The sequence below is a fragment of the Schistocerca piceifrons genome, chromosome 4 (assembly GCF_021461385.2).
Source record: "Schistocerca piceifrons isolate TAMUIC-IGC-003096 chromosome 4, iqSchPice1.1, whole genome shotgun sequence".
In the NCBI taxonomy this organism is placed as follows: domain Eukaryota; kingdom Metazoa; phylum Arthropoda; class Insecta; order Orthoptera; family Acrididae; genus Schistocerca; species Schistocerca piceifrons.
Window position 1 is genome coordinate 4,858,191 of NC_060141.1, and position 72,089 is coordinate 4,930,279.

At 41.6% G+C, this 72,089-nt stretch overlaps 2 protein-coding genes across 2 annotated transcripts; one reads left to right on the forward strand and one right to left on the reverse strand.

The window, feature by feature from the left end:
• Positions 1-3,160: 3,160 nt before the first annotated feature.
• On the reverse strand, positions 3,161-36,690 carry LOC124794949 (probable glutamine--tRNA ligase). The gene is made up of 2 exons (XM_047258662.1): positions 36,505-36,690; positions 3,161-5,718 (listed from the first exon to the last, which is right to left on the reverse strand). Exon 2 carries the CDS (start codon positions 5,670-5,672, stop codon positions 3,339-3,341), a length of 2,334 nt encoding a protein of 777 aa, XP_047114618.1. The 5' UTR covers positions 5,673-5,718; positions 36,505-36,690; the 3' UTR covers positions 3,161-3,338.
• Positions 36,691-36,808: 118 nt separating this feature from the next.
• On the forward strand, positions 36,809-38,081 carry LOC124795086 (phosphatidylinositol N-acetylglucosaminyltransferase subunit C). Its single transcript, XM_047258911.1, has one exon. The coding sequence runs from the start codon at positions 36,902-36,904 to the stop codon at positions 37,751-37,753; it is 852 nt and encodes a 283-aa protein (XP_047114867.1). The 5' UTR covers positions 36,809-36,901; the 3' UTR covers positions 37,754-38,081.
• Positions 38,082-72,089: the final 34,008 nt, after the last annotated feature.

Consider the following 72,089-nt stretch of genomic DNA (forward strand, 5'->3'; position numbering starts at 1 on the left):
TCAGTTGTGAGTAAAGCAAGTGGCAGAATTCGGTTTATTGTAAAATACTAGGGAAATGCAATTAGTCTACAAAGAAGATTGCTTAAAAGCAACTTTTGTGACCTATTCTAGAATATTGCTGAAGTGTGTGACATGGGTGCCAAACAGGACTGAATGTATACAGAGAAAGGCAGCAGGAATGGTCACAGGTTTGTTCGATCCATGGGAAATTGGAAGTGAGCTGACAAAGAAACTGAACTGTCAGACTGGATGATAGAAGTAAACTACTCTGAGAAAACCTACTTTACAAAGTTTCAAGAACCAGCTGTATATGACTGACTCTAGGAATTTACTAAAACCCCTATTATCACTCACATATGGACCGTGAGGACAGGATTAAACTAATCACAGCATACACAGACACATTTAAACAATCATTCTTCCCACACACCATACCTGAATGGAACATGAAGAAACCCTAATAGGTGATATAATGGGACATGCACTTCACAAAGGTTTGCAGTGTGTAGATGTAGATGAGGAAGGCCATTTGCAACAGGGTCTAGTACATCGGAGAATTTTATACATACACAATGTGGTCACACACCTTGAAGAATTTTGTTGACAAAGGAAAAACACTGAGTGCTGCTAAAAAATTTACAACAAACCACGAAACTTTAATTTTTTATAATTTCAAAGTTATGTTTTCTTGAAATGATAACGGGACTTTGCTCTTGCCACTAACTTTATTCACAATCAATCAATCAATCAATCACATCATTATGTAATCTTTCTAAGTGTGATTGTGTGATTCTTTGTCTCCTCTGTTAAGTATAAGACAAACAGTATACACTGAAAATGCAGCTCCTAACAAAAACATCATTTCCAAGGAAATCCATGAAACACGCCAAGGTCTTCAGTTTTCTCTTGCCAAGCAACAGTATGCTCTAACACAATTGCACAGTGCCAGCATTGACATTTCAGCAACTGTCATTTCAATTTTGCTGCTTTATTTTCCTAAACAGATACTCCTTTTGCCTTCCAAAGTGCAGAGGGTTTCATTCTTAAATTTTGTATGGCATGAAAATAAGAAGCAGCAGAGACTGGACTTAAGACATTCATAATATTGTTCAAACTGCAGAGGCATTCACACAACTCAGTATGGATCTTTTGTATTATCATAATCTGAGTCAAGCTAAAATGTAATAACAGTTTTCTCTCCTATGATGATTAGTGTTTTAGACAAAACATATTACTCACTATGATTCATCAGATATTTGTTTGCTGTTGAGTTTGTTGCCCCACGGAGCAAGACTGTTTCACAAAACTGTGATATAGTATTTGATTATATTCTCGAACTAAGTGCCTGCATTTGCCATCCTTAATAACAACTATAAGTGCTTTTTTATGCGAAGAAAAATTTAACATTGACTAGAAAATTCTACCACATAGAAAAACAAAGGCAGTTTTCTTTTACAATCTTTTAATTTCACATATTAAAAATATATTTCAGTATGTTAATTAGACAACAATTACAAATAAATTACATCACACTTCTGGGGCATTATAAATAATGATCATGGTTTTCTGGGAAACACACACACACACACACACACACACACACACACACACACACACACACACACACACACACACACACAGAGAGAGAGAGAGAGAGAGAGAGAGAATTGATAAAATTTACCAAAAGCAAAGTATAAAACTGAATGCATGTCAAGTTTATATTATCTTAATTTTGCCTGATTTTTATTGCTTCATTCATAAGTGACACACCTACAAAAGTTATTGCATCCATAACTTTCCAGTTAATTTCAAGAATAATGGAATTTTAGTTTCTATAAAAACATTTTCACTCTTCACAAAAACCATACAAGAAATTGTTTATTTTATGTAATAATTGTTCTAAATAACAACCATTTTTTATTTAACAGACGAGAAGGTGCTTTTGCATAAAAATCCACTTTCATATAGGATCAACAGATGACACACCCAATCACTGGTGCTTAATTTCTCAAGCAGTTTATGCCACGAGGCAACCCAAATAAATATTTTTTATATTTCTACAAGGTATGAATTTGAACACACTTGTGAGTGAGTGTGTCGTCATCGTCATCAGTAGCTATGTCAATGCTAGTCTTTTATTACAAATCATGTAAGAATTCATTTTCACTGCTTTATTACTTGTTCTAAACATCACCTGCTCCATTATTTCAGTACGTATGTCAGACCACTTCATCAAAAATAATCAGTTCCAAGTCTGAGTGATTTTACTGTGCCCCAAAGGTTGGCGCCATTGTTCAACAGCATTGCCAAGCTGATATGTGGACTAAGCCAAGTGACTGCAGCAGACCTGTGTTAGGATTGACTTTATGGTACGGAATGCAAGTTCTTCCGGGTGGAAGCAGTATGACAGATACGTGGGACTAAGTGAGTGCGAAACTGGTGTGCTCTTGGGCGGATCTTCGGGAGCGTTTGTCAAGCATAACTGTTGTGTCCAGTGCCGTGTGCCATACTGCCGCAAGTTATACTGTAGTGGACTCAACATGCCTGCTGGAGGGGTTACGGCTGCAGCCTGTTTGAGGGGAGGGGAGGGGAGGGGAGGGGAGAGGTGACTTATGAACTCTGGAGAAGCGGCGTGGAACCAAAAGGAAATTAAGCGGAACTGGTAGGTCAGTTAAAATATGCAACTGTAATTAATACAGAAGATCACAGAAAAGAAGGTAAGGGTGAATGATTTAAAGACCTTGAGATATGGAAAGACAATAACAACAGACCAGGACCAATATGGATCACACGTCAAGGGTTTGCTGATCAATTTCATTCACCACAATTGGCTATCTTTTCTCCAGCTCCCATTTTTGGAGGAATTCACAACACCCATTGTGAAGTCCTCAAAAGGCAGCCACAGGACAAAGAAACTTACCTCCTCCTTTTCTGAAATCTTTTGGATTACAGGAAGTTTCTAGTTTTGTCTTAATTGATCTAACAATTCTGTTATGCTGGCTTTTCATTCTACCACTCTTCCATGGAGCTATACGTCAGCTCACCTCTCCTCAAACAGGCCACATCTCTAACCTCTCCAGCATGCATTCACAAAAATACATTCACAATGAGTCCACTTTGCTGCAAAATGTGTCAGTATGGCACATGGTGCTGGTCACACCAGTTATGCTTGACAGAGGCTCCACTCAAGGGTAAACACTCTTAGCACTCGCGCATTCCACGTATCTGTCATACTGCTTCCACCCGAAAGACCTCTCATTCTGTACCATACAGTCACTATTTCTTCTTCAACTGACTCTGCAAACACATCAAGATTATTGAATTTAGATGAATGGTACCTATGATTTATTAGCATCCTCCTTTAAACTAACAGTCCTATTAAAAACTAAAGAACCATCTTTTGTGTCTGGGTCAACAGAAAAGAAACCCAATCTCTCAAACTGGAATTTGTCAAAAACTCTAGCTTTTGACACAGAAACATCTGCATATGCATTCAGTATCTTCAGCGAATCTTTGTTACAGTCCGATAGGAACCCTCCTGGCACCTCATTGGGGTCTTCTGGATTTTTATGTTTAAACAGCATGTCATACAAACGAACTTGCACAGGAATATGATGCGACACCCAATGAATAAACGCCTTCGGTTTAAATTCTGTTGAAGGTTGACACTGTACTTCCAATTCAGTTACATTGCCGACACTATTTTTAATGGCCCTTACCACAGAAATAACGTAACCGGCATGTCGCAGGCCGACCGGTTGAGAATTTGTCAGTCTTCTGTATCCTTTCTCGTCCTCTTCTCTGTAGTCACTTCTCTCAATAAACACTTCCTTATCAAATGGAACAAAATGGCTTCCTCGGTCTGGTTCACTGGGGAAATTGGGAACTTTAACTTGAGTACTCTCAGAATATGGAAAGTTGAGGATCTTCACTTTCAACGGTTCCAGAACTACCATAGCTCGTGGAGCAGTAGTATTTAAAGAATCTCTGACACATGCCTCGAGCATCTGAGGATCGACTACAGATGTCGCACCTGTAACTCCTACCTGAGCACAAAAATTGTTTATAGCTTCCGGTGGGAACCCTCGTCTTCTCAGTGCAGTTAAAGTAAAGAGACGTGGATCGTCCCAATCGTTTACAATACCCTCCTCAATTAGCTTTGCAATTTTACGTTTGGATACTACGGTGTAATTCAGATTCAAGCGTCCGTATTCCCACTGCACAGGGCAGTAAATGTCCAGCGCATTGCAAAGCCAGTAATACGAGGAACGGCGATTCTGAAATTCTTTTGTACATAAAGAATGAGTTATGTTTTCGATAGAGTCACATAAACAGTGAGTGTAGTCGTATGTCGGATATATGCACCATTTGTCTCCTGTTCTATGGTGAGGCAAAAACTTAATTCTGTATGCGACTGGGTCTTGTTTCCCTTCTTCCAATGTCACTTTCATTCTAAGTGTCGCTTTGCCCTCATCTATTTTTCCTTTACGCATATCCTCAAACAGTTTAAGACTTTCTTCAACTGGCCGATTTCTCCACGGAGAAAGTGGGGCGTTAATGCCTTTGATCTCATCTGAACTCTGGTGACAAACATATGCTAAATCCTTTTTTATAAGTTCTATTGCCCACTTGTATAACTGATCAAAGTAATCGGACGAATGAGTAATCTGAAATGGCTTGTATCCTAGCCAGTTCACCATTTCTCTGATGCCCACAAAGAATTTCTCCTCTTCCTTTTCTGGATTTGTGTCGTCATATCGCAAGAAGCAAACACCCTCGTGAGCTGCAGCATAACCAAAATTAATGTTGATAGCTTTTGCGTGACCAATATGTAAAATTCCATTAGGCTCTGGTGGAAACCTTGTCCTCACTTGTCCACCGGTAACCTTCAGATGATCTTTGAGAATGTTAAAAGTGTTTGGTGTAATGACATAGCCTTCTGTTTTGTAATTTTCTCCAGGTTTGTGGAAATTTAATTTTTTCATAATATCTCCTATAGAAGCACTTTCAATTTCATTTTTTGCATCAGCAGTCTTCTCAATTTCTTTCGTCTTCACCAAATTGCTTCCCTTTTTTGCGCTTTTAACTTTCTTATCTGATTTATTGTGGCTTAACAAGTCAGCTTCTGTTTTAGGGCCTAATAAATCTAAAATCTGAATGTCCACTTCATTTCTAAGTGCTTTTCCGTCAGCCCATTTTAAGCGTTTCCTCACCTCTTGCATAATAATTCCTAAATTGAACTGATACCTCTTTTCTAATAATTCATTTTTATGAGCAGCAATGATTTCTTCGACTGAATTTTCAATTTCTTCTGGAGTTATGACCACACCGACGCCACAGGCTTCTTCAAAGGAAGACAGGTTTAATTCATCTTTGAGATGAGACAGTAAATACTCTAATGCTGCATCAAGTCTCTCATTCGAATCAATTTTTCTGGAGTAAATGTAATTCACAATCATGGGTATATGGTGAGCAGTTTGTTTTTTAATTTTACTAGCTAGCTGGTAGAGGAGCATTTTACTTTCATCTGGTACACCACCCAATTTCTCTGCTTCATCAACTGCTTGTTTCAAGTTTTGCGTTATTGTTTCATTCTTTATTGTTTCCTTTGCTTTCTGCTCACTGAGCCCCAGAGATACAAAAGTTTCAATTAATTTATTTTGCTCAATCATTCTTGATGTGAAATTGTTTACATGTGTCCCTCCTTATACCAGTCTCCTGAAACAAAAGAGAAATATACTATAAATTAAAATATACACATTACTACAACAGATGGCTACAGTATTTTTAATTTGAAAGCTGGATGATTAGGTATTGCTCTCTAATCTTCACAGATTTTCCACATAAGGAATAAAATTCCAATTAGAATTTGCTCCATTTAGGATGAGGCCAAAAAATGGTCAAGTCATATATTAATTTGTCTATAGAGAACAGTGAGGTCACGCGATATCATTTATCTATATAGGTCACACAAACACAACTTTACATGAAGCTACGTAAGGGCTTGTTCACAACAAAATTTATAACACGTTACTGTATAAACAGTATTTCAAGTTGTTATGATAATGCATATCCATGCTAATAACAGATCTGTAACACTCGTAAATGTGTGTCTGTCTTTGAACATGCTTATCTCCAAAGCTACTACAGTTTTTGCAGGTAACTTGAATACAGCTTTGGGCAATGTATAGGCTTTACTTCATCAAACTGGGTAACAGAAAAAAGATATCCATACATATTATAAAAATTTATATACACTGCTGGCCACCGTAAATGCAACACTAAGAAAGACAAGAGGTAGCACAACAAAATTTATTTTGTAGATAACATGTTGACCAAGTATCAAATGATTACATTTACAGACGTCTGTGACATGTGGTTCCTGCCAGAATCAGTAGCCAGAGTAGCCGCCATTGTTGGAGATCACCGCTGCCACACGTCTCGGCATTGAGTCAAAGAGACATTGGATGTGTTCCTGGGGTACAGCAGCCCAAGCAGCTTCCACACGTTGCCAAAGACCATCTGGTGTGGCAGCTGGGGATGTAATCTGGGTCACTCGTTGAGCAACCATGGACCACATGTTTTCTATCGGCAAAAGACCCGGAGAGCGAGCCGGCCAGGGAAGCAATTCAATCTGGTTATTGACGAAGAACCTCTGGACAATGCGTGCCACGTGTGGTCGCGCATTATCCTGTTGAAATATGGCTGTGGCCGAGCCCTGAAGGTAAGGAAGGACAACTGGCTCCAGCACCTCGGATATGTAGTGCCGGCTATTTAAAGTACCGGCAATGCGTACGAGAGTAATATCCAATACCGCCCCATACCATAATACCCGGTGCAAAACCAGTGTGGCGGTGCATAATGCAGCTGTCCAGCATCCTCTCTCCACGGTCTCTCCACACTCGAATCCGACGATCGTGGTCGACCACGTCGGTCCGTCGTACCCTCCTGCATCCAACGGTCACATATCCGCATTACAGTTGTTTGGTTTCGTCCAACACGACTAGCGATTTCTCTGTATGATAATCCACAATCTCGGTAAGCCACTATCCTTCCTCTGTCGAACTCGGATACTTGATCAAACGATGTTCGCTGTTGTCTACGAGGCATAACTGATCGTCTTGTGAAACAACCAAAAGGTAAACACACGTGCCGAACGTACACTCGTCGAAATCGCCAAGCCTTAAATGGCGCTATGAGGTGGCACCACAGGCGCGCGTGATGTGCGTCTGCGCTGAAATTCTAATCAGTTGCATATCTCATCGCTGCAAACGCATGGTGTAAATTTCACTTGATTCGGATGCTTCCTTCAGGGTGTTGCATTTATGGTGGCCAGCAGTGTATGTTCCACATCTCCTCTGAAACCCCTGTGCTAATTTCAACCAAACTTAGTACAAACTTCGCTTGCTGTTAGGAAAAAGTCAACTGTAGGGGTAAGAACTACCTACCCATCAAAGGGGTGGGGGGGGGGGGGGGGGGGGAAGGTGAAAAAGAAGTGTAGGACAAGATACACAAATACCCATAATTTATTCATCCAGTATTTGAGAAAGAGAGCAATTGGTGACTTGCTACAAAGTTTACACGTAACTTCAAACCTACGAAACATTTTCCTGCTGACACCCGCCACAAAATTTTGAAAGGGAAAGAAGTTAATCACTTACATTTTCAGTGTTCATGTAGTACAACTACCTGACATTTTTTTCATTACTAACTGTATTCATGACATTTTGCAGATGAATGTTCACATATATCACTGAATGTGATTGAAAAATTATGTCATTGTACTGTACCTGCAAAATCATGCCACTGTATGACACATACGATTTCGATGAATTTTGGTAACACGATAGCTCGAACCCTGAGGAAGAACACAGCCTACTTTGGGAAGTTTGTAGTACACGATACTTATTGGCTTGAAGAATATTACGTGAATTAGGGGAAAAAATTTACTCTTTACTTTTGAATTTCATCATATTTGTGAAAATGTTTTTTTTTGGGTTCATATGTGCTACATGAAACTTATCCAAGTAATGAATACAATCTTCAGTGTGTTTAATCTATACGTTCACACTACTTCAATAGCAGGGATGCATAGATGTGCACTCCTGGCCCTGCCCCTCTGTACACACTGCTCAGCACGTCATGCGCTGTGCTTACCCAAACAGGCAGACACGCGAGGGCAGCTGATGTTATTGCACATACAGCAGCTTACTTGGTCACCATCACTCACCACAACAAAACTACTGATATGCGAGTAACGCCTAGTAATAAATAAATCTGGTTGCCAACCATCACCAGGGAGCAGCATTCTACATCTACATCCATACTCCGCAAGCCACCCGACGGTGTGTGGCGGAGGGTACCTTGAGTACCTCTATCGGTTCTTCCTTCTATTCCAGTCTCGTATTGTTCGTGGAAAGAAGGATTGTCGGTATGCCTCTTTGTGGGCTCTAATCTCTCTGATTTTATCCTCATGGTCTCTTCGCGAGATATACGTAGGAGGGAGCAATATACTGCTTGACTCTTCGGTGAAGGTATGTTCTCGAAACTTTGACAAAAGCCCGTACCGAGCTACTGAGTGCCTCTCTTGCAAAGTCTTCCACTGAAGTTTATCTATCATCTCCATAAGGCTTTCGCGATTTCTAAATGATCCTGTAACGAAGCGCGCTGCTCTCCGTTGGATCTTCTCTATATCTTCTATCAACCCTATCTGGTACGGATCCCACACTGCTGAGCAGTATTCAAGCAGTGGGCGAACAAGCGTACTGTAACCTACTTCCTTTGTTTTCAGATTGCATTTCATTAGGATTCTTCCAATGAATCTCAGTCTGGCATCTGCTTTACCGACGATCAACATTATATGATCATTCCATTTTAAATCACTCCTAATGCGTACTCCCAGATAATTTATGGTATTAACTGCTTCCAGTTGCTGACCTGCTATTTTGTAGCTAAATGATAAAGGATCTATCTTTCTGTGTATTCGCAGCACATTACACTTGTCTACATTGAGATTCAATTGCCATTCCTTGCACCATGCGTCAATTCGCTGCAGATCCTCCTGCATTTCAGTACAATTTTCCATTGTTACAACTTCTCGATACACCACAGCATCATCTGCAAAAAGCCTCAGTGAACTTCCGATGTCATCCACAAGGTCATTTATGTACATTGTGAATAGCAACGGTCCTATGACACTCCCCTGCGACACACCTGAAATCACTCTTACTTCGGAAGACTTCTCTCCATTGAGAATGACATGCTGCGTCCTGTTATCTAGGAACTCCTCAATCCAATCACACAATTGGTCTGATAGTCCATATGCTCTTACTTTGTTCATTAAACGACTGTGGGGAACTGTATCGAACACCTTGCGGAAGTCAAGAAACACGGCATCTACCTGTGAACCCGTGTCTATGGCCCTCTGAGTCTCGTGGACGAATAGCGCGAGCTGGGTTTCACATGACCGTCTTTTTCGAAACCCATGCTGATTCCTACAGAGTAGATTTCTAGTCTCCAGAAAAGTCATTATACTCGAACACAATACATGTTCCAAAATTCTACAACTGATCGACGTTAGAGATATAGGTCTATAGTTCTGCACATCTGCTCGACGTCCCTTCTTGAAAACGGGGATGACCTGTGCCCTTTTCCAATCCTTTGGAACACTACGCTCTTCTAGAGACCTACGGTACACCGCTGCAAGAAGGGGGGCAAGTTCCTTCGCGTACTCTGTGTAAAATTGAACTGGTATCCCATCAGGTCCAGAGGCCTTTCCTCTTTTGAGCGATTTTAATTGTTTCTCTATCCCTCTGTCGTCTATTTCGATATCTACCATTTTGTCATCTGTGCGACAATCTAGAGAAGGAACTACAGTGCAATCTTCCTCTGTGAAACAACTTTGGAAAAAGACATTTAGTATTTCGGCCTTTAGTCTGTCATCCTCTGTTTCAGTACCATTTTCGTCACAGAGTGTCTGGACATTTTGTTTTGATCCACCTACCGCTTTGACATAAGACCAAAATTTCTTAGGATTTTCTGCCAAGTCAGTACATAGAACTTTACTTTCGAATTCATTGAACGCCTCTCGCATAGCCCTCCTCACACTACATTTCGCTTCGCGTAATTTTTGTTTGTCTGCAAGGCTTTGGCTATGTTTATGTTTGCTGTGAAGTTCCCTTTGCTTCCGCAGCAGTTTTCTAACTCGGTTGTTGTACCACGGTGGCTCTTTTCCATCTCTTACGATCTTGCTTGGCACATACTCATCTAACGCATTATGTACGACGGTTTTGAACTTTGTCCACTGATCCTCAACACTATCTGTACTTGAGACAAAACTTTTGTGTTGAGCCAACAGGTACTCTGAAATCTGCTTTTTGTCACTTTTTCTACACAGAAAAATCTTCCTATCCTTTTTAATATTCCTATTTACGGCTGAAATCATCGATGCCGTAACCGCTTTATGATCACTGATTCCCTGTTCTGCGTTAACTTTTTCAAATAGTTCGGGTCTGTTTGTCACCAGAAGGTCTAATATGTTATCCCCACGAGTCGGTTCTCTGTTTAACTGCTCAAGGTAGTTTTCAGATAAAGCACTTAAAAAAATTTCAATGGATTCTTTGTCCCTGCCACCCGTTATGAACGTCTGAGTCTCCCAGTCTATATCCGGCAAATTAAAATCTCCACCCAGAACTATAACATGGTGGGGAAATCTACTCGAAATATTTTCCAAATTATCCTTCAGGTGCTCAGCCACAACAGCTGCTGAGCCAGGGGGCCTATAGAGACATCCAATTACCATGTCTGGGCATGCTTTAACCGTGACCTTCACCCAAATTATTTCACATTTCGGATCTCCGTCAATTTCCTTCGATACTATTGCATTTCTTATCGCTATAAACACGCCTCCCCCTTCACTGTCCAGCCTGTCTCTGCGGTATACATTCCAATCTGAGTTTAGGATTTCATTACTGTTTACGTCTGGTTGCAGCCAACTTTCTGTCCCTAGTACTATATGGGCGTTGTGACCGTTTATTAATGAGAGCAGTTCTGGGACCTTTCTATAGACGCTCCTGCAGCACATTAATATTGTTATTCCCTGTTGCATTTTGCCTACTCCTACATTGCTGCGTCTCAGGAGGCGTCTTGTCGGGCCTAGGGAGGGAATTCTCTAACCTAAAAAACCCACATGTGCACTCCACACGTACTCCGCTACCCTTGTAGCCGCTTCCGGCGTGTAGTGCACGCCTGACCTATTCAGGGGGACCCTACATTTCTCCACCCGATAGCGGAGGTCGAGAAATTAGCACCCCAGATCTCCGCAGAATCGTCTGAACCTCTGGTTTAAGCCTTCCACTCGGCTCCAAACCAGAGGACCGCGATCGGTTCTGGGAACGATAGTTAGCTCTGATTCCATCCTGCGAGCGAGGCTTTCTGCCTTCACCAATTCCGCCAACCGCCTGTACGAACTGAGGATGACCTCTGAACCCAGACGGCAGGAGTCATTGGTGCCGACATGAGCAACAATTTGCAGTCGGGTGCACCCAGTGCTCTCTATCGCCTCCTCCACATCTCGGATGAGACCCCCCGGCAAGCAGACAGAGTGAACACTGGCCTTCTTCCCCGACCTCCCCGCTATTTCCCTAAGGGGCTCCATCACCCGCCTAACGTTGGAGCTCCCAATAACTAATAAACCCGTCCCCCCGTGTGCCTGCTCAGACCTTGCTGAAGGAGCAGCCACATGTCCACTCACAGGCAGAGCGGGCGATGCCACACGGCCAGCCTCCACATTGACCCTCCGCCTCGTGCGCCGCTGAACCCGCCACTCCCCTTGGGGAGAGGGTGGCTCAACCGCGCCCAGTACACGCGAAGATGTCTCGACAGCAGGGACAGTGGATGAAGCATATAACACCTGGGGTGTACCTTGCGACGCACCAGACTCCCCACTGCCGCTACACTCCGAGGCAGCAGCCTGAAGACGGCTGACCGCGGCCATCAACACGCTCAGCTGTTCGCGAACAGTGGCCAGCTCCTCCTGCATCCGTACACAGCAGTCACACATCCTATTCATCCTGAGGAATCAATTTACTGAAGAGAGTTAATCAACCTTTAACTAGACTGCTAATTCACTAAAGGCGGCTGTTTATTCACTAAACTGTGATTGCTAGGCACTTCTTGTAGAAAACAATGAAAATAGCACTACCTGTCTGTGGTCTGTATTGCAAACAAACACTAGCACTACTGGCACTATGGTTGACTAAAGGGACTCTCTCTGACTGTATTAAAAAAAAACACGAAATCTATGGAACTATTAATAGCACTCGACAATTAAAGCTTCCTAAAACCAAATACACACGGAAGAAGAAGTGACAAGTAAGAAAAATACAGTTAATACTTAAATTAAGGTAGCTCGCTGCACAGCAGATGTGAAGCAGACAGCAGTTACGACGACACTGACTCTACTGGCACTATGGCTGACTAAAGGGACTCTCTCTGACTGTATTCAAAACAAACACGAAATCTATGGAACACTATTAATAGCACCCGACAATTGAAGCTTCCTAAAAGCAAATACACACGGAAGAAGAAGTGACAAGTAAGAAAAATACAGTTAATACTTAAATTAAGGTAGCTCGCTGCACAGCAGACGTGAAGCAGACGGCAGTTACGACGACACTGACTCTACTGGCACTATGGCTGACTAAAGGGACTCTCTCTGACTGTATTCGAAGAGCCCTTGAAACATTGGCAATGGAGATTCTATCATTTCCTCCACAAACAGTCTGAATGGCTGCTAAGCATTGCATCAGAGCCAAGAGGTACCATGAACATGCGAAACTTAAACCAATATCAAATCTTAAGCTCAGGACCTTGTGTGAATTTCTGATTTTTTAAGTGTGCCTATGTCAGTTGCTAAGTGGACAAATGTCAGACAAGAAATCCACAGGTTCAGCATTAAACTGTCAATAGGTCTTAGGATTTTGTCACTTACAACATATTTCACCTCGAGAAATAATTTGTATACGTGAAAAATATCGTGTTGCATTGTGGCTCAAATCCACATTAACCTGCTGGTTCCTAGGTAACTGGTTGGGTAAGTCACGTGAGAGATAGGATGATTAAAAGGGTTTACCACATCCAATAGGACCATGCCCACTGCAATGTTCAAGCTGATCTTCAGGTTGAGAACATAATTATCTTTATGTGACACGCATTATTCATTTGCAAAGAAATGACTGTCTGCTAGTCAGTTATCAATATCACAAAAATGAATTTTGTTTGCAGCAAGCTTTTACTGAATTTATTTAATGATGATAATGATGATGATGATGATGATAATAATAATAATAATAATAATAATAATAATAATAATAATAATAATAATAATAAAAACACCAAAAAACTGTAGGAAAATATCCAGCACACAGATTCACCAACAGAAACGGACTGAGATTTATTGAACTATGCCAACAAAATAATCTAAAAATAATGTCTACATCTTTGAGAAAAAAACCTAGAAAACAAAAGACCTGGAGGTCCCCCATACAAGAGATCGGCGAATATCAGATTGACCACATTGCCATCTCCTATTTCGTACAGAAAGAGATCCATGATGTCCAAGTCCGCAGAGGGGCGAACATTGACTCAGACCACTACTTAACACGCATTAAAGTGAAATTCACCCCAAAAAAATTCTATCCGAAGAAAACACACATGATGAAATTTGACACACGAACAATCAAAGAAACCAATCTGAAGGAGGAGTGGGAAAAGGAACCAGCTGACTCTTGGGAAAAATTTCGAACAAAAATTACAAAGAAGGCAAAAGAACTGATCCCATTGAAAAAGAACACAAAACACCCCTGGTGGGACTCTGGATGTGAAAAAGCGCTGGAAGAAAAAAAAAAGCCTTTCTGAAGTATAACAGTAAAAAATCCCCAGAAAATCTAGATCACTTCCACAACACCAGAAGACAAGTGACAAAAACAATCAGACAAGTCAAGAGGAAGTACCTCAAGGAACAGTGTGAGTCTATTGAAGAAAATTTCCGTAACTATAATGTACGAGACTTCTATAAGACCTTTGCTGGGAGAATCAATGGATACAGCTCACGAAATCTATGTTTCAGAAAACCAGATGGAAAACTAGTGCTCACAAATCGGGAAAATTGTGAGGAGCTGGCAAGATACTTTTCCGGACTCCTCAATTGCCCTGAACCTTCTTCAAGATTCCCTCAAGAAACTGCTATCTACACAAATCCAGAATCCCCACCACCTACACTAGAGGAGATCCAAAGACATATTCATAGACTGAAAAACGACAAGGCATCCGGAGAAGATAATATCACTGCAGAACTACTTAAAAATCTTGGACCAAATTCCCTCAAAGAACTCACTCAAATCATCACAGACATTTGGCAGACAGAAAAACTACCAGAAGATTGGAAATGCGCCCTAATTCATCCACTGCATAAAAAGGGAGACATGGCAGATATAAACAACTATCGAGGAATTTCCCTTCTCCAAGTCACTTATAAAATCCTCTCAGCTTGTCTTCTTCAACGAACACAAGAACAACTCGAACACAGTATTGGTGAATACCAAGCTGGCTTTCGCCCTCACCGATCCTGTGCAGAACAAATTTTCAATTTGAAGACAACACTAAAATACAAAGCAGTCAGAAACAGTCCGATCATTTGTTCCTTTGTTGATTTCACAAAGGCTTATGATTCAATCGATAGGCAATCTCTCTTTATTATCCTTGAGGAGCTAGGACTCGATCCGAAAACCCTAAACCTTATCAAAGAAACGCTCACAAACACAACTTCTAAGATAAAATTCCTGGGTGAAATATCAGAGCCCTTCCTGATCAAAACCGGCGTGAGACAAGGTGACGGCTTGTCTCCACTTCTCTTCAACCTTGTCTTAGACAAAGTCATCCGAGAATGGGAAAAAGAACTGAAGAATCAAAATTACTGGAAGCCTATACAACTAGGAAGATCTAAAGATGGTATTAATATAATAGAGTATAATAGAGTTTTGTGTTTGTTTGTGTGCCTATCGACCTGCCAGCGCTTTTGTTTGGTAAGTTTCACATCTTTCTTTTTAGATATAAAGATGGTATTAAAATTTCATGCTTGGCATTTGCAGATGACGTGGCCATTCTAGCAGAAAACAAGACCACGGCAATTAAAAAGATAGACATTCTCAAAGAATGCGCCGAAAAAGTTGGGCTACAAATTTCCTTCCAAAAAACCAAATTCATCTGCTCAAAATTTGAAACTCAAAAACTGACTACAAAATATGGACAAATTGAGAGAGTTCCATTCTTTAAATACTTAGGCGAGGTCCTAGAACCCATAGGGGGAGAGAAAACTGCACAAAAAGTTCGACTGCAAAAACTGAAAAGAGCATACTGGAAATCCCACAACATCTACCATAAAAAGTGTCTCTCCATTCACTCAAAAATACGACACTACAATACAGTAATCAAGCCCGAAGCACTATATGCCAGCGAAACACTCACGCTCCATAGAAAAGGCGACCTGGAAGGCATCCTGAAAGAGGAACGCAAAATTATCAGAAAGATTCTTGGCCCAAAAAGAACGGAAGATGGATACAGGTTACAGTCTCGGAAAACTACAGAAAAATTATCTAACCTCGCCGCAGACATCCGGAAAAGAAGACTAAAATTTTACGGTCATATCCACAGACTCCCAACACCCAGACTCTCCCACAAAATTTTAATATACATTGAAAAATTGAAAACCATACCCTGGATACAAGAAACCAAAACAGATCTAGCAAATGCACAAATAAATTCTTCAGAAGTTATAAACAGAAATGTATACAGGCAAAAAATCAATAGTTGGAAAGTACAACCCGAGAATGAAGTTTGCAAGAGACAGGGGACAAAATGGACAGAGGAAAGAAAGAGAATTCATGGGGAAAGAATGAGAGAAGTTTGGAGAATTAAAAAATTGAATCGGAAAAGCTTTGCGTGATCCGTATGGGTCCAATCGCACATAATAATAAGTCATTTTGCTAATACAGAAAAATGTTCTTAATTTTACATAATTTATTCAAAGTTCTACTTCAGCCCTAATGTTACACATATTGACATTCTCCTGGCATATATTAGTACCTTCTGTGGATGAAGAACTCTTAAGTGGCTCTAAAGGAATATCTGATGGTATGATAAAAGTGTAACATGTCACTGGTACTACCTCCCCTGTCTACATGGCAGATGAAATGCCCAGCATGGTCTAGACTGCTTTATGCTGTCTGTCATGAAGTCACTTATGCATCCCGCTAATGCAATGCATGATGCAAAACATAGTAAAATTCGCTTTTGTGGGTGCTTTTATTTACTAGACTAAGTTTGGATACAAAAGTAACAATACATGGAACATGTAAAGCCAAAGAATGGTTGGGTTGGATTGATGGGTTTAAGGGACCAGACTACTGGGCTACTGGTGCCTCCATCCTAAGTGTATCAAACTAATGAAATTCTTCGAAAAGAAATGCGATGTGCCTGCCTGACTCAACATCCTCACTATATGGTGAGTAGCAATATATCCTTTTCATAGTACTAACAGTGGAAAATCCATGATGGAAAGTAACAATATTATGAAAAGTATAGTTTCTACTCACAATACAGCAGAGATGCTGAATCGCAGATAGGCACAACAAAAGACTGTCACAAAATAAGCTTCCGGCACACTAGGCCTTTGTCAAAATACACACACACACACACACACACACACACACACACACACAAACGCAACTCACACATGGATGACCACAGTCTGGCAGCTGAAGCCAGACTTCAGCTGCCAGAGAAATCTTATTTTGTGACAGTCTTTTTGTTGTGCCTATCTGTGATTCGGCATCTCCGCTATATGGTGAGTAGCAACTATCCTTTTCATAATGATGTCATTATTCCACCCTGGATTTTAGAGCCAGTAACAAGACACCCTGCATTGTATTCCATGCTTCAATTGAGAATGCACTCAAATGGTGCCACGAGGTAAAAAACATATGCAATAATATAAACCCTATTTGCTTGAGTTATATGGCGAAAGTATTGAATGTGATTGCATCAAAATTGAAGGAAGGATGAAACAAATTCAGTAAAGAAAATGCATCGCTTAAATACAATCGAAAACTGCTTTGCCAACTTCACTTCAGCTACATAGGTGAGATGTACACTGTGGCATGCAAAAATATTTTGAAAGGAAAACAGTCTGTATGATTGAATTTGCTTACAATAACTAATACATCAAGAATTGATGGTTTGATCACTATGCAGTATAGATTATTGGATGTAGTTAAATTCGTGGACCATCTTTTTAAATGCCGTGTCTAAAGCTTGTTTTCATAACGTAGCAGATGAGGAGGGCTGTAGTTAGGTTGGGATATGATTATTTAGCAGTTAATTTGAAATGTATTGTATTCTACACTTTTCCAAAATAGATTACGTGACATTAGCAATATAGCACTTTCATCACCAATATTATATCATCCATATAACATTATACACTTTAGCTACATAACTCAGTTGATAATGTGCTATGTTGTGTGTTTTCATGTCGTCAGGATCTTATTTTAGGTCAACTGGGACTTCAGTACCACTTGTTTACTTTGACCTGTGACATAACTGTGAAGTCATAGTGGCACTGTGTATTTATAATGTATCATGATTACAGAGGACTTGTTGAAGTAAGTGGTGGTGAACTCTAGTGCAGGAAGCTTGTGTTTCTAAATTGTGAGTGTTGTTATTGATATTCGACACCTTGAAAGCTATTTGTTATAGTAATCCTGGAAGAGGTTGTGGTGGTTGCTTAGTGAGTTATTTTGGTGTTGGCATTTATAGGCAATAGGTTCTTTTTATGGTTTAGAATTTTTAGTGTTGTGTGTTTTTTATGGTTGGAGATTTAAATTTATGTTTTGGTTTTTGTTAGTTATTGTGACAATGAAGTAATCTTGTGTATTGAAATTGATGTTACTGCAAATTTTTATGGTTTCTGTGTTGCGTTGTTGGTTGTAAGGTGTACAACTTTGCTTCCACCATTTGCCGATAGGTGGCGACAATGGCAAGTAGCAGTCGAAAGAAACAGATCGCAGAAGACAGGCCGTGAGCTTGGACCTCGGTCAACATATCCTCATTCAAACATTAGTTGATTTGTGTCTGCATCATAAAGTTGTTCTTGATTGAAAATGTCAGTTTACGAGCCTAATTCTCGTCATTTGAGGGAGGTGTTACTGTTTCATTTCAATGTGAAGAAAACAGCGGCCGAGTCTCATCGAATGCTCTCAAGTACGTATGGTAAGGACGCTATTAGTGAAAGAACGTGTCGTGAGTAATTTCAATCCTTCAAGAATGGTGATTTTAACGTCATACACCGGCTTAGTGGTGGAAGAGAGAATGTTTTCGAAGATGCAGAATTGGAGACATTGCTGAGTGAAGACACGTGTCAAACTCAAGATGAAGTGGCACGATTAGTGGGAGTGACACAGCAAGCCATTTCAAAACGTCTCAAGACTATGGGCACAATTGAGAAAGAAGGAACTTGGATCCCATGTGAGCTAAAACCAAGAGACATTGAATGGTTGTTTGTGTTTTTGTGAACAGCTGCTTCAGAGGCAAAAACGGAAGGGATTTCTGCATTGCATTGTGACCGGGGACGAAAAATGGGTTCATTACGATAACCCTAAATGCAAAAAATCATGGGGATATCCCGGCCATGCTTCCACATGATGGCCAAACCGAATATTCATGGCTCCAAGATCATGCTCTGCATTTGGTGGGACCAGCACGGCGATGTGTACTATGAGGTGTAAAAACCAAGTGAAAAAAATCACAGGTGCTCGTTATCCAACACAAGTAATGCGCTTGAGCAGAGCATTGAAAGACAAATGGCTGCAATACAGTGAGAGGCATGATAAAGTGATTTTGCAGCATGACAACACTCGACCCCACGTTGCATAAGAGGTCAAAATGTACTTGGAAATGTTAAAATGGGAAGCCCTACCCCACCCGCCATATTCTCCAGACATTGCTACCTCTGACAATCACCTGTTTAAATCAATGGCTGACCAACACTTCCAATCTCATGAAGAAGTCACAAATTGGATCAATTCATGGATCGCTTCAAAAGATGAACAATTTTTTCGACAGAGGTTGTTTTGTTAGATTTTAGTATGTCTTCGTCCAATACATCCACTTTCTAGCAGTAGTGCAGTTAGCTTCAATATTAATTATAATGAATTTATACTATTTTGTACTCAATAGTTATATTTTTATGCCATGGAAAAGTTTAAGGCTATTGGTCGCCATTTTGAAATCATATCTGTGTTCCAACTTGGTGTTTGGCATGATGTCATTTGTCAAAGCTGACTTATGGCAACAGGCCCCCTGGTTTATCCCATATTTTGATACAACTGTATCACCAAAGTATATATTTGTCCAAGAGAAGGGTTGTAAGAACAATATCCAGCATTGATTTGCAGATTTTGTACTGTACACTTCTGACACCTCAAGAAATTCTAAAATCTAGAAATTCTAGCACTGCGTTTAGAGTACTCACAACAAAACATGGGTGCTGCAGTACATAAAATGGGACAAAAGTTATGCAGCTCCATGCTCCTGTATTTTTTGTAGTTTAAGTAAATATATGTACAAAATATGCACCATAGTATTTGTTTGATACGTTTATATATTATGTAACACAGCTTTTCTGATGCACTTTTTAACTTTCATAACAATGTTCTGAGACATCGAGGGATCACCAATTTAGTAATGGAGGGCAGCGCGGAGGGTAAAAATCGTAGAGGGAGACCAAGAGATGAATACACTAAGCACATTCAGAAGGATGCAGGCTGCAGTAGGTACTGGGAGATGAAGCAGCTTGTAAAGGATAGAGTAGCATTGAGAGATGCATCAAACCAATCTCAGGACTGAAGACCACAACAACCACAATTTCCCCTTGCATTTTTTATAGTTGATATATGATATGCACAAGGTGATTATAATTAAACTTTCAAAATGCTGTAGAAATAACACCACTGGTCAGAATGACATCAAATTGAAATGGAATATTATCAGATAAAGGTGAAAATGTACGGCAGAAGGAAAAAAAAATAGTGTGAAAATTGATCAAGAGATGGCACTGTATTTGTCAGAACATGTAAATGGAAACACTTGACATGCACACGAACCACTGAAGTTGGTATAAACATGCTGGATACACGGCTTTTCCTCCTTTCGTGTCCGTGATGTTTGCCATGACTGTCTCAATGCAGGATCGCGCTCTGCTTGTAAAGCTGTATTACAAGAATGATGATTGTGCACACATCGCTCTGCAGAAGTTCCAGACACTGAAGGGTGTGAGAAAAGGCGTTGGTCCGATGACTGCCATGGGTCCGGAGAAAATGATTCGGAAATTCGAAAAGACAGGTTCTTTTAGTGTGCAACCTGGTAGAGGGAGGAAGCAAATTGTTTCGCGTCAGTGGAAGCAGTGGCCACAGCAATGCAGGGGGAGACGAGTGGTGGTGTGCAAACATGTAGTTCCAGAGGTTGCCCCTCAGTCTGCAAGATCCGGGCAGTCGCAGAGGGTGGGCTTACTGGTAGTTGGGAGCTCCAACGTCAGGCGCGTAATGGGGCCCCTTAGGGAAATGGCAGCAAGAGAGGGGAAGAAAACCAATGTGCACTCCGTGTGCATACCGGGGGGAGTCATTCCAGATGTGGAAAGGGTCCTTCCGGATGCCATGAAGGGTACAGGGTGCACCCATCTGCAGGTGGTCGCTCATGTCGGCACCAATGATGTGTGTCGCTATGGATCGGAGGAAATCCTCTCTGGCTTCCGGCGGCTATCTGATTTGGTGAAGACTGCCAGTCTCGCTAGCGGGATGAAAGCAGAGCTCACCATCTGCAGCATCGTCGACAGGACTAACTGCGGACCTTTGGTACAGAGCCGAGTGGAGGGTCTGAATCAGAGGCTGAGACAGTTCTGCGACCGTGTGGGCTGCAGATTCCTCGACTTGCGCCATAGGGTGGTGGGGTTTCGGGTTCCGCTGGATAGGTCAGGAGTCCACTACACGCAACAAGCGGCTGCACGGGTAGCAGGGGTTGTGTGGCGTGGGCTGGGCGGTTTTTTAGGTTAGATGGCCTTGGGCAAGTACAGAAGGGGCAACAGCCTCAACGGGTGCGGGGCAAAGTCAGGACATGCGGGGACCAAGCAGCAATCGGTATTGTAATTGTCAACTGTCGAAGCTGCGTTGGTAAAGTACCGGAACTTCAAGCGCTGATAGAAAGCACCGAAGCTGAAATCGTTATAGGTACAGAAAGCTGGCTTAAGCCAGAGATAAATTCTGCCGAAATTTTTACAAAGGTACACACGGTGTTTAGAAAGGATAGATTGCATGCAACCGGTGGTGGAGTGTTCATCGCTGTTAGTAGTAGTTTATCCTGTAGTGAAGTAGAAGTGAATAGTTCCTGTGAATTATTATGGGTGGAGGTTACACTAAACAACCGAACTAGGTTAATAATTGGCTCCTTTTACCGACCTCCCGACTCAGCAGCATTAGTGGCAGAACAACTGAGAGAAAATTTGGAATACATTTCACATAAATTTTCTCAGCATGTTATAGTCTTAGGTGGATATTTTAATTTACCAGATATAGACTGGGACACTCAGATGTTTAGGACGGGTGGTAGGGACAGAGCATCGAGTGACATTATACTGAGTGCACTATCCGAAAATTACCTCGAGCAATTAAACAGAGAACCGACTCGTGGAGATAACATCTTGGACCTACTGATAACAAACAGACCCGAACTTTTCGAATCTGTATGTACAGAACAGGGAATCAGTGATCATAAGGCCGTTGCAGCATCCCTGAATATGGAAATTAATAGGAATATAAAAAAAGGGAGGAAGGTTTATCTGTTTAGCAAGAGTAATAGAAGGCAGATTTCAGACTACCTAACAGATCAAAACGAAAATTTCTGTTCCGACACTGACAATATTGAGTGTTTACGGAAAAAGTTCAAGGCAATCGTAAAATGCGTTTTAGACAGGTACGTGCCGAGTAAAACTGTGAGGGACGGGGAAAAACCCACCGTGGTACAACAACAAAGTTAGGAAACTACTGCGAAAGCAAAGAGAGCTCCACTCCAAGTTTAAACGCAGCCAAAACCTCTCAGACAAACTGAAGCTAAACGATGTCAAAGTTAGCGTAAGGAGGGCTATGCGTGAAGCGTTCATTGAATTCGAAAGTAAAATTCTATGTACCGACTTGACAGAAAATCCTAGGAAGTTCTGGTCTTACGTTAAATCAGTAAGTGGCTCGAAACAGCATATCCAGACACTACGGGATGATGATGGCATTGAAACAGAGGATGACACGCGTAAAGCTGAAATACTAAACACCTTTTTCCAAAGCTGTTTCACAGAGGAAGACCGCACTGCAGTTCCTTCTCTAAATCCTCGCACAAACGAAAAAATGGCTGACATCGAAATAAGTGTCCAAGGAATAGAAAAGCAACTGGAATCACTCAATAGAGGAAAGTCCACTGGACCTGACGGGATACCAATTCGATTCTACACAGAGTACGCGAAAGAACTTGCCCCCCTTCTAACAGCTGTGTACCGCAAGTCTCTAGAGGAACGGAGGGTTCCAAATGATTGGAAAAGAGCACAGATAGTCCCAGTCTTCAAGAAGGGTCGTCGAGCAGATGCGCAAAACTATAGACCTATATCTCTTACGTCGATCTCTTGTAGAATTTTAGAACATGTTTTTTGCTCGCGTATCATGTCATTTCTGGAAACCCAGAATCTACTATGTAGGAATCAACATGAATTCCGGAAACAGCGATCGTGTGAGACCCAACTCGCCTTATTTGTTCATGAGACCCAGAAAATATTAGATACAGGCTCCCAGGTAGATGCTATTTTTCTTGACTTCCGGAAGGCGTTCGATACAGTTCCGCACTGTCGCCTGATAAACAAAGTAAGAGCCTACGGAATATCAGACCAGCTGTGTGGCTGGATTGAAGAGTTTTTAGCAAACAGAACACAGCATGTTGTTATCAATGGAGAGACGTCTACAGACGTTAAAGTAACCTCTGGCGTGCCACAGGGGAGTGTTATGGGACCATTGCTTTTCACAATCTATATAAATGACTTAGTAGATAGTGTCGGAAGTTCCATGCGGCTTTTCGCGAATGATGCTGTAGCATACAGAGAAGTTGCTGCATTAGAAAATTGTAGCGAAATACAGGAAGATCTGCAGCGGATATGCACTTGGTGCAGGGAGTGGCAACTGACCCTTAACATAGACAAATGTAATGCATTGCGAATACATAGAAAGAAGGATCCTTTATTGTATGATTATATGATAGCGGAACAAACACTGGTAGCAGTTACTTCTGTAAAATATCTGGGAGTATGCGTACGGAACGATTTGAAGTGGAATGATCATATAAAACTAATTGTTGGTAAGGTGGGTACCAGGTTGAGATTCATTGGGAGAGTGCTTAGAAAATGTAGTCCATCAACAAAGGAGGTGGCTTACAAAACACTCGTTCGACCTATACTTGAGTATTGCTCATCAGTGTGGGATCCGTACCAGGTCGGGTTGACGGAGGAGATAGAGAAGATCCAAAGAAGAGCGGCGCGTTTCGTCACAGGGTTATTTGGTAACCGTGATAGCGTTACGGAGATGTTTAATAAACTCAAGTGGCAGACTCTGCAAGAGAGGCGCTCTGCATCGCGGTGTAGCTTGCTCGCCAGGTTTCGAGAGGGTGCGTTTCTGGATGAGGTATCGAATATATTGCTTCCCCCTACTTATACTTCCCGAGGAGATCACGAATGTAAAATTAGAGAGATTAGAGCGCGCACGGAGGCTTTCAGACAGTCGTTCTTCCCGCGAACCATACGCGACTGGAACAGGAAAGGGAGGTAATGACAGTGGCACGTAAAGTGCCCTCCGCCACACACCGTTGGGTGGCTTGCGGAGTATCAATGTAGATGTAGATGTAGATGTAGTGCACGAAGAATTGCCCAAACATTGGACACACCCATGAGCACAGAGCGTAAGATCCTACGAAACATCCTTCTTTGCTATTCATTCAAAATAACCCGTGGGCACGATTTGCCTAATGTTGACCTGCCAGCAAGAGACAACTTTGCTTCAGAATTTCTTGCTCGCATGGCAGTGGATAATGATTGGCCATGGAAGATTTTGTGGACAGATGAAGCCCACTTCCATCTGACAGGATATGTCAATACACAGAATTTTTGAATATGGGCAACAGAAAATGCACACCCAATTCAACCTATAGCAATCCATCCTGAAAAGGTCGCTGTGTGATGCAGGTTTACGGCGTCACATACCGTAGGACCATATTTTTCGAAAGAGGTGCTTCCGGTCCTGTTACTGTACTATCACTGGTAAGCACTATGAGCGTCTTTTGCACAACCACGTCTTTCCAGCTCTCAATAGCTTGGATGTGTGGATGATATCATTTTAATGCAAGGTGGCACACATCTGCACATTGCAAATCAAGTTAAGCAACTGCTGAACCGCCATTCAGAAATTGTAGGATTATCAGCTGCCATTTAATCTGTGGGGCTATCTCAACGATGTTGTGTTTAGTGTTCCGATTGCAAACTTAGCTGCATTGAAGGCACGATCTGTGCAAAACATTCTGAATGTGACCCCAGAAGCACTTCGATCAGTCATGCAACATGCTGTTTCTCGATTTCAACTTGTTGCAGAAAATGGTGGACAGCATACTGAACATATTTTGCGCCAGTCACATGGAAATTAATAATCTGATTTGATTTTGACTGGTGCTTTTTACATGGTTTTAGGCCTCAGAACAATTTAAAACCAATGTGATTGATGCTTTTTATGCAGTTTTTGGCCTCAGGACAACTGAAAACCTATTTTCCCATCCAATGTGATATGACCTTGCCTTGGTGGATGGGCTTACGTAACTAACAGTATCACACCTGTACACCTATGCACCCTCAGTAGTAGTTTGCTTAACGTTAAGCATACATCTCAGGCATTGTTGTATGACTCATTTGTCATTTGTGGTAGTGGTTTCTTATGCCGTATGCTTTCCCCCCTTCTCTGGTAATATTCCTTTGCAATTTGATGTCATTCTGACCACTGATGTTATTCCTACAGTGGTTTGAAAGTTTAACTTTAATTATAATCACCATGCATGTAAAATGAACCAAAGCACCTGCAGAGGAGTTGTCAGTCATTTAACAAAGTTTCTTCAACATAGTGTAAAAACAAACCTCTCAGGCTATGTACAGATATATCTGTTACGAAAACTATTATATCGTATTCACTTTTGTTGTCTTCACCTATTTACAAACAAACTGTCAGTATAAAGTACCATGTGCCCCCTTGAATTTTCCCAGTCAATACACAATGTATGTAAATGATATGCACCAAAATACTCAGAGATTTGTCTATTATGTGCTACAGTTTTTCACAATTCACCTCACAAGAAGAAGATTAGGTATAAAGATACTACCTGTTGGTGACATGTAAAAATTTGTCTCAGGCCATGATTTGAACCCAGGTTTCCTGCTGGTTACAAGCGGTCACCTTGACCACTTGGGCTATCTGAGCACACTTCCTGGACTGACCCGATATTCCTCATGTCGTACCGTCTATGACTTGTATGGCACAAATGTGGAAATCAGGCTACAGATCAATCTGTTACCATAACCTTTCCTTTATATTTGTTGGGCTTTGTCAACTCACCACTCTCACCTTACAACATAACCAAGGCCTAGGGCTTGGTTATCACAGATCAGTGTTACAACAGCCAAGATTTCAATGGGAACACCACTGCATTCAAACCAAAATGTGTTTAGTATTCCATTTTCGATAGGCTTTGTATAGGGAATGAAAACATCAATCTCCAAATGTACTAATTTCACTTGAAAGGCGCCTTTCTGGGAGATACCTCTTATTCTGGACACTCACTGCTCCTGACTTTGACAACTTTTTCTACTTGTTACTTTTGCATGGCAACAATCAATGCAAAATTTCTCCACGTACTTACTTTATGTAGTTTGAGGGGGGGGGGGGGGGGGGGGAATGGAAATTTTTTACAAACGTAAATGATAACTCAAGTTTGACATTTGGATTGCATTATTTCCAACAAAATAATAATAATAATAATAATAATAATAATAATAATAACTTGCCCCGTGTGAGGTTGATAGATCCTCCATCGGGCGCCTCCCCAGGTGGCGGATAGGGGAAAGCCTCCCAGATATGGGTGGCACCGAGGAAATCAAATACTCGGGGCGGACCAAAACTATCACATCCTCGAGGATAAGTACCCGGAGTAAAAACCGGCGAAACGAAGAAAACTAACACAAAAGCCCAGACACGTCTGTGTGGTAACCACCGGTACTCTGGCCAGCGTCTGTCACCAATGGTGCGGCTGATGCGAGCTCCAGGAACTGAAAATCCCTGGTTCTACCAAACTGGCGCAAGCCAGACGAATTACAAGCATAATGGCAAGTACACCTAAAAACAACATTACCCCAGGTGGACGATCCACCCGTCGCAAGACGGCAACCAGGCACTCGGATTCTGGGGGACCTGGAGATGTACTAAAGGGCGAGTCGGAGCGCTCTGGCAAACTACCCAAGAAAACACACACATACTTTGGCACCTTCAACATACAGACACTAATACAAACGGGAAAATTACACAATCTAACTACGGAACTCACCAGTCAAAAGATCTCGATCCTAGCGCTACAAGAAACAAGATACACGGATTCAGACACAATAGACTACGGAAACTACAGATTCTTCAAGAGTGGAACCAACAGGAAAATCGGCAAAGGAGGAGCACTCCTCGGCATGGCCTTCGCAGTAAACAAAAACATCCTAGACTCAGTAAAAGAAGTCAACGCGATCAACAACAGGCTCATGACCATGCGAATCAAACACGCCAACAAGAACTACACCCTCATCAACGTACATGCCCCCACGAACGCAGACAACAAGGACAAACCAGAAGAAACAGACAAATTCTGGGACAAACTCGAAACCACCCTGGCAAAAATACCCCAAGACAACGCGAAAATTCTACTAGGCGACTTCAACGCACAAATCGGCAGAGAAAAACGCTACAGAAAAACAGTAGGAAATTTCCCTGCACACAAATTCACCAACAAAAACGGCACCAGACTGATCGAACTCTGCCAGCAAAACAACCTCAAAATCATGTCAACCTCCCTGATGAAAAAGCCCAAGAAACAAAAGACATGGCGATCACCAGTCCACTCACTAGGCGAATTCCAGATAGATCACGTGGCAATCTCCTATGAATACCAGAAAGAAATCCACGACGTCCAAGTGAGAAAAGGCGCCAACATAGATTCGGACCACTACCTAACAAGAATCAAAATCAAACTCACACCAAGAAGACAACACAAAAAGAAATTGACCTCACCGAAATTTGATACAAGAAAGATCAGAGAATCGAACATCACACAACACTGGGAAAAACAAGAGGTGGAAGATTGGACCAGCTTTAAACAAAAAATTGTGAACACAGCCAAAGAACTGATCCCGCTGACTAGAAAACCCAGGCACCCTTGGTGGAACACTACCTGCGAAATCGCCCTACAAAATCGAAGAACAGCTTTCACAAATTACAACAGCAACAAAACACAACAAACACAGGACAACTTCTATGAAATTCGAAGACAAACATCGAAAACAATAAGACAAGAGAAACGCAAATACATAAACGATCAGCCAAACTCCATCGAAGAAGACTTCAGAAATTTCAACACACGGGATTTCTACAGGACGTTCGCCAACCAAGTCAAAGGATACTCACCACAGAACCTCTGCTTCAGAAAAGAAGACGGAAAACTGGCACTTACCAACAAAGAAAACTGTGAAGAGCTCACGAAGTACTTTTCAAAATTACTAAATTGCCCGGAACCTAACTCAACCTTCGAACCCCGAGAACCGGCCAACGCACCGGAAGACTCACCATCACCAACAAAAGAAGAAATCCTCCACTGCATAAAGAAACAGAAAAACAACAAGGCAGCCGGTGAAGACGGAATAACGGCAGAACTGCTGAAGAACCTAGGACCAAACTCGCTAAACGAAATCACACAAATCATACAGAACACCTGGACAACCGAAATCATACCTGACGACTGGAAGACCGCACTCATTCACCCGCTACACAAGAAAGGTGACAGGACAGACACAAACAATTATAGAGGAATTTCCCTGCTACCGGTCATCTATAAAATTCTATCAACCTGCCTTCTCACCAGAACGCAAGGACAACTGGAACCCGCCATCTCGGAATACCAAGCGGGTTTCAGACCCAACAGAGCCTGCCCCGAACAAATCTTCAACCTGAAATCAATCATAAAATCCCACATGACAAGCCCCAAAAAAATCATCTGCACTTTCGTCGACTTCAAAAAGGCTTACGACTCGATCGACAGAAAGTCCCTCATCCAAATCCTCAGAGAAAAAGGCCTAGACCAAAAGACTAGAAGACTAATCGAACAGACACTAACCAATACAAAATCCAAAGTCAAATTCATGGGCGAAATCTCAGACCCCTTTGAAATCCACACTGGCCTAAGACAAGGAGATGGACTATCCCCGCTATTGTTCAACATCGTCCTGGACAAAGTAATGAGCGAATGGGAAGCTGAAGTCAGGAGACAAAACACCTGGAGACCAGTCACATTAGGAAGGAAAAGACTGGAAATCCCTTACCTAGCATTCGCAGACGACCTAGCGATACTGACCTATGACCCAACATCAGCAAAAACACAGATCGAAATCCTGAAAGAATGCGCCGAGAAAGTCGGTCTACAAATCTCTTTTGAAAAAACGCAAGTCCTAACAAGAGAAGGCGACGACATCACAACCAAGTACGGCAAAATTAAAGGGGTCACACACTTCAGATACCTAGGTGAAATCATCGAACCGACCGGAAACAGAGAAACTGGCTTACGAAGACAGACAACAGAAGACATGGAAATCACTAGGCATGGTACGAAACGTCTACAACAAACAATGCATTTCCAGAAACACCAAGATCAGACACTATAACACAGTGATCAAACCCGCCGTACTGTATGCCAGCGAAACACTAGCACTCAACAGGAAAATCAAAATTGAAGAAATCAAAAAAGAAGAACGCAAAATCATAAGGAAAATTTTAGGAGGAAGACCCACACCAGATGGCTACAGACTACATAAGAACTCGACAGTAGAAGCATATTCGAACATCGAGAACGATATGAGAAAAAGGCGCCTTAAATTCTACGGACATTTAGATAGACTCCCTGAAACAAGACTCACCAAGAAAATTCTAGAACACATCAAGACACTTAAAGTCTCGACACCCTGGATGGAAGGAGTCCAAAAAGACCTACAAGCAATTGGCACCACAAACACCACAGACAGAAGCACCTTCCGAAAACACATAGACAATTGGGAAGTAAAGTCAGAAGCGCTAAAACAGCGGACCAAACAAGAATGGTCTGAGGAGAGAAAAGAGGCCCTCTCCAAGAGAATGAAGGAGTACTGGAAGGACAAGAAGAACAAGCCTTCAAAGTCATAAGCTTAACGATTTCCTTTTAGGGAAAATTCGCCAACAATAACAATAATAATAATAATAGGAAGTATCTTATTTACAATGTGTCACTGTCATATTTCCCCAGATGTCACAGAAGGGATGTTTCTTTAACGGAAAAAAATTAATAACAATTCTTGACATATGGGAATATAAAAAATAAACTTAAGCTGTTTTGGACCAAAGAATGATTTTTCAAATTGTAAAACACTTTCTGACAGCTGAAACAAGATGTATTTATATCGAAACTCTGAGATTATTTAAAAGGAAAAGAAAAAAGAAGAAGCACCATGAGTTTTGATAGGTATTTGATGTTCATTTAACATACATCACATCATTGTTCAGAAGATCATTCAAATCAGATTATGTAAACTGACAACCTACAGTAAGACTGCCTCATGAAAGTAAAGAGCCAAAAGTTATAAATTCAATTGAAAAATTTCATTAAACAGGTTAACTTTATTTAGGATGTCAAATTAGCATCTTTAAACAGCAATTATTCTAGCCACACTAATATTAATTTAAAAAGTACATATTCAGCAGTGAAGATCCCTGAAACTATCAATGAAACTTCTTAAGAGAATCTCTGTTTTTAATCCACTGTGACGAATTATATTCTAACTTCATATCTTTTTCATTAAAGCAATACATTCTGCTTAATGATGTTGATTTAAGTACACCAACAGCATATAAAATGTTAATGTTTGGATTCTCCTATTTAAAACAATAGTACCCTCTCTCAAGTTGCAAAGGATGAGTCTTTTTTTGCATATGCACATTCTTCTGAATGCTAACTTTGCCTTTTGCTCCTGGTAACATTTGAGTATATGCATCATTTTGGTAGAAATCAGTCACATCTTTGCCACTGCATGGGCAATAGTGTTCCCCCTTTCTGGTTTAGGAATTGATAAAATACCCATTTCTGAAACTTCCTGGCAGATTAAAACTGTGTGCCAGACCGAGACTCGAACACGGGACCTTTGCAAAGGTCACAAGTTCGAGTCTCGGTCCGGCACACAGTTTTAATCTGCCAGGAAGTTTCATATCAGCGCACACTCCACTGCAGAGTGAAAATCTCATTCTGGAAACATCCCCCAGGCTGTGGCTAAGCCATGTCTCCACAATATCCTTTCTTTCAGGAGTGCTAGTTCTGCAAGGTTCGCAGGAGAGCTGCTGTAAAGTTTGGAAGGTAGGAGATGAGGTACTGGCAGAAGTAAAGCTGTGACGACGGGACATGAGTCGTGCTTGTGTAGCTCAGTTGGTAGAGCACCTGCCCGCGAAAGGTAAAGGTCCCAAGTTCGAGTCTCGGTCCGGTACACAGTTTTAATCTGCCAGGAAGTTTCATATCAGCGCACACTCCGCTGCAGAGTGAAAATCTCATTCTGTACCCATTTCTGTTTTCAGTTTCCTTGCTTGTCAAACCACATTCTCACTAACACTAAATTCTGACATTATGTTTTCTTTTGACCAAGAGGGTGGAGCTAAAGTTAAAATTTGAATTTTTTCTGGTACTCTTACACTAGCCACTTTTTCTTTCATTAACAATATCATGGCATCAGAATCTTTGCCTTTGTTTAACAATTTCATCATCAAATTTTTCTCCTCCGCAGCCTGAATCTTCAATACTGCAATCTAATGCGGACACATGCTTCTCTTTTTCAAACTTCTTTTTGCAATAGCCTTCCTGTGATTTGGGATGGAGAGAAGTTTTAAGTGAGAATACCCCAAATCATGTAAAGTTTTATTTGCACCCTCAATACTTTGACATTTTAGTACTGATTCGTGAAATGTCACATCCAAGTCACCTGCATCACTTCTGTTTCTGTCACTGATGTCAGTTTTCTGTTCACAAATCTTACGACATGCTGTGCGCAGTTTTTGACCTGGTTTTACATAGATTCTTTTAGCACTTAATGTTTTAGACAACAAGAAAACTGACCTCAAAGACTTTTTAACTGTTTGTCTGTTTTTTGAAAGGATCACAAAAAGTTATTTGATGACTTTCAAAAACTTTTAAGTAATAGTATCTTTGATGTCTACATATAGTAGCAGTTTCTTGATCTTGTGGATAGCTTATACTGGATCGCAGAATTATCAAATCTCATTGGCTTTCACGCAAAGCTTCTGTCTTTTGTAGAGTTTTTACTAAGGTATAGATTGCCAAATGACATGGTGTTTTTATTAATTTTTCAACAGTGCATGAATTCACATTTTATGTTGCAATTAAATGAGCACTAGTTCACTTAAAACATGCTTTATACAAGTGGAATGAAAGGGGCGCACCACAAACAGATATGACCTGTCTCACAGAAAGACAAAGAGCAACTGAGGCCAAATAGACTAATTATTGTAAGCCAGTTATTCTCAACAACAAATTTCAGCAATTGTTGCATTGTTTTTTATGCCTATAAAAGTTACTGCTGTCTAAGGATTTTTTTTTTTTTTTTGGTCACTGTGAGCAGGTGACTAGCTGACCACGTAAATCATATATATATTATGGTCCTTAACAAATTACTGAATTAGTCAAATGAAAGGAAATAAATTTGTACATTTTAAGTTAACTTGCCTGCCTAGAATGAGTTATACTTAAATATTCTAATTTAATACCCTTGTATCTGAGGCAGTGAGTGAATGAACTTACTTAAAATGACCCTTTTCCATCACAGCCAAATGTATTTTGATTTCAGATGTGTGTGTCAATTAGCTGAAGACCCGTTAAAATTTTTATTTTATTTGAAAACCTACAATCTAGGGGATTATTTAAGACCAAAATCAGGTTCCCGGCAGGTTGGATAAACGTGATATAAGCATTTTTCCACATTGTCGCAATTAACCTGAAATTGAAAACTGACATTCATTAATATTTTTTAAAACATTCCTTGTAACTTTATTGCTTCAATAACTGGATATCAGTTAACTATATGCCATACTTAACTTAAAAAAAAAGGAATAATCCATATCAAAAGCTTGATAAACATCTGGGCATTTATGTAGGTAAGTGCCATTTTGCATTGATATTCTTGAAGAGCCCAGTTATCAGAATATCACTACATTTAAAATTCAATATAAAATAAAGTTCTTACGTTGTAAGTATAAGCAAATATGCAAAGTTTTGTGTAAATCTGAGGTAGAGGGTTACAAATCCTTGAATTATTTCGTGTTTTGACATGGAATGACCCTTTACTAAGGCAGTTGCCTAACATGGTTAATTTATGTGGGATATAGTTGTCACTGGCTGTTTGCCTGTTCAGTCTCACCTCGCTACATACCATAGAAAATGACGTATTGGCGTACTTTGTTCATGGCGTCATGGGATGGTCTACGCTTTGTATTGAGATAATACATGTATAATTTTAACTTTATTATGGATACTAATTGTACAACTTTTCTGGAGCATTGGGCTCCCAATTTCTGAAGCAAGAAGACTTCAGACCAATAGCATTTTGTTTCTGCCCATTGACAACATTAATGATCAAACAATACTGTGTGCTGTATCACAGAGCTATTGAGTACCGAGATACATGTTTCATTCCAGTTTGTCGTGTTCAATGCTAGAAAGAGCAATGAGGTAGTACTAAATCCATTGTGGGTGAAACCAACAACTACTGTAAGCTGGAACAACTTTGCAAAGCAGAGAAATTTTGTCACTTTTAGAATAAGATTATACTGGGCACCCCACCAAGTTCTTTAAACTTCCAGTAAAGGTGCCAATGCTTTCATTGCACAGGGGAAACAACGAACAACAGATCTGGTGCACATTTTAGGTTTATTCATTGTTTCCTGTACTTTGTCGGTGCCTTTCTTTCAGTTTGTGGACCGTGCATTTTCTTGTAGTCTACAGAAGTGTCTTGTCCTGTCTATCCATTCTAATTTAAGTGAAAACTATTTCTTCTGTTCCGTGCAGTATATAATTACATTTCAGAATCACTGCGAGAAATAAAATTGTGTGGTGTATGTAGAATAGTAATATAACTTAGCAATGTTGCAGCAGGAAGCTTGGTGAAAATGGGTCAACTTTGCCAATTTAGAATTTTGCCTTTTTCTTGCCTCTTCCACTTTTTTTTTCTTTTTCCCCCTAGCATTTTTGTGTCTCTGTACAGGTTCTTAAAATGACAAGCCTCATTAGACCCAAACAGGGAACACGTAGGTATAGAATAGAACAGCTATATCTGTAGTGATTAATAAAGAAATGAGCAGTGGAACAGCAGCAGAAAGAGTTCAATATCTCCTGAAGAACAATTGAAAAAAAAGTACAGTGTTTCCATTTAAAGAGACCACGGTGTCAGACTGCACAGTGCAGTGAAGAAGAAGAAGAAGAAGAAGAAGAAGAAGAAGAAGAAGAAGAAGAAGAAGAAGAGATCCTTGAACAAATCTTCATTTGTACAGATTGGGGAATGCCTCTTGATGCTCTTGATCTACAGCTCATCATGAAAAACCTCTTGGATTTGACTGGGAAGCAGGTTACACAATTTAAAAATACATTACCTGGTGCCATTCTTTCACGAATCGACATAAAGCCAAAATATTTCTTGCACTACAGCTAATGAAGTAGTTCAAATTAAAACATAGTTTAGTCATTAGAAAGACTCATTAGAAGGAGCACCTCCATCCTACACATTAAACTACAATGAGAAAAAACTGACTGATGAACCAGGGTCCAAAAAAATATTTCATAGATGATACAAGTGTCCAGAAAGAGTTATAAATTCTACCAAAACAGATATTTCTTTAATATTTGCAGCTTTGGCAACATGAGAACTGCTTCCTTCTCGCTTGTTTTATTGTTCAAAGCAGTTTTGGGATATGTGAATTTAGGATGACCAAAAGGAGCAAAATGTGACAAGTTTGATGCTCTGCATTATGAAACGTGCTTTCTCCATTTAGTTTTGCCATGGGCAATCTTAGTAGGCATGTAAATGTAACAGTTATCAAGGTATGCACAACTCACAACATTCACTTTGTGTTCTTGCTCCCAGTGTCAACTCATTTATGTCAACCTCTGGACCTTTCAGTCTTCGCTCCATATAAAAGGAAATAGACAGCCATACAGACAGATTATAAGACAAACACTCATCTAGTTCCAAGACGCTTGAAAAAATTGCATTTTCCAAACTCTTGGCTAAACTTTTCATTGATTTGGATGAAGAGAAGAAAATGAAATCTAACATTTCAGGAGTCAAGAAATGTGGTATTGTGCCACTACATTCTGAGGAAGCTTAGTCTAGAATCCTGGATGGAGAGCTGATGGTAATGGCACACTCTTGAATTACATTCAAGCCTGTTGCAGCAATTGTAGTCAAAGTTGGCTGAAGAAGAGGAGAACTGATGTGGCACCTGGAGAATCTGTTCGACGAATCACACTTTATGAACTGTCAATTTCTTCAGAGTACCTCTGCAACAAACCAAACTGGAGGAGGGGTGGGGGGGGGTGGGGTGGGGGGGACTGAAGCAGAACACACACAGCAACTGCCATTACAGCAGTGATGAGTCTATCTACTTCTTCTATAGGGCAAAACTTTCTTTTCTGATGAAAAGTCAAACTTAATTTTTAAGATTTGAATTTTTATGTGTACCTTTCTGTATAACCTTCTCTGTAATTATCTTTGCATTAAAGTGTTTCTTACTAATGTATAAATTGCTTTCAATGCTTTAAATTTCTTTTTCTGTAGTGTTTTGATGATTTCCATTTATTTTAACAGCTGACAAAGTTGACCGACTTGTCAGATTACTTTGCCAAACGGGTTTTGTGTATAAGTACATACCTAAATTATTGTCTGTAACCATAATATGACACTAGCGACGAAGACCTATCTTTTAGGTTAGTTTGAAATACGTCTTTTGCATTATGAAAGCTGGTAGGATGAAAAAAAATTGTGGCAAAGTTTTCCCCGTTTACGGTACTACACAGAAAAAGTAGGCTCAGGGCCCACCCTGAGGGCAGATGTTCTGTTTGTAGCACACAGCATGGCTGCAGTGACTGCTGAACCTGAGACAAAACGTCCTCTCCCAGTAGTAGTCTAGATTGTAGTTAGAACTACTCTTCTCCATCCATCCCAATTCCTCCTATAAGCAACCAAGAAAAGTTTACATACTGTAGTTGACTATACGAGAATGTTTATATTAACAATTTTGTTTATAATAATCAGCATCGTTATCTCGAATATAATGAACTATAGATTCTGGTTTCTGAGCAGTTACGTGGCTCTACACACGTTAGTAACATTATCATTCCAGAATGAGATTTTCACTCTGCAGCGGAGTGTGCGCTGATATGAAACTTCCTGGCAGATTAAAACTGTGTGCCCGACCGAGACTCGAACTCGGGACCTTTGCCTTTCGCGGGCAAGTGCTCTACCAACTGAGCTACCGAAGCACGACTCACGTCCGGTACTCACAGCTTTACTTCTGCCAGTACCTCGTCTCCTACCTTCCAAACTTTACAGAAGCTCTCCTGCGAGACATGCAGAACTAGCACTCCTGAAAGAAAGGATATTGCGGAGACATGGCTTAGCCACAGCCTGGGGGATGTTTCCAGAATGAGATTTTCACTCTGCAGCGGAGTGTGCGCTGATATGAAACTTCCTGGCAGATTAAAACTGTGTGCCCGACCGAGACTCGAACTCGGGTCCCGAGTTCGAGTCTCGGTCGGGCACACAGTTTTAATCTGCCAGGAAGTTTCAACATTATCATTGCTACTACATATATTCAGTGCTAGTATGTAGCAGAAAGTTCACAGCACAGCAACCCATTTCCTTTGTATTTTGCATCTCTGGTTACCTGTAACACATCACACTATCCCAAACAGAAGGCTCCCTACATCACATGTACAAACCTTCAAGTTTGCGTTAAAACTGTTGCAAATATAAGGTTTACGCCGGTGTCTCCGAACAGTTGTTCTACTGGTATGTTGCGATATCAGGGACACTTTTTTATGTACTGTTATTAGCACTTGGTCACGGAGAAAGACATTTCATTTCATATACTACTAGTAGTTCCACAAGAATAACCACCAAACTTTCATTCCACACACAGGCAGAAGTTCACAACAAAGAAGTTCATACGAAAGATAACAAGCTCGCCGTAACAAATGAATACGTAGCGTGTGGTAAGTGTAAATCAGGTCTTTGGATGCGCGTTTAGCTAACTGTGTTGTGTTGACAAGTCATGGGTGGGAATTTGGTGTTTTGTGAGGTAATTGACTAAAATGCGTTTTATCTGAACGACATTCGATGACTATTAAGAAAAGTTCAACAAGATCTGCGTGGAAGAAGAATTTGTATGAAAACAAAGGCTATCCAGACAATTACACAGATGCATCGTTTCTGGAAGAATTGAAGAAAAATGTACATTCTCGAGGTGTGTCGTATGGAGAGGCGATCAGAGGGGGTGGACTAGTTGCACGCCAGTTATGCATCGTTGTATGGTTTGCTCTAATATTCGTGTACGTCAACAACGAATGGATTACACCGGAGAAAGTATTCGTGTGCAGCAGCATACTGACAGGAATAGGTTACCTGCTGTTCAGAGCAGTACATACGAGTGTAAATTATAGCACAGTGTTTTGGGGAGATTTGCACACAGTTCTAATATTTCTTTCCTTTGGCTACGTGCTGTCCCCTATTCTGAAAACACTTACCGAGACAATTAGTACAGACACAATATATGCGATGACTACGATAATGAGTTGTGTTCACTTGATATTTTTCGATTATGGTGTGCCTGCAGCAGTTGTATCTAGCGCCTTGTCTCTGAATGCTGCCATATTTGGTTCAATATGCTTAGCGTCACGACTGCCTTCACCATTCCATGCCTTTGTGCTGTTAACAGTTGCAGTTGAATTATACGCACTCCTTCCAATGTTATTGTCAAATGTGAGAGGATCTCTGATCACTGTAGGTAGCATGGTCACTGTAACTGTTTATTTTTTATTTACTGTGTCATCAATTTTGACTTTCCTGTTTATCTGTTCTGTGATATTTATCACTGCAGTGTGTCCATTATGTTTTGTGAAATGGCAGTGCCACAAGGATAACATATATGGTCCATGGGATGAAGCTGTTGTAAGCGAGATTGACATGTGAGGACTAAATGTTTACTTTTAGAAACTGGGTGCATCTAAAGCCACTCAGTTATATCCAAATGAATTGTGTGTATTGGTTTGCTTTCCACTGTTTGATTTGACTTTAATATTTTGAATTTTTTTTATAGTGATATGAGGTCTAGCAAAGTGTTAGCTTGCAAGAGAGTGATGCATTAGAACCAGATTGAATCCACGTGCTGTATTAACAAACAGTGGTGTAGTTGAAAAATTGCTCTTCACAGTTGGTTAGCTTGATGCTTAGCTGGCTCCTAATCACTTTGTCATGTACTAAACACAGGATATAAACAATAAAATTATTACACAATGGAGAACATCAAGTTTTCAAACAAACATGGAATGTTCTATAAAATTATTGATTGGTTTTCTATAAATGAACAACTATCTAACAGAGTTATTACATTTTGAATCATAATGTTATTTAAAAAAGTAGTAGTAGAACTCAAATGAACAGCAATAAGAAAATGGAGCAATAAAAAACCACAGATAACTGTTCTGCAGGGACTCACAGAAACCACATTTATGTTCACTAATTTATGGTCTACTTGTGTGATTTTTCATGGAAGAAAGTTAAATTTAGAAGGAAGTTGGCTTACCTTAAACTGAACAGCCTGCGGAATTTATGATACTAAGAGTCATATGAGTATCAATTCAGAAATAATTAGACTCTAAATCAAGACAACATTGTTTTATTTGCAATTCACCCACATTTATCTATGTCACTGCAGGCCATATGATTACAAACATCCGTAGCACATATGTTCAGGTGTTGGCTGCAGCAAGCAACTTCTACAGCATGTGTACCAATCTGTAAGGGCAACATTTTCTGACAAATCTGTTTCAGTTCTGATTTGAAGGAAGAGATGTGGATGAACATCTGTTTTGAATGGGCATGTATGGTCAATGGAAGGATCCGATTGCACTCGTCTGCTTTTACCCGTGACAACTGTGATGTCATTGAGGTGCGGCGTGTGAAATGGATTGTTTGCGAAGGGCGTGTAGGGTTATCTGTTTCTAAATTGTTTGATGTTGGTGTGGTATTGGACTGAGTGTTACTGGAATTGTGGAAGTTCGTATTTTGCTGTATTGGCAGTATGTTATTTACTATCGATTAATTTTTGGCTTTTGAATTGTTAGTTCATCATGTTTTCAATACTGTAAACGTTATTTTTTGGAAGTTTTGTTTGGTACTATCAATCGATTTTACGAAATTTACCATACTGTGACCATCATAAGAATAAACCTGATGTAAACATCACAGCGTGTGTTGTTCTGCATTTGGTTGAAACTCACTGGATTTTCTTTCACGTGGAGCAGAAGCCAAGCTGTGTCAAGTGTAATCAAGTACAATTGTAAGTACATGTTTTATGCTGTGTTACACGCACATAGACTGAGGGATAATGCAGGACAACTGCCTTACCAGCACATTTAACTTGGACAACTTAGTCCAGCCAGCTGGTCCAACCAACCAACAGTGATGTCAGCAGTTGCGTTCAGACGTAAAAGGGATGAGCCAAGACTATAGCTTCGAATGACATTTATTTTTTAAAGAGAATGAAATAATCTGCAAACCCCAGCACTACCACACGCCTCTTAGGTGACAAGATGGAAAGCATAAAATGCTTCCGTTCTCACGTAATACAGTATTGTAATTGCAAACAAGTAGTGAAAATTCCTGTCTTAAGTATGCGGTAATTTTTCTGAGCGAGCTGTGCGTGGTGCAGCAGCATACTGCAGATTTCACTGTATTGTTGATTACTGAAGCCGCTGAAGGTATTAATTACAGTCAGTCGTCCGGTAATCTCTTGGCTCTTTATACATTTGAGTTCAAGTCATCTGCTACGTTGATAACTAGTTGATCAACAACAGAAGCCACACAGGTGTCGCATTTTCTCCTCTTCTTTATGACGAGCCATTCTATATCCTACCAGCGTTCAGCAGCGACATGTGTAAAAGCTGTGTGCGTTAGTTCCAGTACGTGTGGCAGCTTAACATTGTTATAATTCCTGACGATAAATCCGTTAACTTGAAGCAACCTTTATTAACAATCTTTCATAAAATAACAATAATTAAGAATTTATATATGATATGGAAACAGGAATTTTGTGTGGAATGTGTAATTAGAAACATGAAGACATACATTATTCATAAGAGATGACTACGAATTTTACAATTACGAGATGCAAGTATTTCAGATTGGACGAAAAAAAAGATGACCAACACGTAGTGCTGGTAACGGAGCGGTTGTTTTGGAGATGGAGATTTCACGCCATACCATTCGGAGCCTCTGGCTTCCTCCGCTTCGACAGGTCAAATTGAGGAGACGCCATATTGCAGATGAATCTTGCCGTATTTGTTTGATTTTACAGTGGAGTTTGCATAGCATGAAAACATGCTGTTTCCGGGCATAAATTCTATGAGCACAAACAATGATTGAAGTTTTCTAATAGGAGTTTGTTGTGAAACTGCACATTTATTGATAAAAGTTGTACAACAGCCTTATACGGAGAGTGACGTTCAAATATTAGACCTTATAAAGCGGCTTGCATCGTAGTGTTATTGGTAGAGTTGTAGATCGTGGAGTGAAAGGTTCCGAGTTTGATTCCACCCAATGGGAAACATTCTCCACAAATGTTTAAAATTTCTTTTTCTTTCAAACTTCTACTACAAAAGGGTGACTTTTTTTTCTTTTATTTCCCCTCTAGAAGGTAACATATTTGTAAAGCTTTATTGCACATGTTTTATACCTTTTACCAAGGGCTGTCCTTATAGCTTTCTGTTAGAAACTATCAAGTTACCGTCTACACAGTGTCCCATCCTGATTTAAATTTGTCACTTGTTTTGTGAAATCAATTGAGGATAGGGAACACAGACAGTGTAGCAGGCCTGTGTGAAGGAAGTCTAACCGGAGACAAGCGTATCCACATCACAACATTAAATACGAAAATAGCGCAGTCAAAGCTACTTTAGACCTTCTGTTACATTGTTGATTAGTCTGTCCACAGCAGTGATTCCAAAAACTGTATATATGTGGGAAACAAGGGAGCGTTGTTAGTGTTCTGTTTCCTCATCATTTCTTGTTGCTCTGTTTGTTCTAGTTACATCAAACAATTTCTAAAGAAAGCGTTGCAGCTATCCCTACATGTAATTATTATCCTTTCCTCTATCCAGAATTATCAGTCATTATTAAGAAGTGGAGTCTGGAGTGATGGGAGGCAGCAAGGGAAATTGAGAATAACGAAGAAAGGCCAATATATATTTTCATATAAAAGGAAAAATAATTTTGTTTTATCTAACAGTAATTACATTAAATAATAATGTTTAATTGATTAAACTCCAAATAAGTTATAAATACTTATTGTTTCCGCTCAGAAAAATAGTTTTCTGGCTGTTTCTGGGTGAAGGGAATTACACTTGTCAGAAATAATTTTTTCCAGCTTTTGAAAATACCCTTTCTGCTGGTACAGTTGAGGCTGGAATGCTCAAGTACCACTTGGCATTGTCGCTTAGCCCTGTCGTGCGATTTCCCAGCACCAGTATTCCACAGGGTTTGTCGTCTGAGGCATACGTGGATTCTCGACGTACTGATATACACAAATTGTGGCATGAACTGCAGCTGATGATGGCCTCTGGGTCTATAATTTGTCTGCCATAAAATCTAGTAATCCTGCACCCCAGGAACTACAGCCAGCAACTGGTTGCACAGTCTGTACAACTTTCTCTTCCTGCTTCTTCAAGATGCACTGTATTTCTGACATCACCGTAGTTCTCGCGTCTTCAGCACACAGGGAAGATTGGAACACTAACTTCTTGAAGCGTGGGTCAAAAAAAGTGTCTAACTTTGTGACAGTGCGTGTTTCATAGGGGAACAGGCACTTTTCAATTGATTCTTTAACCCTCTGTCTGCTGGGGACGTGTTAACTCATCATGCCTCGCCGTTCCCCTGGTGTGCCTGACATGCATAAGCGCTGCCCTCGGGTCTTCCCTACAGCACTAAGAACGTGTTGACGCGTGCTGCTCCACCAGCCTTTCCACCGCTAGGGACGAGTTTAGGCGCGCTGAGTCACAGCTGCCTGAGTGCTACAGATGTTTAAACATGCAGAGCGGTCTTTCTGCCCCGCTTTTCCAGTAGCTGTTCAGTGGTCTGACTGTATAGTTCAAGAGTCCGTATATGTTTGTTGCTGTGTTTCCTCTTTTCAGAATTCGATTCCTGTGTTTTCGTCAGTTTTCTATGTGAGAATTGTCACGTTGCCGTGGTTGCACAGATAAAGAAATCCTGGATATGCTCACTAAGAGCAACAGTGAGTGGGAGTTATCTGACATTGGTAGCAGTGATGAGTCTTCAACAGTTGGTAGCAGTGATGAGTCTTCAACAGAATCTTTAAGCTGTAGTCCTCAGCCCTTTACATCAGAAGGGAGAGCAAGAAATACAGTTGTGGGAGTGACAAGTCGATAGTCGACAGGACACTGAAACATTCTTTTGCGGGTGAGGTTCTTTGGAGGAAACAGTGGGTTCGTTTCCCGCGTTCACGTATGTATGTATTGTGTTTGTGTGGTACAATAAAAGTGATTATTCCCAGTATAGCAACCACGCAAGTGTTTTCTTTTATGTAGTGGAATTATCCCCTACGTAAGTGGAGACCCTGTAACTATGTGGTGTGACAGTAGACGAGTTTCTTTAGATATTTTCCGTGACGTCTCGTATCGGCATGCCATCTGCACAGAACCTCTTCCGCGACATCGACGGTGTCATCCAAAATATCAAGAAGGAGCTCGACATGATGCAGCAAACCCCTCAGTACACAGTGCCACGGATTCCTACATCTCATACCGACTTCATCCACGACATTACGTTTCCAACCAGTGGTTCCTGCACCACCGCCACAGGATATTGCCCCACACAACAAGCCCGCAGGACACGCCGATATCGGACCAAATGTGCTCGCGTTTTCATCATCCGCGTCGGTGCCACTCCCACGAGGTTCAAACTTTCCGTTCGCCGGCTCTCGTTGCCCACCCTCGTCGCGGTTACAAATTCGGCCCCCACCTTGTGTTCCCGAGCGTCCGGAAATTTGGTTCACTATTATGGAGAACATTTTCGTGCAACAACAAATAGTCGATGGTTTTGAACAGTTCACGCTAGTGATATGCAACCTGGACCAAAATGCGTCGTCAGTGGTACCGGATATAATTATCCAACCCCCACCACAACAAGCCTACGCTACCCTCAAGAAGGCGTTAATTTTGCATTGCACAAAACCTGTGGACCAGCGGATAACACAGCTACTGTACCACGAGAAACGTGGCGACAGGTGGCCTTCAGACTTTTACCGGCATTTACGTGCTATAGTGGACCCTTCCGTGTTCTCAGACACATTACTTGCGCACATCTGGCAACAGCAGTTACCTCCGCAAGTGTGCTTAACCTTAACTGCTTACGAGGACTGGCCATTAAGCGAGTTGCTGCAAGTGGCCGATAGAGCGCACTCCCTGCTCGACTTGCGCACCACAGTGACCGCCTCCACAACCACCTTGGCCAACGACACCAGCCGAGCACGGCCGGAGCCGATTGTCGCGACGCCTCCAGCTTGTGCTGCCACGACGAGCGCCAGACGCGACCGAAGCTTTCCGATCTCTCCGTGCTGCCATCGATCAGCTGACCGCACAGCTGCAGCAGTTAGAGCCAAGCGCCGTTGCGGCGGCTGACACACACGGGGCGTCGCCAGCCGACGCTTCCGCCGCAGCATGCAAACAATGGCACTGGTATTGCTGGTTCCACCAGCGTTGCGGTGCGCAAGCTTCGAAGTGTAATGCGCCATGCTCGCACCCACACGCATCCTATGGCCTGCTTTAGGCGCAGCCGACCGTGACAACAAGTAACTGCGCCTAAACTCACAGACGCATGGGAGGAGAACACCCCTGTTTCAGCACGAGCCTACATTATGCGGATCGACTTCTCCCACTGCTGTAAGGTACGCAGCTTCACAAAGACTTTTAGTTCCTGATCGCTCTACAGGGTGGATATTTTTGGTTGAAACCGGCTCAGATGTCAGCACTCTGCCTGTAGATTTCTTCCCTTCAGACAAACGTGCTGAAGAGACCACTTTGAAAGCAGTCACCAATTCAGTCATCCACACATATGGACAGAAAACACTGCCAACGGACATTGGGCTACCAGAAAAATGCAATTGGACCTTCATTATGGCCGATATCGACCAACCTATACTAGGTGCATGATTTCCTGGCAAAACATGCATTGTCCGTGGATTTATGCAAGTCACAACTTGTCCATTCTGCCAACAGATGGGTTATTCTGGGAATACAAGGATGTCCGACCTCTCATGCATGCCCGAGGGTAGATAACCTCAGCGCACCCACCTGGGTGGACACCATAGCGACGAAGGAATCTGACCTGCAGGTGGCTCAAATGACACCAAAACAGTTGACGGCACAACAGGTTCATGCTGTTTCAGCTGCAAAGGCGACACCCAAGCCACAACATGGAACAAGAAAGAACAGGACAAAGCATGAGATGGTGGACCACATCCGTACAACTCCAGGCCCACCAGTCTCCTCACACATTCACAGGCTTGCACCTGATCGCTTGCGGGAAACCAAGACCATTTTCAACGAGATGCTGCAAGAAGGAACTTCACAGCCATCCAACAGTCCGTGGTCCTTTCCTCTGCACCTTGCCCTTAAAAAGAATGGGTCATGGCGCCAGTGCGGTGATTGTCGAGTTTTGAATGCCCGAACTGTTCCGGACAGATACCCTGTGCCACATATACAGAATTTAACCCATTCACAGTCCAGGGTGCCCACATTCAGTGTTTTAGATTGCCGTAAGGCTTATAATCAGATCCCGATGGCAGAGCAGGACATACCAAAGACTGCAGTGACAACCCCATTCGGGCTGTTTGAATTTTTGGTGATGCCATTCGGGCTGAAAAATGCTGCCCAAACATGGCAACGGTTTCTGGACAGCGTGCTAAGAGGGCTACCATATTGTTTCGCCTATTTGGACGGTATTCTGGTGTTTTCGGGGAATGTTTCTGACCATCAGGCTTAGTGCTCATGGACAAGTGCGTGTTTGGAGAGCTCGTGGTGACCTTCCTGGGTTATAAAGTGTCAGGCCAGGGCATTTTCCCACTGCCAGAGAAGCTGGAGTAGTTGTGTACCCTACCACGGCCTCAACACTACCACGATCTCCAACGATTCCTAGGAATGATAAATTTCTATCGTCGCCACCTCCCCGGAACAGCAGCAATCCAGACGCCACTCAACAATGCCTTGGCCGGACACAACAAAATTGGCAAGCGCCCACTCCCATGGACACCTGAGATGGACTCTGCTTTCAAGGCACTGCAAAACAGCCTTCACAACACAGTGGGGCCTGCACACCCTGCACCAGGAGCTCAGCTAGCCCTAGTAGTGGACGCAAGCCAAGTTGCAGTCGGTGCAGCACTGCACCAGAGAGTGAAGGGCCATTGGCAGCCACTAAGTTTTTTCTCACAAAAACTACAGACGGTCAAACTCGTTGGAGTGCATACGACAGGGAACTCCTCGCAATGTATGAAAGTGTCAGGCACTTCTGCCCTTTCGTTGGGGGCAGGCAATTCACCATATACACCGGCCATAAACCTGTCGTGGGAGCTTTCTACAAAATCAGTGATTCATGTTCCCCCACCAGGCCCGCCATATCGAGTTTATGTGCCAGTTTTCGACAGACGTGCATTACATCCATGGTGCTGACAACATTGTGGCAGACTATTTCTCATGCATTAACAGGATAAGTCCAATGTTGGATTATTCTGAATTGGCAAGGGCACAGGCTTTAGATGCGCAGCTGCAGTCCTTGTTGGTGGACTCGTCCACTGGCCTATGTTTACAACTTGTGGACACCCCCTGCAGCCCATTTAAGGTATAGTGTGACAACTTCACAGTTAGACCACGCCCATCACTCCCCAGTTGCGACGAAAGGTATTCGACAGCATTCACAACCTGGCACACCCAGGAACCAATGCCTCAGTGAAGTTAGTGACGGACCGTTTTGTGTGGCCTTCAATTGAGAAAGATACACGGGAGTGGGCCTGCAGGTGCTATCAGTGTCAATGTAGCAAAGTGGGACACCATGTTCACACTCCAATAGGACAATTCCCAACCCCAACAGCACGTTTTGGGCATGTACACATTGACTCGGTTGGACCCCCTCCCCCCTTCGGAAGGTTACAGGTACTTGTTTACGGCAGTGGATCGTTGCACGCGGTGGGCAGAGGCCACACCAATCAGGGACATTTCTGCAGAGACTGCGGCACGGGCATTCTTGGAAACTTGGGTGGCTCGTTTTGGGCGCCCATTTTTCGTTACCACTGACCAAGGACACCAATTCGAGTGGACACTGTTCCAACAACTGTCGAAACTCTGCGGCTTCCAACGAAACCAGACAACTAGCTACCACCCGGCCAGCAACAGTTTGGTGGAAAGGTGGCACCGGACTTTAAAGGCTGCCCTGATGTTCCACGAGGACTCATGGACTCAGGTGTTGCCATTGGTTTTGCTGGGGTTACGGACCGCATTAAAAACAGACATCAGTTGTTACTCGGCAGAGTTGTTATATGGAGAACCACTACATGTTCCAGCAGAATTCCTTGCACCACTTCCTCTCCCAGATGAGACACAACTACCCCACCTCTTCCAACAAATGAGGAAGCAGGCAGAGACGCTACGTGCAGCCCCGACGTCTCAGCATGGCACGCACCCAGTGTTTGTACGCCAGTCCCTCGATACTTGTTCCCACATCATGCTCCGCACAGACCTGGTACGTCATTCGTTACAGCCACCGTACACTGGACCGTACCGAGTGCTAGGACGGGGCACACACACAATGGACATCCTCCTCCAAGGAAACTTGACCGAGGTTTCCATTGAGCAGGTAAAACCCACTTGGACAATGACAGCACCGACTGCAGTCTCACAGACAATTTCAGGCACAATTCGCAATGAACCCACACCTCCTGCAGAGCCAGACAGCTGTGACCCACCGGAGCTCCACACCAGTGGACCTAATGCAGCAGCGGAACCAGCAAGCAGCACCCACACCCGCACTACCCGCACTATCCGCACTCGGGCAGGCCGAGAGGTGAAGTTTAAGTACCCCACCATACCGGGTGCTCCGCACTTCAAGAGGGGGGTGGGGGGACTGTGTGGGAGTGACAAGTCGATAGTCGACAGGACACTGAAACATTCTTTTTGCGGGTGAGGTTCTTTGGAGGAAACAGTGTGTTCATTTCCCGCGTTCACGTATGTATGTATTGTGTTTGTGTGGTACAATAGAAGTGATTATTCCCAGTATAGAATCCACGCAAGCGTTTTCCTTTATGTAGTGAAATTACCCCTACACAGTCATCGGTTCGTCTGAATCCGAGGAATCAGAAAGTGATAGTGAAACGGTTTGGAAAAGATCGTGCTTAAGTGACACATTTGACTGGAAAGAAACTGATTTCCAGCCGTTAAACCATTACTTCGATGACTCGAGTTCAGGACGCAAATGTCAATTAGATACTAAAAGATACTGACCAAAGCATTCTTTCATTTTTTGTGATATTTATGTCTCAAGAACTGATGCAATTTATTGCAGACAAAACAAACCATTTTTACGTTTACACCAGAGGAAATACTACAGAATCTGTGAATTCTCGACTGTCAAAGTGGAAAGACACTGGATTTGAAGAAATGTATTGTTTTGTTGCTATTTGCCTTCTAATGGCGCAAGTTAAGAAGTTAAAATTCTACATCTACATCTATACTCCGCGAGCCACCTTACGGTGTGTGGTGGAGGGTACTTATTGTACCACTATCTGATCCCCCCTTCCCTGTTCCATTCACGAATTGTGCGTGGGAAGAACGACTGCTTGTAAGTCTCCGTATTTGCTCTAATTTCTCGGATCTTTTCGTTGTGATCATTACGCGAGATATATGTGGGCGGTAGTAATATGTTGCCCATCTCTTCTCGGAATGTGCTCTCTCGTAATTTCGATAATAAACCTCTCCGTATTGCGTAACGCCTTTCTTGAAGTGTCCGCCACTGGAGCTTGTTCAGCATCTCCGTAACGCTCTCGCGCTGACTAAATGTCCCCATGACGAATCGCGCTGCTTTTCGCTGGATCATGTCTATCTCTTCTATTAATCCAACCTGGTAAGGGTCCCATACTGATGAGCAATACTCAAGAATCGGACGAACAAGCGTTTTGTAAGCTACTTCTTTCGTCGATGAGTCACATTTTCTTAGAATTCTTCCTATGAATCTCAACCTGGCGCCTGCTTTTCCCACTATTTGTTTTATGTGATCATTCCACTTCAGATCGCTCCGGATAGTAACTCCTAAGTATTTTACGGTCGTTACCGCTTCCAATGATTTACCACCTATGGCGTAATCGTACTGGAATGGATTTCTGCCCCTATGTATGCGCATTATATTACATTTATCTACGTTTAGGGAAAGCTGCCAGCTGTCGCACCATGCATTAATCCTCTGCAGGTCCTCCTGGAGTACGTACGAGTCTTCTGATGTTGCTACTTTCTTGTAGACAACCGTGTCATCTGCAAATAGCCTCACGGAGCTACCGATGCTGTCAACTAAGTCATTTATGTATATTGTAAACAATAAAGGTCCTATCACGCTTCCCTGCGGTACTCCCGAAATTACCTCTACATCTGCAGACTTTGAACCGTTAAGAATGACATGTTGTGTTCTTTCTTCTAGGAAATCCTGAATCCAATCACAAACCTGGTCCGATATTCCGTAAGCTCGTATTTTTTTCACTAAACGTAAGTGCGGAACCGTATCAAATGCCTTCCTGAAGTCCAGGAATACGGCATCAATCTGCTCGCCAGTGTCTACGGCACTGTGAATTTCTTGGGCAAATAGGGTGAGCTGAGTTTCACATGATCTCTGTTTGCGGAATCCATGTTGGTTATGATGAAGGAGATTTGTATTATCTAAGAACGTCATAATACGAGAACACAAAACATGTTCCATTATTCTACAACAGATTGACGTAAGCGAAATAGGCCTATAATTATTCGCATCTGATTTATGACCCTTCTTGAAAATGGGAACGACCTGCGCTTTCTTCCAGTCGCTAGGTACTTTACGTTCTTCCAGCGATCTACGATAAATTGCTGATAGAAAGGGGGCAAGTTCTTTAGCATAATCGCTGTAGAATCCTAAGGGTATCTCATCTGGTCCGGATGCTTTTCCGCTACTAAGTGATAGCAGTTGTTTTTCAATTCCGATATCGTTTATTTCAATATTTTCCATTTTGGCGTCCGTGCGACAGCTGAAGTCAGGGACCGTGTTACGATTTTCCGCAGTGAAACAGTTTCGGAACACTGAATTCAGTATTTCTGCCTTTCTTCGGTCGTCCTCTGTTTCGGTGCCATCGTGGTCAACGAGTGACTGAATAGGGGATTTAGATCCGCTTACCGATTTTACATATGACCAAAACTTTTTAGGGTTCTTGTTTAGATTGTTTGCCAATGTTTTATGTTCGAATTCGTTGAATGCTTCTCTCATTGCTCTCTTTACGCTCTTTTTCGCTTCGTTCAGCTTTTCCTTATCAGCTATGATTCGACTACTCTTAAACCTATGATGAAGCTTTCTTTGTTTCCGTAGTACCTTTCGTACATGATTGTTATACCACGGTGGATCTTTCCCCTCGCTTTGGACCTTTGTCGGTACGAACTTATCTAAGGCGTACTGGACGATGTTTCTGAATTTTTTCCATTTTTGTTCCACATCCTCTTCCTCAGAAATGAACGTTTGATGGTGGTCACTCAGATATTCTGCGATTTGTGCCCTATCACTCTTGTTAAGCAAATATATTTTCCTTCCTTTCTTGGCATTTCTTATTACACTTGTAGTCATTGATGCAACCACTGACTTATGATCACTGGTACCCTCTTCTACATTCACGGAGTCGAAAAGTTCCGGTCTATTTGTTGCTATGAGGTCTAAAACGTTAGCTTCACGAGTTGGTTCTCTAACTATCTGCTCGAAGTAATTCTCGGACAAGGCAGTCAGGATAATGTCACAAGAGTCTCTGTCCCTGGCTCCAGTTCTGATTGTGTGACTATCCCATTCTATACCTGGTAGATTGAAGTCACCCCCTATTACAATAGTATGATCACGAAACTTCTTCACGACGTTCTGCAGGTTCTCTCTGAGGCGCTCAACTACTACGGTTGCTGATGCAGGTGGTCTATAGAAGCATCCGACTATCATATCTGACCCACCTTTGATACTTAGCTTAACCCAGATTATTTCACATTCGCATTCGCTAATAACTTCACTGGATATTATTGAATTCTTTACTGCTATAAATACTCCTCCACCATTGGCGTTTATCCTATCCTTGCGGTATATATTCCATTCTGTGTCTAGGATTTCGTTACTGTTCACTTCCGGTTTTAACCAACTTTCCGTTCCTAATACTATATGCGCACTATTTCCTTCAATAAGAGATACTAATTCAGGAACCTTGCCCTGGATACTCCTGCAGTTTACCAATATTACGTTAACTTTTCCTGTTTTTGGTCTCTGAGGACGGACGTTCTTTATCAACGATGATAATGTCCTCTCTGGTAAGCCGTCAGGTATTTTATCGTTTCGCCCAAGGGGGGGTCCCTCTAACCTAAAAAACCCCCGTGTGCACGCCACACGTACTCTGCTACCCTAGTAGCTGCTTCCGGTGTGTAGTGGACGCCTGACCTGTCTAGGGGGGCCCTACAGTTCTCCACCCAATAACGGAGGTTGATGAATTTGCAACCATTATAGTCGCAGAGTCGTCTGAGCCTCTGGTTTAGACCCTCCACACGGCTCCAAACCAGAGGACCGCGATCGACTCTGGGCACTATGCTGCAGATATTAAGCTCAGCTTGCACTCCGCGTGCGATGCTGGTTGTCTTCACCAAATCAGCCAGCCGCCGGAAGGAACCAAGGATGGCCTCAGAACCCAAGCGGCAGGCGTCATTCGTTCCGACATGTGCTACTATCTGCAGCCGGTCACACCCAGTGCGTTCAATAGCTGCCGGAAGGGCCTCCTCCACATTACAGACGAGACCCCCCGGCAAGCACACCGAGTGCACACTGGCATTCTTCCCCGACCTACCTGCTATTTTCCTAAGGGGCTCCATAACCCGCCTAACGTTGGAGCTCCCTATAACTAATAGGCCCGCCCTCTGTGACTGTCGGGACCTTGCCGGAGAATCGGCCACTGGCCCAACAGGCGAGGCATCCTGTGGTGGCTCGGAAACGATGTCATCACCACTAGGAAGCACCCCGTACCTGTTGGAAAGGGGTAAGGCAGCTGCCACGCGGCCAGATCCCACCTTCGCCTTTCGGCCAGGCACGCGCGAGCCCACCACTGTCCGCCATTCACCCTGGAGTGATGGCTGACCGGTAATTAAGTGATTATTTGTCCAGAGATACACTTTTGAACACACCAGTCAGCAATATTATGTCCTGAGACCGTTTTTCTCTACTTCTGAGAATGTTACACTTCAGTGATAACTCTGCGAGTACTAGAGGCGACAGTTTATTTAAAATTAGGACAATTGATGACAAAGTTCATAAGACATTTCATAATTCATTTCGTCCACATCACAAGCCTTGTTTAGATGAAAGTCTCTTGCCGTTCAAAGGACAATTATCTTTTAAGCAATTTATTCCAACCAAACGAAGCAGATTCGGAATAAAGACATTTGTACTGTGTGAGTGTCAGAGTGGGTATATTTTGGATTTTATTGTATATACATACACAGGCGTAACAACAGAAATTGGGTTCCACAATTTGGGAAAATGTGGCGACATAGTGGCAACTCTTACGGTACCGTATTTGGAACAGGATCATATTCTGTATGTCGATAACTGGTACTCCAGGCCGTACCTGTTCCTCTCGCTTCACAACCATGGAACAGCCGCATGTGGCACTGTTCGTAAGAACAGGCGCAACATGCCAAAACTGCAGAAGAAATTAAAATGAGGAAAAACTGAGTTTAAGTCCACTGACAAGTTCCTTGCTATCAAGTGGTGCGATAAGAGAGAGGTGTGCACGTTGACCACAAGTCACACAACACAAATGGTCGAAACAGAGAAGACTGACAGACATACTGGCGGAAAAATAGAGAAACCACAATGTGTTGTAGACTACAATTCTAGTATGGGTGCAGTTGACTATTGTGACATGTTACTGAGCTCAAAGGGATCAGTGCGTAAGACTGTGAAATGGTACAAGAAATATTTTTTTCACATTCTGGATTTGTGCATTCTAAATGCTCATGCTCTCCACCGATCGCTCACAGGGCAAAAAATGGCACTCGCAGAGTTTCACCTTTCTCTCGTAATAGAGATTGTAGAAAAATATGCTACAGAACACAAAAAAGCTGGTAGGGGAAGGTGCTACAATGACGAGAATCCTCTGCGGTTCACTGAGAGACATTTTACGGCTGTTATTGTGAGTGAACATTCATAGAAAAGTATGCTAATGCGCAGGTGCACGGTTTGCATGAAACAGAAAAGTGCACCGGGAAGCTGGATACCAATGCAAAACTTGCAATGTTCCATTATGTGCTGTACCCTGCTTTGAGACTTACCATACAAAGAATCATTACTAATCATTGGGAACTAAATCTGAGAAAATGTACTGACACTTCTGAATGACTTACTAAAAAAAGGCAAAAATGTAAATCTCTTTTTATCTTCGCCAGTGCCGGTCCAGAGCTCGGATCGAAAAGAAGGATGGGAAATAGATGCAACAGGTGTAAAATTATTCAAACGAAGCCTGACTTGAAACTTCCTGGCAGATTAAAACTGTGTGCCGGACCAAGACTCGAACTTGGGACCTTTGCCTTTCGCGGGCAAGTGCTCTACCAATAGAGCTACTCAAGCACGACTCACGCCCCATCCTCACAGCTTTACTTCTGCCAGTACCTCGTCTCCTACCTTCCAAACTTTACAGAAGCTCTCCTGCGAACCCTGCAGAACTAGCACTCCTGAAAGAAAGGATATTGCGGAGACATGGCTTAGCCACAGCCTGGGGAAGTTTCATATCAGCACACCAGGACCTTAACAGCTTAGTAATAAAGCATATGATATTGTAAACCATTTAGTGGAGTCAATAATGAAAACAAATAGGAATTTGATGTTTGATAATTGGTTTACTAGTTACCCCCTTATGATCCATCTCTTGAAAGAACATTCATTGGCTTCTTTGACACAGTCTGTAAAAACAAGACAAATGTACCTGAGATTTTCAAAAAAGGAACAGAAGTATATAATTCTTGAGTTGGGTTCCAGAATGACATTACATTGGTGTCCTACATACAAAAAAAAAGTTGTTTTGGTTGTGCCAACTTTACACCATGATAAAAACATAGATCAATCAGTAGGTGATAAAAGAAAACAGGAAATGATTACTAATTACAATGCAACTAAAGCTGGTATCAGTGTTGCAGATGAACTGAGTGCCACTTATGATGTTTGCCCGCAACAGCAAACATTGGTCTATGACAATTTTTTATGGTATACTGAATATGGCTGCCACAAATGCCAGCAGAGTCTACAGAGAAAATAACAAAGATGACAAAACACGTATGAAGTCTCGAGATTTCATTTGTAATTTAGGTTTGAATCTGATAAATGATAGCGTTCGCATTAGACAAGAAAACATATGTCTTCCAAGGGAAATTCGAAAGAGGATTGCTGATTGGTTGGGAGAAACTTCATCGCCAGTTCCAAAGAAAATGACTGGTATGTCAGGTGTGGCGACAGAAAGAAAAAAAAGAAAGAAAGACAGGAAAACAATACATTGTTGTTCGAAGTGTGAGAAGCCAATACTTATGGAGCACACGATTTTTATGTACTGATATGTAGGTGTAATGTTGGTTTTGAGGTAATTGATCTCACAAGACCTTTTATTTTATGTTTTATGATTAGAAGATAATATTGTTATGTTAATTAATCAAAGAAACTGTAATTTTATTTGAATTTTGTATAGAAAAATGTTTAACTTCTAAAACTTGTACTTTTCCTGAGAAAAAGGCACTTAATTATTTAATCCCCACCCCCCCCCCCCCAAAAAAAAAAAAAAAGGTTTTGTATCATAAACACAGTATGTTACGTATTCATATTATTTAACAGACACCATTATTAATATCACAGGTAAAAAATTACTTAATACACAATTATTGTATCAAAAATTTGTCATCAGAGTTTCGGGTATCTCATACCCACATCACAACTGGTGTAACAATTTCTCACCTCCTCAATGCCGGGTTAATGCTATATGAGAGTGAACATGTGGATTGCCTACATCGTCATAGCTGCGCAGGCGAAGTAACACCTGTTTTCTGCCGCTCACTGGCAACTGCTGGAAGGAAATCTAACAGGTCGTAGGAAATAGTGTGAATGGTGGTATGAAAAGCATTGCTTTCAAAGTAAATTTCATTTTATACAAGAAGAATTATGTTGTGTGTGAAAGTGTGCTTTGAATTTCTTAAATCACAGAATGATCGACTCTTTTAAAACTTAACACTTTGGGAACTAGCAACTTTGAAAAATTTTGAGCTCAGAAGACCAGACATTTATGTTGTTATTTAAAATTTTACTGGCGCATTTTTATGATGTATCATGAAGTGTAACACATGCAAAAAAGACCAATATTATATGTGAAAGCTTATCTTTTTTTGTAGGTACACTGTTGTTGTTGTGGTCTTCAGTCCTGAGACTGGTTTGATGTAGCTCTCCATGCTACTCTATCCTGTGCAAGCTTCTTCATCTCCCAGTACCTACTGCAACCTACATCCTTCTGAATCTGTTTAGTGTATTCATCTCTTGGTCTCCCTCTACGATTTTTACCCTCCACGGTGCCCTCCAATGCTAAATTTGTGATCCCTTGATGCCTCAAAACATGTCCTACCAACCGATCCCTTCTTCTAGTCAAGTTGTGCAGCAAACTTCTCTTCTCCCCAATCGTATTCAATACCTCCTCATTAGTTACGTGATCTACCCACCTTATCCTCAGCATTCTTCTGTAGCACCACATTTCGAAAGCTTCTATTCTCTTCTTGTCCATACTAGTTATCGTCCATGTTTCACTTCCATACATGCCTACACTCCATACAAATACTTTCAGAAACGAATCCTGACACTTAAATCTATACTCGATGTTAACAAATTTCTCTTCTTCAGAAACGATTTCCTTGCCATTGCCAGTCTACATTTTATATCCTCTCTACTTCGACCATCATCAGTTATTTTACTCCCTAAATAGCAAAACTCCTTTACTACTTTAAGTGAGAGGCTACAACCCTGTCTCACTCCATTCCCAACCACTGCTTCCCTTTCATGCCCCTCGACTCTTATAACTGCCATCTGGTTTCTGTACAAATTGTAAATAGCCTTTCGCTCCCTGTATTTTACCCCTGCCACCTTCAGAATGTGAAAGAGAGTATTCCAGTCAACATTGTCAAAAGCTTTCTCTAAGTCTACAAATGCTAGAAAGGTAGGTTTGCCTTTTCTTAATCTTTCTTCTAAGATAAGTTGTAAGGTTAGTATTGCCTCACGTGTTCCAACATTTCTACGGAATCCAAACTGATCTTCCCCGAGGTCCGCTTCTACCAGTTTTTCCATTCGTCTGTAAAGAATTCGGGTTAGTATTTTGCAGCTGTGACTTATTAAACTGATAGTTCGGTAATTTTCACATCTGTCAACACCTGCTTTCTTTGGGATTGGAATTATTATATTCTTCTTGAAGTCTGAGGGTATTTCACCTGTCTCATACATCTTGCTCACCAGATGGTAGAGTTTTGTCAGGACTGGCTCTCCCAAGGCCGTCAGTAGCTCTAATGGAATGTTGTCTACTCCCGGGCCCTTGTTTCGACTCAGGTCTTTCAGTGCTCTGTCAAACTCTTCACGCAGTATCGTATCTCCCATTTCATCTTCATCTACATCCTCTTCCATTTCCATAATATTGTCCTCAAGTACATCGCCCTTGTATAAACCCTCTATATACTCCTTCCACCTTTCTGCCTTCCCTTCTTTGTTTAGAACTGGGTTGCCATCTGAGCTCTTGATATTCATACAAGTGGTTCTCTTCTCTCCAAAGGTCTCTTTAATTTTCCTGTAGGCCTGCTTCATTTACTGCATTTTTATATTTTCTCCTTTCATCAATTAAATTCAATATTTCTTCCGATACCCAAGGATTTCTATTAGCCCTCGTCTTTTTACCTACTTGATCGTCTGCTGCTTTCACTACTTCATCCCTCAGAGCTACCCATTCTTCTTCTACTGTATTTCTTTCCCCCATTCCTGTCATTTGTTCCCTTATGCTCTCCCTGAAACTCTCTACAACCTCTCGTTCTTTCAGTTTATCCAGGTCCCATCTCCTTAAATTCCCACCTTTTTGCAGTCTCTTCAGTTTCAATCTGCAGTTCATAACCAAGAGATTGTGGTCAGAATCAACATCTGCCCCTGGAAATGTCTTACAATTTAAAACCTGGTTCTTAAATCTCTGTCTTACCATTATATAATCTATCTGATACCTTTTAGTATCTCCAGGATTCTTCCAGGTATACAACCTTCTTTTATGATTCTTGAACCAAGTGTTAGCTATGATTAAGTTATGCTCTGTGCAAAATTCGACAAGGCGGCTTCCTCTTTCATTTCTTCCCCCCAATCCATATTCACCTACTATGTTTCCTTCTCTCCCTTTTCCTACTGACGAATTCCAGTCACGCATGACTATTAAATTTTCATCTCCCTTCACTACCTGAATAATTTCTTTTATCTCGTCATACATTTCATCAATTTCTTCATCATCTGCAGAGCTAGTTGGCATATAAACTTGTACTACTGTAGTAGGCATGGGCTTTGTGTCTATCTTGGCCACAATAATGCGTTCACTATGCTGTTTGTAGTAGGTAACCCGCACTCCTATTTTTTTATTCATTATTAAACCTACTCCTGCATTACCTGTATTTGATTTTGTATTTATAACCCTGTAATCACCTGACCAAAAGTCTTGTTCCTCCTGCCACCGAACTTCACTAATTCCCTATATCTAACTTCAACCTATCCATTTCCCTTTTTAAATTTTCTAACCTACCTGCCCGATTAAGGGATCTGACATTCCACGCTCTGATCCGTAGAACGCCAGTTTTCTTTCTCCTGATAACGACGTCCTCTTGAGTAGTCCCCTCCCGGAGATCCGAATGGGGGACTATTTTACCTCCGAAATATTTTACCCAAGAGGACGCCATCATCATTTAATCATACAGTAAAGCTGCATGTCCTCGGGAAAAATTACGGCTGTAGTTTCCCCTTGCTTTCAGCCGTTCGCAGTACCAGCACAGCAAGGCCGTTTTGGTTAATGTTACAAGGCCAGATCAGTCAATCATCCAGACTGTTGCCCCTGCAACTACTGAAAAGGCTGCTGCCCCTCTTCAGGAACCACGCGTTTGTCTGGCCTCTCAACAGATACCCCTCCATTGTGGTTGCACCTACGGTACAGCCATCTGTATCGCTGAGGCACGCAAGCCTCCCCGCCAACGGCAAGGTCCATGGTTCATGGGGGGGTAGGTACACTATGTATATTAATTTAAACCATCAAGTTTTTGTATTTGTGTGCTCACGCTGCTTAGCAGTAATGTTGTTATTGGCTGACTCCATCACATGTCCAGTGCTCTGACTATCTGATATCATCGCATTGCAGAATTAATGACATGAGCTATGATTGGCAACAAAAGCGCATTTCAATATTGGTTTCAATGCCTCAGAAACTAATGTGCTCTGTTTGGTGTAATTTAAATATATAACTTCGTAATACAAAAAATATGCAGTGTATCCTAATATGGAAGTATGCAGTGTACATGTTTTTGCACATCAAAGATCTTACCAAAACAAGACATTTTTGAGGGGGGGGGGGGGGATTGCCAGCGGTTCGTTTTTGAAAGTTGCAGTAAGGTCTTCTCTCATGAATATAGCCTTAGCTATTCAAAGGATTGGTAAGTTTTACAGTAACGAGGGAAAGTGTATTGTCACTTAATTCGAAAAAAGTGGATTTTCACCCAGGAAAAGTGTAGTTCTGTGACGCTAGGATAGGCATAGACCTGTTATCTATGGTCTGCAGGAATAGGGGTTTCTGCCATCTTGATGATGCCACGGGTCAAAGCAGCTGGGCAGGATCTGACACTAGCATTGCAGAAATTGATGTGAGTGAGTTGAAATCTGTTTCAGACATTATACAAGAGCAAATGGAATGACAAAGCATGAGAAGATCGCTGAGAGATGCGTGGCTGGTTAAAAGTGGGCTAAATAGCTAGCAACAATGTGAAGACTGTGGTTATTGCTGTCAAAGTTTTATTTACACTGAACGTCCTTAGAAACATTATCTACCCTACAAAAGTGTTAGCACAATGATGCTTCAGCAGTTTTCTTCACACATCTCTGAGTGCGTTTCCTAAACCACTTACAGCAAACTCTAAGACAGTTTCTTTGGAAAGGATTCAGTAAATTTCCTTCCCTCTAATTCTCTAGTCTGAGATTGTGCTCAGTTTCTAATGACCTTGCCATTAACATAGCATTAAAGCTTATTCTTCTTTATTCGATCAAGAGATCAGTACTGCCATTATAAATTGTGTTCCGTGATAACAACTCAGTACTCCACGTGGCAGTGGTTCCAGCAGATCTTCTGCACAGGTTCATTTGGAATATTCCAAAACTGTTTGCTCAAATTAACACAGGCAGTAGAGAACATCGAAACAATTATATTTTGATAAAAAACAAATGGTTTGTTGTGAAGTCTACTTGTAAAAGTAGGGAACATTTTGTTAGTAGTACTGATGGAAGATGATGTGTCGGTGTCACTGACTGGGAATGTGTACTGACATTCAAAACTGCTGTGTGTGCGGATGGTTTGCTCTGAGTTCTTATTGGAAATGCACAGATTCTTTTCCGAGCATCATTGCCTTGTTAGAACAACGGTGACTTCCTTGTAACACAGCGATTCAGTTGCAGTGATTACTACCCTGTGGCAACAACTGTGAACACGGAGCATTTTACGCATGCTGAAATGGCTGACAGGTGTCTAATACACGCTTGTGCGAATGGAAATGGACAAGCTGCAGTCAGAAAGTATCAAAAATGCTTTCCCAGCTGATTGATTCCACATTACCAAGCATTTGGATATTTACATCACCCGCTATGTGAAACAGGTAGTTTCCGTACAAGTATGCATGCTACATGTCGGAATTGAACAGTGCGATCTCCCAGAATGGAAGACGAAATACTGCGACATGTTGAGGACACTCCATTTACGTGTACACAACGTATTGCACACATCCTAGGTGTCACACAAAGCCTTGTGTGGAATGTGTTGCACGACCAGAAGCTTCATCCTCTCCCCCAGTACGAGGCAGCACTAGCATCTGAAGATTTTCTTCAATGCGTGAAGTTTGCACAATGTTTACACAACAGACTGCCCTGCACCCGTTATTCCAGCTAAGGTCCTGTACACTGATGAAGCTCCTTTTACACATGAGGACAGTTTCAATATCTGCAGTTTGCATGTTTGGGCAAATGAGAGTCCATGAGGTACTTGACCTCGTACTCATCAACAGAAGTTAGTGTTGATGTGTGGGTCAGCATTTTTGGTGATACCTTGATTGGACCATACATTCTTCCATTCTCCCCCGATGGAATGAGACATCATATCTTCTTGGAACATTTGTTGCAAGAACTGCTGGAGGATGTACCTCTGAATGTTAGATAAAGCATGTACTTACAGCATGGTGGGGGTTCAGCCCATTTCAGGATTGCCGTGAGGAATCACGTCCATACAGATACTTTCAGAAACGACTTCCTGACACTTAAATCTATACTCGATGTTAACAAATTTCTCTTCTTGAGAAATGCTTTGCTTGCCATTGCCAGTCTACATTTTATATCCTCTCTACTACGACCATCATCGGTTATTTTACTCCCTAAATAGCAAAACTCCTTTACTACTTTAAGTGTCTCATTTCCTAATCTAATCCCCTCAGCATCACCCGATTTAATTTGACTACATTCCATTATCCTCGTTTTGCTTTTGTTGATGTTCATCTTATATCCTCCTTTCAAGACACTGTCCATTCCGTTCAACTGCTCTTCCAAGTCCTTTGCTGTCTCTGACAGAATTACAATGTCATCGGCGAACCTCAAAGTTTTTACTTCTTCTCCATGAATTTTAATACCTACTCCGAATTTTTCTTTTGTTTCCTTTACTGCTTGCTCAATATACAGATTGAATAACATCGGGGAAAGGCTACAACCCTCTCTCACTCCTTTCCCAACCACTGCTTCCCTTTCATGCCCCTCGACTCTTATAACTGCCATCTGGTTTCTGTACAAATTGTAAATAGCCTTTCGCTCCCTGTATTTTACCCCTGCCACCTTTAGAATTTGAAAGAGAGTATTCCAGTCAACATTGTCAAAAGCTTTCTCTAAGTCTACAAATGCTAAAAACGTAGGTTTGCCTTACCTGAATCTTTCTTCTAGGATAAGTTGTAAGGTCAGTATTGCCTCACGCGTTCCAACATTTCTACGGAATCCAAACTGATCTTCCCCGAAGTTGGCTTCTACCAATTTTTTCCATTCGTCTGTCACATTTTCTAAATGTTCTGCTAATAAAACACGATTTTTGGTTTGCCCTCCCGACAACATTTTCTGTGTGTCCTTTCCAATTTAAGCTGTTCATAATTGTAATTCCTAGGAATTTAGTTGAACTTATGGCCTTTAGATTTTTAGATTGATTTATTGCATTATTGAACTTTAACGGATTCCTTTTATCACTGATGTGGATGATCTCACACTTTTCATCATTTAGGGTCAATTGCCAATTTTTTCACCATTCAGATATCTTTTCTAAATCATTTTGCAATTTGTTTTGATCATCCAATTAGTTTACTAGATGATATGCGACAAGCATCATCAGCAAACAACCTAAGATGGCTGCTCAGATTGTGTCCTAAATCGTTTATATAGATAAGGAACAGCCGAGGGCATATAACGCTACTTTGGGGAACACTGGTTTACTTGATGACTTTCGGTCAATTACTACGAACTGTGACTTCTGACATGAAATCGCGAAGCCAGTCACATAACTGAGATGATATTCCATAAGCACACAATTTCACTACAAGCTGCTTGTGTGCCAGAAATACGGAATCAATTTGAAATCCCTTGTCAGTAGCTCTGACTGATATGTCAACATCTTCAGCAACTTCTCATATGGTAATTCAACGGTTTTCCAAAGCAATTTTTGTCACAACTTCGATGTTATCATCTGTTGTTGTTGTGCTGGAGTGTCCAGAGTGAGGTTCGTCATTGGCATCTTGTCGGCCATCTTGGAAGAGCTTGTATCACTTGTAAACATTTTTTTTTTTTTTTTTTAACTTAGAGCAGACTCACTGTATGCCATTGTCAACATTTCAAGTGTTTTAGAGTGGTTGATTCCATTTTCCAAACAAAATGTAACGCAAAATCTTTGCTCCATTTTTTATAATAATTGAAAATTACTGAGCACACAAAAACACATCTAACCTTTCTATGTGTCAAAAACAAATGAAGTATGCTGTACACTTGTAACTGTGAACGTATGTTCAGGACATGTGTACCAACATAACAAAAAAAAAAAATCGATAATCAAATGTACGTTGCCCACGCGATTTGAAAAGTCACCTTACTTTTTGAACAGCCCTCATATGTATGTCATTGTTCCTTTTGAGCTGCAGTGAAGGAAAAAGTGCCTCACCCTGCCACTCCCGAGTTGTTGGCTAGTCAAAAGTCTTGGCACTTGCAGTACTGTTATTGCTACACCTCTCTCCGTGAAGGACAAGGTCACACAGACTTGTGACGTCAAATTCAGCACAAGGGTTGCCAAATCACGTAGTGTCACGGTAGCATCCCTGTCTCCTCCTCCTCCAGCTATGCAACGGGCCCCCAAATTTTCACCTCCAGTGGTGGAATCACCTGCTACACAACCGGCAGGCAGGAAAGCACAGAAGGAAAACTCTCACGAGTACTTTTTATGTCCCTCCAGACAACAAACATCCGAGTCTTCTTCTGCCAATCACAAAGGCTCCAAGAAATCAAACAAAGGTAAATAGTCTTCTCCTTGACCAACTCAGAGATCCTGTTCGACAGTGTCAGTGCAGGATACCCTCACCTGGCCGACCACCGTTTCTCTGGTGCACATCGCCAGGCATTATTCTGCTCTGGAATCCGCAGGCAGGGCCAGTGAGGCTGCTAACGCCTCTGTAGATCTCGTGGACCGGGATCGTCCAGCCTCTTCACCCTGTAGCCGTGAGTCTTTGAAGGCAGGCAGTTGGCAGCTGCCAATGTGGCAACCCTCCATTTTTCCCTCGTCTCCTTTACTCTCCTCCAATGGAACATTTGTGGTGTTAGATCCCACAAGAAGGAATTACGGCTGTTCTTGTAATTGCAGCATCCACTTATTTTCTGCCTCCAGGAAACAAAATTGTGTACTCATGACCAGTTTGACCTCCGGTTCACTTCGACCTTCTCATCGAGGATGGGATTCCGTCTCCTGGGGGAGTTATGCTGCTCATCTGGGATGACGTTCATAGTCAAACCGTCTCACTGATCACCTGACTGCAAACTGTTGCAATCCGCATTTTTCTTTCTCACTTCATGTTTTCTCTTTGTACCATCTACATCACTCCATCATTCGGTGTCAACAGGGCAGACTTTCCCCAGCTTATTGGGCAACTCCATCACCGCTTTCTGCTGCTTGGTAACTTTAATGTACACCATCCCCTTTGGGGCTCTTCCAGAACCTGCCCGGGAGGTGCCCTCTTGGCTGACCTTTTCAATCAATTCATCCTCATCTGCCTTAACACTGGAGCACCCACGTTCCTTTCAGACTCCGTACACACCTATTCTCTTTTGGACCTATCCTTCTGCACCGCCCAGCTTGCCCATCATCTCGAGTGGTCTGTTCTCTCTAACACGTACTTGAGTGGCCATTTCCTGTATGCTATCCATTTACTGACTCCTACCCCACCTATGTGTAAACCCAATTGGCAGCTTTCTAAGGCTCTCTGGAGGTTTTACCCCTCCCTGCTGACCTTCGACAAACGTCATTTCCCAGTTGTGGTGACCGGGTGGAATACCTTACAAATGTTATCCTTACTGCCACACAACATTTCATTCCTTGCACTTCACCTTTGCTGGACACCTCCCAGTCTCTGTGGTGGCCTGAGGTGTGGCACGGGGCAGTTAGTGTGTGGAGGCGTGCTCTCTGCGTGTTTAGCCTGGATGCTACTGTGGCATACTGCATTCATTATAAACAGTTGCATGCACATCACATTCTTTGGAATAGCAAAAAGGCTAGCTGGATTTCATTTACTAGTTCTCTTAATAGTTCCACCCCCTCTTCCGTCATGTGTACCAACCTCTGTCAGCTCTCTGGGACCGAGGTCCATTCTCCAATTTCCTGCCGGACTGTAACAGATGTTGTCATTGTAGACCCCATTGCCATCTCCAGCACCTTGGGCTACTATTTTGCAGAGATTTTGAGCTCCACCCAGTCTGAAAATTTTACAAAATTCTCAAAAGTTTCTGTGGAGGATGTAGAAAATGCTGCTCTAACATTAAGAAACAAAAAATCTGCAGGTTGGGATGGAATACCCACCAAAGTTATTAAAGTGGTACACAATAAAATTGCAAACCCACTAGCTCAGATAATAAATCAATGTTTTGAAGAGGGCTGTTTCACAGAGGTGTTGAAATATGCTGAAGTCAAACCACTCTTCAAGAAGGGATCAAGAGAGATCATGGGAAATTATCGTCCTATCTCCAGTCTCCCAGTCCTATCTAAAATATTTGAAAAACTTGCTGTTGCACAAATCCTAAACTTCATTGCAAAATATTCTGTTATTCTAAACAATCAATTTGGTTTTCAGCAGGGTAAAAACTCCATTGATGCAGTAAACAGTTTCATTGAGAAAATAAGCATATCATTAGACAAGAGAAATAAGGTGGTGGGAATTTTCTGTAACCTCACAAAGGCATTTGATTCCGTAAACCATGCATTGCTTGTTTACAAACTTGAAAAGTATGGCATTAGTGGCAGTGCCCTACAATGGCTTAACTCCTACTTATCCAACAGAAAGCAAAGAGTTAGCATTTCTTCAAATGGCACATTTATTTTTCTGACTGGAAAAAAAAAAAAAATCTCAGGGTGTTCCACAAGGCTCCATATTAGGCCCAGTCCTATTTCTCTTTTATGTTAATGACTTACCATTAAATATCAGCTCCCCATCAGTTCTGTTCGCAGATGATACTTCTGTCTTAGTTGAAGATCAGGACTCGGAAAAAATTCCCAAATCTGTTATCAGTACCTTAGAAACTTTGTTTCAGCTAAATGGTTTGAATCTAAACATATCTAAGACTCACATGATGCAGTTCAGAACTAAACAGTCAAAATGTGAGCAGATTAAGACTGAACACAACAACCAAGGTATAGAAGAAGTTGACTCAGTCAAATTCTTAGGTTTAAATGTAGATAAAAATTTGAGCTGGCACCCACACATTGAATACTGGCAAACAAACTTAGCAGCTTTGCATTTGCAATGCAAATATTGTCAACTGCAACTTACATGGACACTTGAAAAGTAGCATATATGAGCTACTTCAAACCAGTTATTAGGTATGGTATTGTTTTTTGGGGTAGCTCGACAAACATAGTGCAGATACTAAAAATACAGAAAAAAATCATACGAAATATGTGCACTGCAAATCACAAAGAATCATGTCGACCATTATTTAGAAAACTTAAAATATTAACTCTGCAATCCTTATACATATATGAGATTATTATATTTTTGTACACCAGACATGAATTATTTGAGGGAACCATTTTGTCCATTCGCATTATACCAGAAACAAAGAAAATTTTATGCTCCCCTCCCACTGCCTCAGACTGTATGCCCAGGGACCTCAATACATAGGAATGAAAATTTGCAATAAATTAAAAGGGAACAAGTTGATGTAGATGAATTTAGGTTCACTTAAAAGAAAACTGTATGAGGTACTGACACTGAAGTGTTATTACTCAATGGATGAATTCATGCAGGACAACCTGGAAATTTGAGCTGGGTGCAATGTGTTATCCTTATAGTGCTGTTATTTTATTATAGTGCTATTATTTATTAATGTAAAAACCATTGAAATTGTTTTATAAATTTTTGACATGTCTCCTGTACACAAACTAAATGGATTGCAAATGTATGTCATGAGATGAATAAAACACAATTCACCCTGCCTTCTTCCATAGGAAACGAGTGGTGGAGGAGGCTTGGGTGATAGCCTTCTCCGCTCAGAAATGTGAATGCTACAATGCCGCCTTAACTATGAGGGATCTAGATCAAGCTCTCACTTCAATGTGATCTTCTACCCTAAGACCGGACAATGTTTACATTCAGATGTTGCAGAACTTTCTCTTGCGAGCGAGCACTTTCTCCCTCATAAGTACAATTTTGTGTGAGCAGATAGCACATTTCCCAGATGCTAGTGTGAAGCCACTGTCATAACCATACATAAGACCAGTAAGTATAAACACCTTCCTTCTAGCTATCACCCCATTTCTCTCACCAGCTGTGTTTGCAAGGTGATGGAACGTACGATTCATGCCCAGCTAGCACGAAGGCTCGAGTCTCGCAATTTACTAACTACTGCACAATTTAGATTTCGAGCACGCCGTTGTGCAGTTGACCATCTTGTCACTTTGTTGCCCCATGTCATGAACAGTTTTCTGCAGAAATACCAGACTGTGGCCATGTTTTTTGTTTTGGATAAAGCCTACGATACCTGTTGGAGGACTGGTATCCTCTATACTCTCTACATGTGGGCCTTCTGAGGCCACCAGACCCTTTTCCTTCAGGAATTTTTAAAAGACAGAATTTTCAAGATGTGTGTGGATCCCGCCTTGTCGAACACCTCTATCAGGACCTGAGTGTCATCCTCTTTGCTATCGTCATTAACCGTATTATGGCCTGTCTCCCTTCAGGCATCTCCAGCTCCCTTTTTGTTGGTGATTCTGCGATCTGTTGCAGTTCTCCTTGGACTTGTCTCCTTGAGCAGCATCTCGAGTGTTTTCTCGATCATCTTTGTGAAGCATTGACAGTGGCTTTTGCTTTTGCACTGATAAATCTGTTTGTATGAATTTCTGGTGGTGCAGTGGGTTTCTTCCACCATCTTTACACCTTGGGCCTGTTGCTCTTCTGTTCCCTGTAACTACAAAATTCCTGGGGCTCATGCTTGACAACAAACTCTCTTGAGCCTCCCGTGCGTCTTACCCGGCTGTCCACTGTACCCGGTCCCTCAGTGCCCGCCGTGTCCTCAGCAGTACTTCCTGGGGTGTGGTACGGACTGCCCTCCTCTATTTGTAGCAATCCATTGTCCATTCGAAACTAGACTATGGGTGTTTTGTTTATGCATTTGTAGGTCTGTCATATGACATATAAATACAGCCTACCATTGTGGAATCTATTTGGCCACTAGTGCCTTCAACACTAGCCCATTTGAGAGTCTCTACACAGAAGTTGCCAAACTACCGCTGACATACCGATGTCATGTTCTCCCCAGCAGATACGCGTGCCATTTGTCTGTTGTGCCTGGCCACCAATCCTTTGCTTCCTTCTACGATGACTCTTTTGACCGCCAGTATGGGGCGTGTCCCTCTTCTCTGTTACCTCATGGAGTTCACTTTTGGCTGTTGCTCCGGCAGCTTAACTTCACTCTACCTGCCACTATTCAGATGGGTGTGAAATCTTTGTACCTTTGCTTCATGTGGTGGTTCATGGTCCCCTTGGACTTCATTTACTTCCTAAGGACACTACTCTAGATTCAATCTATTGCTGTAAGTTTCTCGACCTTCGCAAGGAACTTAGCGATAGTACCTTTGATACACTCTTGGTTCTCAGACTGCCCGTGTTGTCAGATGTGCCTTCATCATTGTCACCAACCTTTATCATTATAGGCTTCCAGAACACTGCTGAGTATTTACAGAAGAGCTCTTTGCTCTGTAATAGGCCGTACAGCACATTCAGCAACACAGGCTTTTCAATTGTTTCATCAGCTCAGATCCTGTCAGTGCCCTTCAGAGCCCCTGTGTGCTGTACGCAGTCCATCCCTTAGTGCAACAGATCCGAGAAAACTTTTAGTTGCTCACTCTCGAGGGAGCCACTGTGATGTTTATGTGGCTCCTTGGTCGTGTCGGTCTGACAGGAGATGAGGCTGCTGACACTGCTGCTGAGGTTGCAGTCGCCCTACCTCTGCTCGCTAGTTCTTCCATTCCTTCCGATGATCTCCGTGTTGCCCTCTGTCAGCAGGTGGTGTCACTTTGACGTCACCACTAGTCTTTACTTTGTGGGAACAGGCTCTACGGAATTAAACCTCTCCCGGCTGCTTGGCCGACCTCCCCTCGCCCCTCTCACCGCGAGGAGACCATTTTGGCTAGGTTGTGTATTTGACACTGTTGTTTTAGCCATCATTTGTGAAGTGGTGATCCTCCTCCACTTTGTGCTAATTGTCATCAACCTTTGACAGTTCACCATTTCCTGATTGAATGCCCTTCTTGAAACACTTACATTTGAATGCATGTGTGCCATTTGAGTTACTGGCTGTTTTAGCAAATGACACATGGGCTGTCGACTGCATTTTACTTTTTATCCATTGTAGCAATATGGCGAAGGATATTTGATCTTTAGTTCAGCCTCCATTGTCTCTGTGGTGTATTTTGTGGATCTTCCTCCAAGAGGAAGTCCTTGCTCTTAGCGCTATTTCCTTCCATCATTTGGGATTACATGGTGTATACGACCTGGGACAACTGGGAGATCCAGGAAAAACCCGGGAATGTTTTCATCCAGGAGAAAACCGGGAAAAACCAAGGAATTTTTTAGAATTCCGGGAATTTTTCATTTTCTGTTAAATATTTGTAATTTTGACTGGTAAGAACCAATACTCTAACAAAGAATATTACTGTATCCCACTATTGCAGAATAATACAATAATAAAACATAAACGAGAGAAAAAAAATGAAAATAACTTAAATTGTAACGGAAATGCGCCATATACAACAACGATACACAGTGCTCATGCAAGCATCTGCCAAAAGCAAAATGTATCAAAGGCTTTAGGAAGACTATGCAATGCTTCATAACAACAAATTGCTTCCGATGAGCGTGAAGTCACAACTGTTTACATTAGATTCGTTTTAGCAGTTACGAGTGGGCTCATGCGCATGTGCAGTTGAGTCGCGTTTGAGTAGTAGATTCTCCCACTTCTGGCTATGGGAATGTGGATGTTGGCTGTGCAAGCAGTCGCAGCAAGCAGCTAGATGCTACTGGGAAAAGGCGCCTAGCACCCAGCGCACGTTGGTCTATCAATTATTCATATGAATCAAACAATGGAAAATGCAGGATGGAATGATAATAATAATAATAATAATAATAATAATAAAGATTTTATTGTCTTTAGGCCATTACAGCAATTGACAACGTCAAATGAAGCTACAATTTATAATACAGTGTGATAAGGTATTGACTACTGAAATATTTTAGCTTATATTACAATAAATGTACAGTGGGTCATCTGTTGGATTACTGCATTTTACAGTTGAAGAATTCATTGATATCATAGAACAGGTGGGCAATAAACCATTCATGCAGTCTTTCTTTGAATGTATGTTCAGGAAGATCCTGTATGGCATGTGGCAGCTTATTAAATAGCTTGTGCCCTGTGACTTCATAGCTATTTATTGATTTTGATAGTCTGTGGTAAGGCGTGTATATGTGTTTGATGCTTCTTGTGTTGTAACAATGTACATTTTCTCTACGTTTCACATCTTGTAGGTTCTTCTTCGTAAAGATTAAGACATTGTATATATAGAGGTTTATTACAGTCATAATTTTTTATTTAGTAAATAAGGGTTTGCAGTGAGCCTTATGTGAAGAATTTGTAATTATCCTAATGGCTTTCTTCTGCAATAATAGGATGTCATGTATATGACTACAGTTACCCCACAAGATAATGCCATAGGATATTATACTCTGGAAAAATGCAAAATAAGATGATCTGATGTATGTTTCAGGTACACAATTTCTGAGTTGTCTTAATAAATAAATTACTCTAGATAGTTTACTACTAATATAGTTTACATGTTGGCCCCAGGATAACTTTTCGTCTAAATAAACTCCCAGGAATTTAACAGAACTAGGGTCATCAGATAGTGGCTTGTCTCTTAGAGTGAAGATTATCTGCTGAGTTTTATTTTCATTTAGCAGGAAACTATTTGCTCTGAACCAATATGCTGCATGAGTGAGTGTATTTTCAGCACAGGTTTTAAGATCATTAAGACTGTTACTGCTATGGAGAAAAGTCGTATCATCTGCATACAATACAGTGGTGGATCTAATAAACGAGGGGAGGTCATTGATCATTATCAGAAACAGGAAGGGCCCCAGTACAGATCCCTGAGGCACACCTACTTTAACATTTTCTATGTTTGACATTTCCTTACCAACACAAACTACCTGTTTACGGTTGTTGAGATAAGCTTTTAATAGTCTGAGACTGTTTTCTTTGATGCCGTAGAATTCTAGTTTCTCTAGTAGTGGCATGTGCTCAACACAGTCGAAGGCCTTGCTTAGGTCACAGAATGAGACCTGAGCAAAGCCTTTGTTCTCAAAAACTTTGAGGATGTAACTGACTACCGTGTTGATTGCATCAATGGTCGACAGATTCTTCCTAAACCCGTATTGTGTAGCATTAATTATTCCTAGATTCTCAAAGTGAGATGATAATTGTTGGTACATGATGCATTCTATTACCTTGGAGAATGTGGGTACTATTGAAATAGGCCTGTAGCTAGATGGAGAGTCTTTATCTCCCTTTTTGTATACTGGGACAATCCTAGACAGTTTTAACTCATCAGGAAAATATCCCTCAAGTAAGCACTTGTTTATGCAATGGGTTAAGGGGTAGAGAATGCAGTCACACACTTTTTTTAGCAGGTTGGATGATATGCCATATATATCTAAGCTATCAGATGATTTCAGTTGTTTTATGACCCCTTGTACATATCTAGGCGATACTTCGGAGAAGGCTACCATGCTTGTATTTAGTGACTGTCTACCCCAATTTTGGGAGAGTAACTCTGATGGACTAATGTCTGGTTTGATAATTGTGTCTCCTATTTCTCTCACTGAATTAATAAAAAACTCATTGAGTGTTTGTGGTGGGATATTAATTTTGTCTTTTTTAGTATCTCTGGCAGCACTGTTAATTACTTTCCAAGCAGTTTTGCATTTATTGGTGGAATTATGTATGCTGTTGGCATTGTAGGTTTTTTTGGCTTGCAGGATGGCTTTTTTGTATTCATTCCTGCATTCCACATAGGCTGATTTGGCACAGTCAGACTTCATACTATTGTATATGTTGTACAGTAACAAAACTTGTTTCTTTAGGTCTGTCAGCTGTTTAGTGTACCATATATTTTGTCTGTTTTGAGATCTGGATTTGTGGCTGCTGTCCATTATTTTGATTTTCTTTATGGGAATGCTATGGTTAAATAGGGTCAAGAATGCATTAAAAAATCTATCAAATATTATTTTGGCTGGCAGATCATTACTTGATGTGTAATGTCCATCGACACTACAATGGCCAAACCAGTCTCTGTCAGCAAGGGAATTACGAAATGTTTTAATTTTATCCTCAGTGGTCTGGTAATCACAACTGTTGGGACAGGTCTGTTTGCATTGCTCCTATTGAGGGGAATTTTACTTGCATAATTTAGAGATACGGAGTCATGGTCAGAGAATGGGAACACTACAACTTTGCATGTGTTTTCAGTGGTCTTGAAGTTTACAAAGATGTTATCTAAACATGCTTTGTTTCTTGTGGGCCTGTTATTAACATGATGTAAATTGTATTGTCTTAGCAAGTTTTCCAGATCTGCAACACTACCCTTACATTTAGTAACATCAAAATCAGCATTCAAATCACCTCCTATTGCAATATCATAATGTAGCCACTTAATATTACTTAATTCACTCAATAGCATGTCCATTTTTTCTAAAAATATGTTAATGCTTCCCTTTGGTGATCTGTACATGGATACTACTATTAGCTTATGACTATTAATGATTATACCCGTAACTTCAAAGTGCTGTTCATCACACAAGGAATTTAGGTCTAGTTTGGTTATTGTACAATTGAGTGACTGGTTGGAATAAATTGCCACACCACCTCTAATGTGCTTTTTCCTACAGTAGCTATTTACTATACTAAAATTGTCAAATTTGGCAACTGCAAGTTCATTCTCATTAGCCCAGTGTTCACTCAGACAAAAAATATCAAACTGGTTATCAAGTCCAAACTCATTTATGATAAGTTCTTTATCTTTCAGTCCTTGAACGTTAAGGTAACATATTTTAAGATCCATGCTCTTATTGCTAACACACTGAACACTATGGTGATTGGTTTTCAAACGTTTTTCAGGGCTTATCTTTTGGATTTCTGCCTCTTGTTGCCTTTTACTAAAAAATTGTTCACTTGGAGGGGTAGCACATCCACTGTTGTATACCTACTCTTCCCTCCTTGTGATGATATTGTAGATGAAGCTGCTACTAGAGGAATTGATGTAACTGCTGTTATGGTGTCTGGAGGCACTGTTGTGGCATCTGGTGACTGAGGAGATAAGGTGGTTGCTTCATCTTCTGCTGCTGTTGAATCCTGTTGATGAAGTGTGGTAGGTATTGCTGCTGCAGCATTTGTTATGTGTGTAGGTACAATTGCTGCTTCCACCTCTACTTCTACTGCTGCAATAGAAGTAACCATTTCTTCAGGCTCTGCTTGCGTCAAGCAAGGAACTGGAAGAGCAGCAATTACTTCTTGGTTGTCAGATGCTTTCAGTATCATGCTGATGTTTTGGCACAGAATCTTCTTGCCTCTGTTATTAAGGTGCATGCCATGTCTCGTGTAACAGTCTCTTTGCAAGGAGTCCATACTTATAAAATATGCATTTTGGTAGGCCCTGCAAATCTTTGAGTATTGCCTGTTTGCTTTTATGATTTCCACGTTCACACATGACCATTCCGAAAGGTCATGCCTATGTGGAATTCCGACTACAAAAACTGATTTCTCTCCTGTTGAGTTTAGTATTGCTTTAAGGTTTCGTGTTGCACTGTGGAGGTCGTTT

Excerpts from the sequence above, each read along its gene's own strand:
- LOC124794949 (XM_047258662.1), bottom strand. The coding sequence starts at position 5,672 with ATGATTGAGCAAAATAAATTAATTGAAACTTTTGTATCTCTGGGGCTC.
- LOC124795086 (XM_047258911.1), top strand. The coding sequence starts at position 36,902 with ATGACTATTAAGAAAAGTTCAACAAGATCTGCGTGGAAGAAGAATTTG.